The following is a 72089-nucleotide window of genomic DNA, read 5'->3' on the forward strand; positions in this document are numbered from 1 at the left end:
CTTGCGGTTTGGCCTCGATTCAACTCGACAAGGAGGGACAATCTCAGCTCAGCTTTCTGTGCATTGGTTATGTGCTCAGCTTTGTTGCGCATATCTCCCTTGAGCATAGCTCCGTTGCAAGTAGGCCCCTTTGCGCTCCTGTTTTTCTTTCGCATCCGGTCCTCATCAGGTGCGTTCTCTGCCATTGGCAGAGCCCTTGCTTGCGCGTACTACAGTTTTTAGAAATCATTGTCTTTGTTGCAATCACAACTAGTATCCAGTAAATAATCGCTTGTGCTATATAGTGCTAGCCTTCACTACACCTATTTAGGGTGGTTGCCTGCGTAGGTAGGGAGGGTAGGTTTGCAGTTAGGAGCTTCATTTTGTGTTGAATTCCACACTTGCTTGCAACAACATCTCTGTGTTCGGTGTTGGCTTGCAATTATTATCTAGAGGGGTTATCTTCTTGCGATTATTATCTCCTTGAAGCCTTTTGCCCCTTTTATAAGTCTACGTTATTAGGTAATGGAACTCGACGCTATGGTCATAAGTGAAGATATCGTTAAATTCTCACATATGTTAGCGGCTGGAAAAGTACCCGAAAAGGAGTTCGCCATGCCGATGGATGAAGGAGATGGCTCGGTCTTGTGACCGTTGCATGATGCAAAAATGTCGAGCCCCAATTTGCCGAGGACTGCAATCACGAAAGAGGACAAAATTGTCTCGATTGTAAAAGCTCCCTCTGAGGAATCAAGAGAGAAAATGGGCTCAGTTCAAGGGCTTCAATCGAGGTAAAAACCCTCAAAGATGGGGTTCCTCGGTGTCCCATCTGTACAAACGTAAATAAGGCGTCAAGTTCATCTGCAGGTTGCAAGACAGGCATTTCATTTGCTAGCATACTCAAGGGGACTTTCTCTACGGGCGTTGGAAGAGGCCCATCAGAAGGGTTGTTGAGTGAAGGAGATATCAAAAAACTGCAGAATGCAAGAGCTAGACTTGAGCAAGAGCTCAAGGAAGTCAACAAAATGATTGAGTACGACCCTATCAACAACAAAAGAACTTGCTCCCAAGAAGATTACAGTTGGCTGGTGGAAGACGGGTTGGCAAATCGGGCCTTCTCTGCTTTAAAAAAGTCTTTGCCACAGCAGGTGGAGGTTGTCGAGGCTATTACTGTAGCGATTCCACCAACACTTATCAAAAAACAGTTAGCCAAGCAAGCTAAGCTAACGCTTATATTTGTGTTCAGTGGAAGAATCCCGAACAGGTTTGAGATGATTCAATGGCTTCAGGGCCCACAAGTTCTTGGTCATGGAGGAGCAGTTGAAAGTACTTTTTACCTAGCTAAAGGTTTTTGTTCAGTGGGATTCAAAGAGGCCTCCGGTGTGGAAAAGATCCTTGACAAAGGGCCCCTTGTTTTTAATAGGACTACGGTTTGTGTGGTGCCTTGGGAGCCAGTGTTCGACTCAGGTGAATCTCTACAAGGGTTTCATCCGGTCTGGGTTGAGTTTGTGGGACTGCCTAGTTGGCTATGGGAAAATCTCAGGATGCTTGCTAGTCAACTGGGCACTCCCTTATTTATACCTAGCAAGAGAGGGTTTGGGAGAACCTCAAAAACAGGGTTTGTATAGGCTGGGATGTGTTTAAAACGCCACCTAAGAGCATGGTAATCAATGTTGGAGCTGGGCTTGTTACTATTCCACTAAACTTTGGGACATACTTTGGAGCATGTTTTGAATGCAACAACTTTGGACACTTCGCCAAGGATTGCCCCTTGAAGACTAATGGTACTACAGCTACGGCAGCACAGGTCCCTAGTGAAAAGGAATCCCCGATGGAAGGGTTGGAGAAGCAAGGAGGCGGTAACAAAGGGGCAAATGTAGGGAAGGATAACGAAGATAAGGGATGTGACAAAATGGATTTAAAGATGCAGAAAAAAATTGTGGAGGAATTGATGCCCATACAATGAATCGCCGAAGGTGCATGCAATAATAATAGGACCATTACTCCCGCTGCTACCCCAAAATTTATGACAGTGACAACGGTGACGGCTGTTCAAGTCCCTGGTTTGAAAAGAGCCAAAAGGGTGAAGGTAGTGGCAAGAGACTCCAAAGTGCTTGAAGTCGTGAGAACACTTGAGGTGAAAGGATCTACTCCATCCTCCACCCCTTTGAAAGGAAGGGGGTTCATGGTCCCACTACACAATCCATTTGCAACACTGCAAGAAAAGAAATCCCCTACCTTGGAACCCCCAGATTCCTCTAAGACCAAGGAGAGGGGGGGTAGGCATGATTCGGACGCTAAAGAATTCGTTTCTCTATCCCAGTGAGTCCCTCTTTAATGATGGAGTCTCTCACTATTCAATCTTGAAACGTAAAGGGGTTGAAAACACGTAACAAGAGTAACCTATTCTGGGAGGAAATAAAAAAGAAGAAGGCAGTCAATTGCTCGGCCATCCAAGAACACCACTTAGATGCTCATAGCAAGAGAAAGCAGGCACTAGGAAAGAAACTCGTATTCTATGGAGAAGGAAATAACGGTTTCAGTGGCGTCCTCAGCATTGCGGACAGGAAATTGGAGCCGAAGTTGGTTCTAAACCACCCATCCGACAGAATCTTGGGGATTAGAATCAGATGGGAAGGGCATCCCTTCACCATTGTGAATGTGTACGGCCCTTGCAATGCAAAAGAAAGAGCTAAATTATGGATGCATCTTAGAGATACTCCTATTGAAGGTGAGTGGTTGTTGGTTGGCGACTTCAATATGGTAGAAAAGAGCAGGGATAAAGCAGAATCCTCCAGTATGCTAGCTGGCTCAGAAAGGTCTAAATGGAAAATTTTGTGCGAAAAGTGGGCGATGATCGACTTATGGGAAGTCAGCCCGTGGAACAGCACGCCTGGTTTCACCTACACAAGTCTCCAGTTTGCCCGCACTACCTCCAGGCTGGACAGATGTTATTGCTCACACCAAGCTAGCTGGATATCGATGCTGATGGAGATGAAGGTAGTCCCAACAAAAAGCCTTTCGGATCACATACCTCTGCACATACATTTCAAGAAGAATAAAGGGGAGGAGCAGACCCCAAGAGGTGGGAAAAAACTATTAGTAACAGGGCACACCTATTCAAAGACCCTCTTTTCCGGTATCTAACCAAGAAGGCACTGGGTAAGCTCAAAAAAGATGTCGACCTCAACAAACACAATGCATGGGACTATTTGCTCGGAGCATCCAGAAACCAATCAAAACCTTGAGCCCCCAACTCAAAAAAGCTAGGGAGGTGCACCTTTTGCATCTTACAGCGGAGGTACAATTGCTTACCTCCGTAAAAGCCAAGGGGCTTGCTACTGAGGAGGAGTACAAACGATGGCTCAAAGCCAAATCTAACCTTGCAAATGAGCAGCTAGAAGATATCAGAAAGGCAAGGCTTCTCTCCGAGGAGAGTTTCCTACAACTTGAAGCCTCTAATCAAGCTCAGTTCTTTAGGGCCTTAAAAATCAAGAAGATCCGGGGCCACATCCGCTCGCTCTATGATGAGAAAGGGATAGAAGTTGATAACCAAGATGAGATGGCTGGTCTGATGTTGAGCTATCTTAGTCAAATCATTGGACGGCCAGAGATCCAGTCCCAGGAAGTGGAAGAAGCCAGAGGGACCTTACTTCAGAGTGCCAAGAAGACAATTCCCCACTCACAAGCTAATAGTTTGGAAGGGGCATTTTCTGAAGAGGAATGTTCATTAGCATTGCAAGCCCTTGGCAAGGAAAAGTCCCCTGGTTGGCATGGGATGACGGTGGAATTAGAGAATTTTGGGATGATCTCAAGGTCCCAGTCACAAGGTTGGCCAATAAAGCCATTATCGAAGGCTCGTTGGAGATAAGTGTTAAGAGAGGGCTTATCAAACCCATCCCTGAACAGATTTTTTGTTCTCAACTGGAACATTGGTGCCCTATAACGATGATGTCGGTGGCCTACAAGATTATTGCTAAAGCAATAGCCCTCATACTAGTCCCCCCTACTAACCAAGATCATCTCTCCCCATCAACATGGGTTCATCAAAGGAAGGTCCATTTACGATAACATCTTGGCAGCAATGGTGGGCATCGAATACACAACTTTCACAAAGCAAGAGTGCATTCTGCTACAGTTGGACCTTGATAAGGCTTATGACAGAATAACATGGACATATATAAAAGCCGTCATGAAAGCTCTAGGCTTTGGGCCTCGCCTATGTCGTATGGTACGAGTACTGGGGGCTGGAAGCCAGTCAGAGCTCTTATTTTAACGATAGAATTGTGGGCTCTTTTGAGGTCAAAAGGTCTATTAAGCAAGGATGCCCTCTGGTCCCCTTGCTTTTCACCATAGGATCACATCCTTTAATCACAACGCTCGAAGCTAGTGCGGAACGAGGGGATTTGCAAGGAAATAGCCAACTACTAGCAAAGCTATTTGTAGACGCCTCTCTCCTCTTTTCTGAAGGCGTGGCCCCAGGTCATCAGGAAAGCTCTGGAGATTGTACAAATATTTTCAGTAGCTTCGGGGTCCCAATGTAATATAGAGAAGTCAAGGCTGATCTCCCTGTCGAAAAATGACTCATTTGACCCTTCTGACTGTTAGGAAATAAGACGTAGCTAAATAGATATTTGAGTAGATTACTTAATGGAGGGAGATAGATTTCACACACACGAGATTATAGAGTAGAGAGAGAGAGAGAGAGAGAGAGAGTACACACGATATACGTGGTTCACCCAATGTGGGCTACGTCCACGGGAAAGCAGCCACTCAATGGCTTTAGTACGTCAAAAGAAGAAGTAGTTTACAAAGGGATTATACCCTTAATAGAGATCCGGCCTTGCTTCGCTCTCATCACCTCACACTCACCTTGTTGCATCAACTTCACACTATAAAATGTGTGTAGAAATGGCCTCCTTTTATAGGCCAAAAGGGCTGCCCTCTCTCATGAGAGGCAACCATGTGTAGCCGTCCTTGTGTAGATAAGTCTAAATTGGACCCTCCAATCCGCCCATGTGTGGCCGCCCTTGAGAAGACAAGTCCACCATTGAATTCGGCCACTGGCCACCGGCCATTGACTTCCGACCACCGACCATGACTACCGGCCAATTGACCGGTCGTTTTTCGACCACTTTTCGCCCGCCGTCCAGCCATAATATTTCGGCGAAAAGGAATATTCCGGCGAAGGAAAAAAAAGTCTCGGGGGCCATGAAAATTTTGATTTCCGACGAGTGATTTTCCTTCACGCACGATGGCTTCTCCTCATAATGGGGGCCTTACAAATGTGCGCTTTTACCACAGAAAATTACAAGGGGTAAATCAGGCTCCATACTTAACAATCTCCCACTTAGAGACTGATCTCCAAACCAAACCTGTGACTGCTTTCCATCCTGGCTTCTTATCCTTGAATGCCGATTGAAGATGAGCAAAAGCTCAACTTCTCCTTGTTGACCACCTTTGTAAACATGTCTACAGGATTTTCACTTTTATGCACCTTTCCTAGCTTTAGCTGTCCCTTTTCCAAAAGAGTGCGTATGAAGTGATATCTCGCCTCAATGTGCTTTGTCCTTGAATGAAAGACTGAGTTCTTTGCAAGATGGATAGCTCTTTGGCTATCACTGTACAAGACACAATTGTCTTGTTTGAATCCAAGTTCTTCTAAGAATCAGTGAAGCCACAAAATTTCTTTGCTTGCCTCCGTCATTGCTACATACTTTGCTTCCGTGGTAGTAAGTGAGACCACTTTCTGCAGCTTTGAAGACCAACTTACTGCTATGCCTCCAACCGTGAACACTAACCAGTAGTGCTCCTTTGAGTATCTTTGTCACCTGCCATATCTGCATCAGCATACCCTTCTAGAAAAATATCAGTTCCTCCAAAATACAAAGCATTTGTTGTTGTCTTTTTTAGATACCTAAGTATCCACTTCACAGCTTGCCAATGCTCTTTACCTGGGTCGTCCATGAACCTACTCACAACTCCCACTGTATGTGCAATGTCTGGCCTTGTCCAGACCATAGCATACATTAGAGAACCTACCGCTACAGCATATGGAACTTTAGACATATAGGCTATCTCCTCTTGTGTCTTTGGACACATATCCTTCGTCAGTTTAAAGTGACCAGCCAAAGGTGTAGAAACTGGTTTTGCATTTTGCATTGCAAACCTTTCTAGTACCTTCTTGATGTAATCCTCTTGAGATAGCTTTATTGTCTTCTTCGTCCTGTCCCTTGATATTTTCATACCAAGTATCCTCTTTGCAGTACCTAAATCTTTCATTGAAAAAGATTTAGACAGCTCCTCTTTTAGGTCTTTGATGTCCTGCATGTTAGCACTTGCATGTCTTTGATGTCCTGCATGTTAGCACTTGCAATCAACATGTCATCAACATACAACATTAGGATGATGAATTTCCCATCTCCCAAATTCTTTGTGTAGACCCAGTGATCCGAGTTGCATCTTGTGAATCCATGATCCAACATCCATCGATCAAACTTCAAGTACCATTGTCTTGATGCTTGTTTTAAACCATACAAGCTCTTCTTTAATATGCAAACCATTTTCTCCTTACCTTTTACTTCATACCCCTTTGGTTGAAGCATGTGGATTTCCTCCTCTAAGTCACCGTGAGGGAATGCCGTATTTACATCCATTTGCTCGAGATTTAGATCATGAGCAGCACAAGGCTTAAGACAAGCCTGATTGAGTTCATTTTTACAACAGGAGAAAATATTTCATTGAAGTCAATACCTTTCTTTTGAGAAAAACCTTTTACCACAAGCCTAGACTTGTACCTTTTCTTCTTCCTTCACCTTGTACACCCATTTGTTTTGAAGTACCCGCTTACCTTTAGGCAACTCAACCAACTCTCATGTTTGGTTGCGATGTAGTGAGTCCATCTCCACTTGTATGCTCTTCGTCCATTCTTCTTTGGATTCATGTTGCATAGCTTCTTCGTATGATTCTGGCTCTCCAGAATCTAAGATCAAGAAATGGTTGAAGGAAGGAACAAACCTTTCTAGAGGTCTACTTGCTCTTGTAGATCTTCGGGGGATAGGTTGAGGCTCCTCAATTGATTGACGTTGTTGCACATTGTCCATGTTTGCAGTCCTTGAGTCTTCACCGTCCTCAAGCTCCATGTACTCATCACCTGTTTCTTTTGTTTGTTTTCTTTCCAAGTAATCTTTGTACATATTTTTTTCGTTAAAAATTACATCCCTACTCCTTAAGATTTTACCATCTTCAGGATTCCATGGGCGATACCCAAAGTCACCTTCTCTATAGGCAATGAAGAAACACTTTTTGGACTTTGCATCTAGCTTTGATCTTAGGCTTCTATCTATGTGCATGAAAGCCTCACACCCAAACACTTTGAGAAATGCATAATTCACCGGTTTACCTGTCCATGCCTCTTCTGGAACTCCCCCATCTAGTTGAGGGTGACCGATTGATTAAGTACACAGACGTACTTACAACTTCCGCCCAAAGCTCAACGGTAGGCCTGCATGTAGCTGCATGCTTCGTGCTTGCTCCCTGATTGTCCTGTTCATTCTTTTTGAAATCCCATTTTGTTGAGGTGTCATTGGGGTTGCCCTTTGTCTCCGAATGCCATTGCTAGCACAAAAGCTTTCAAAAGCTTGGCTGCAATATTCGCCTCCATTGTCGGATCTAAGGCATTTAACCTTGGTACCTGTTTCATTCTCCACAAAGGGTTTCCACCTTTAAAATATGGAAAATACAGTGGACTTATTCTTCATGACATAACCCCATGTTTTTCTAGTCGCATCGTCTATGAATGTTACATAGTACAATGAGCCACCAAGTGATGGTGTACTTGCAGGACCCCAAACATCAGAATGAACCAACTCAAGTTTTTTATTTTTTCTTTCATTTCCTGATTTTTGAAATTTTATCCTCTTTTGTTTACCGTAAACACAATCTTCACAGAACTCTAAGTCAACTTCTTTCAAACCTGGTAGAAGCTTCTTTGTTTGAAGGATTTGCATTCCTTTGGCACTCATATGCCCAAGCCGGTAGTGCCACACCGCACTGTCAACCTCTGTAGTTGCTTCACAAGATGAAGGTTGCGTGCTGACAGTACACACGTAAAGTGTACCAACCTTTTCTCCCTTGGCAACCACCAAAGATCCCTTTGGAATCTTCCACCGTTTGTTTCCAAATGCAATGTTGTGACCTTCATCGTTCAATTGTCCTATAAAGATCAAATTTTTGTGAAGAGAAGGAACATGCCTAACATCTTTAAGCTTCCATTCATTTTCGTTAGCAGTTTTTACAGAAATTGTACCTTTTCCGACAATCTCACAAGCTTCATCATCTCCCAAGTATACATACCCAAAATTACCTTTGGTGTAATTTTGGAAATGTTGCTTGTGTGGTGCCGCATGGAATGAAGTCTCGGAATCTACTATCCATGAATTAAACACATTGTCTAATGAGAGAATTAGAGCATCTTGCTCTACTTTACCTGCCACATTGGCCTCCGATGTTGTCTTGTTGTCTTGAGATTCGGTCTCCTTCTTCTTCTTGGACCAGCAATCCTTCTTGACGTGGCCCTTCTTGCTGCAATTCCAACATTCAAGAACTGACTTTGTGCGTGTCTTGCTCCGTCTTGAGCGATCACGACCCTTTTGGTTTTTGGACCTCTCCTTAGTCTTTCCTCTTGTTTCCACAGACAGTGCACCACTTGATGATTCTCCTGTGCTTCTCCTTCGTATTTCCTCACTTAGGAGAACACCCACAACATCATCAAACTTAAGAGTATTTGTGCCAAAAATAGAATTACTTACAGCCATCACAAGGCTATCCCAACAATCCAGTAGAGATGATCGTATAAGGAGAGCTCGCACTTCGTCATCGAAATTGATTTTCACCGATCAAAGTTGACTTATGTTTGTGTTGAAGTCATTTAGGTGTTCTGCAACTGAACTATTCTCTACCATCTTTAGATTGAACAAGCGCTTCATGAGAAATGCCTTATTGGATGTCGATGGTTTCTCGTAGAAGTCATCAAGTGACTTCATCAAGTCCTCCGCGGTCTTCATCTCCAAAACGTTGAAGGCCACCGTTGATGCCAAGCTTAACCGGATTGTTCCCAGTGCCTTTCGATCAAGGACAATCCATGCTTCATCTGCCATCGTTGCGGGCTTCTTTGCAAGACCGCCTAGTGGAAAATAGAGGTCCTTCTGGTAGAGATAGGCTTCAATTTGCATCTTCCAATGTTGGTATTTTTTGCCGTTGAACTTCTCAATCTTGAGCTTCCCTTCCTCTACCATAACTCCCACTCAATTCAAGGAATCCTTTCCTTGAGATAATTTAGCTACGAGCAAACCTTGCTCTGATACCAGTTGTTAGGAAATAAGACATAGCTAAATAGATATTTGAGTAGATTACTTAATGGAGGGAGATAGATTTCACACACACGAGATTATAGAGTAGAGAGAGAGAGAGAGTACACACGATATACGTGGTTCACCCAATGTGGGCTACGTCCACGAAAGCAACCACTCAATGGCTTTAGTACTTCAAAAGAAGAAGTAGTTTACAAAGGGATTATACCCTTAATAGAGCTCCCGCCTTGCTTCACTCTCACCACCTCACACTCAACTTGTTGCATCAACTTCACACTATAAAATGTGTGTAGAAATGGCCTCCTTTTATAGGCCAAAAGGGCTGCCCTCTCTCATGAGAGGCAACTATGTGTAGTTGCCCTTGTGTAGATAAGTCCAAATCGGACCCTCCAATCCTCCCATGTGTGGCCGCCCTTGAGAAGACAAGTCCGCCATTGAATTCGGCCACCGGCCATTGACTTCCGATCATCGGCCATCAACCAACCATCCAACCGACCGGTCGTTTTTCGGCCACTTTCCGACCGCCGTCCGGCCATAATATTCCGGTGAAAAGGAATATTTCGGCGAAGGGGAAAAAAAAATGTCTCGGGGGCGGAACCCCTAAAGTTGCCCTTGATTTTTGCCCTTGAAATTTTTGGTTTCCGGCGAGTGATTTTCCATTCACGCACGATGGCTTCTCTTCATAATGGGGGCCTTACAAATGTGCGCTTTTACCACAGAAAATTACAAGGGGTAAATCAGGCTCCATACTTAACACTGGCCGGTCGGGGGAGATTGTCACAAAAGGGAATATCTTCAGGCATCTGGGAGCCCCCTTGGGGGTGGAAGTAACTCACAAGCAAAGATTTGAGTGGGTGTTTGAGAAAATCAAAACAAAAATGAGTAGGTGGGAGTATGCTCTTCTCCCATTCCCAAGTCGGATAAAAGTGATTAATGCCTTTATGATCCCTTATATTGCCTTCACTAGCCCGATTCTCAAGATGGCTGAGTGTCACTGGAAAGAGTTCTTAAAACCAGTAAAAAAGTTTTTGTGGAAAAACAACACAAAATCCTCAAGGCCATGGCAATGGGCTTGTTGGGAATCAGGTGCTCGGCCGGTGAATCAAGGAGGCCTCAGAATTCTCAACCCTGTGGCCCATGCAAAAGCTTGTTGTGCCAAATTTGTTGTCTCCCTGGCTAAACAGGATCAAGATTGGGCTGTCATGATCAGAGATATGATAGAAGTAGTTAAACTTTGCTCGAAAGGTGGAAAGTGGAGAGGGGTAGAGGTTCATGACAAACTATTAGCCCCGACGTGGTCTACTCTAAGACTGGGGGCCAGCTCAAGAGAATTGCTAAGAAAATGCAATAGAGCAGCAGGAGTCTTAAAGTGGAGGGAAGAAACCAGATACTTCAAGAACTCCAATTTACATTGGTCCCCCTGGCTCTCCAAAGTTGTAGATCCGCCACAAAATCCCTATTGGATAGAAACAGCCAGCAAGCTGAACAATAAGGGTCTGAATTGACTTGGGCACTTTTGGGACAGTGATTGCAAGAGTTGGAAAACCATTGACCTTCTGGGTATCCAATACCAACTCAATAGCTTGGAGGTCTTGCTTGTCAACAGAGTGAAGAAAGAGCTTGACAATATAGTGATGCCAATCTGTGATTCGGAGTTTGACTGGAATGCCTAGAAATGGCCGGAAGTAGTCTCTTATGGAAACCACATTCTAAAGGCATTTATCATACAATAATGCATAAGAAGAATTGGTCTAGCCCCCTTAACAAGATATGGAAAAAACAATGGCAAGAGGAAAGGTGGGAACAAGCAATGGAGAACATATGGAATCCAAAGGTTCCGCAGCACATGAAGGTATTCTTATGGAAGGTAATTTGGGGGGCTCTATTGACGGGGTTGAAGATTGAGGAGAGAGGGATTGGATCAGATCGATGCTTGGGGTGCAGGTTGGCTAGTGAAGATCTGACCCACCTATTCATGGAATGCCCAACTATCAAAGGCCTCGCAGGGAAAATATGCAAGTGGGTCCAAAGAACATGGAAAATTGGTTCTTTCAAGACCGATCTATTCCTTGAAGGCAAGAATTCAGGTAGTCCTGCCCTCCTCATTAGCACTCAAATCATTAAGTACTTCTTCTTACATAATGTATGGCAGACAAGGAACCGCCGTGTGCTTGAAGGTGGTTCTGAGGTGGCAAGCTTCGCAGAAATTATACACGAAAGCAAAGTGCTAATATGGACGCTCGGGCGCAAGCAAAACTTGGAGGATTGGTCTAGGACTATTGGTGCCTTGTTGAAACAGATGGAATGCCTAGAAAAGGGGAAAACCTAGGCCATTGGTAAATAGAAGATCTCAAAAGAACATGATAATAGACCTTGTGTATCAAGGATAGGGGGCCGGTTTGTTAAGGGTGGCTGCCCATATTGCCGTTGTAACTATGGTCCCTCGATGATGTCATGGCTCGACACGAGCATGGCAAGACCTTGTATTTTTTTGAGATGATCAATATAATTCACTCACAATTGTGAGTTTTGCAACAATAAAAAGCACATTTGATCAAGGACTTCCTTTGACACTTCTAGAGGTTGCATTATCCTTTTGGCACCATAAGGTCCTAAGATGCACCTTAGACTAATTAAAAGGTATTCCTAATTGCTTCAAAAAAATTAAAAGGTACTCCTACTTCAAAGATTCCCCTCAACAACAAGAAAAATGATGGATTAGTCTATAGCACGTAACAACAAGAAATGACAAAGCACATAGATTTGCAACAATATTAGCTCAGAAGGACGGATACAACATTGAGAGAGAGAGAGAATGAGAGAGAGCAAGGAAAACGGTAAAGAGAAGAGAAGAGAAGCAAACACTAAAGGAAAAATGAAAGAGAAGGAAACACCTACTTATATGGACACAAAAGGTCTTTTAACTTTCCACCTTCATCAGTCTTTTCATTTCCTGAACTCACCCTTCATTTATGCACGTAATATGTTTTGAAAGAATTTTTATTTTTTTGAGATTGGGGAGACCTAATTGCATTGACACTCTTGAAGGTTGCTTCACCCTTTTGTACCCTAAGGCCTTGAGATACACCTTACAACTATCTTCATAATCTTGGTCCTTCCACTATTTTTAGTTTCTTCCTTTGGAATGGCCAATCCTAGAGAGAAAAGATAATTTAAGTAGACCAATATTAAATTTTGTGATAGCAAGATAGAAAGCAATGCACCTTTTGATGATGCGATGTAGAGGAGAGGCGTTTACTACATGCTAGGAGCACGTATTGTTGGAATTAGGGTTACACAGAAACACACACAACTTGGAGAAGCTCAAGGCACACACAATGAGAGTGTATTACTTAGTGTGCAATGGAAAGATAGATAGCCCTAGAGTGATGGGCGTCTATACAATGCACGGGGGGAAAAACCTCCTAAAGAGGGAAAAAATGCCCCGGCGGTCCTAGTGTGTTCACACACATCACTACACATGTATATGGTAACAAATCCTCCCTGGAGTGATGCGGTGAACAAGAGTTAGCACATGAGTAAAGGGAAGTGCCATGCCTGTAAAGAATGAGGATGCAAGAGAGCTACACAAGACAAGCACAAAGCACAAAGAGATGGAAAGCTTCCTCTTCTTCTCTAAGAAAAGAGAGTACAAAATGACTAAGTGCTAAAACTGAAAAGTAGCACATATGTACATGCGGTCACTAAGTGTGAAATCGCTAGAAGCGTACTAGGCTGGCACTATAAGTGTAGGCCAACTGTAGAATCACTGGCAGAGATCCTCCGTGTCTGTCACCTAACACGCCAGTGAGTAAATGCCATAAGCGGCCAAGACCCGTAGTGGATGCCAGCTCAAGATGTAGAGCTCGACATCTCAACACTCCCCCTCGAGCTCTGCATGTTGCAGAGTCCAAGCATAGTCTGAAAACGTCGAAGCTTCTCAGCTCCCAGGGCCTTGGTAAAGATATCCGCTATCTGCTCCTCTGTGCTGACGTAGACCAAGTCGATGTCGCCCGCCAACACTCGCTCTCGAACGTAGTGGTAATGGACCTCTATGTGCTTGGTCCTGGCATGGAACACTGGGTTCCTAGCCAATTGCATGCTGTTGTGGTTGTCACAATGGATGACAATCTGCTGGTCCACCTGCACTCCTAAGTCCTCAAGTAATGTGCGTAGCCAAGCTACCTCGCACGCCGCAACTGCTTCACCTCTGTACTCGGCCTCTGTGCTCGATAAAGCAACCGTAGGCTGCTTTTTGCTGCTCCAAGTAACAGCAGCACTCCCAAAAGAGAACATGAAGCCACTCGTAGATCTCCTATCAACAATGCTACCTGCCCAATCTGCATCTATATACCCATACAATGCTAATGGAACATTTGCTGCATAGAACAATGCGTAGTCAAGAGTCCCTTGCACATACCGAAGTGTGCGTCGTACTCCATCCAAATGTGGCTTCCTCGGAAGCTGCATGAACTGACTCTCCAAGCCTACTGTGTACCTCAAGTCTGGCCTCGTGATAGTCAAGTAGATTAGACTACCCACAATCTTCCTGTACATCTTGACATCCTCAACAACATCACCCTTCTCTGCACTCAGCTTTGCATTCACATCCAAGGGAATAGAAATTGGATTACAATTAGCCATACCATACTTTGACAACATGTCCAAAGCATACTGTCTCTGTGAGACAGCCATACACCCTCTGGAGTCCTGATCACCTCAATGCCAAGAAAGTAGCGCAACTTGCCCAAATCTTTTATTTCAAACTCCTGTTTGAGAAGACCCTTCACATGGTCAATCTCCATAGCATTGTCACCCACAATAATAAGGTCATCTACATATATGGTAATGACCACAATCCCCACATCACTCTCATGTACATAGAGTGAATGATCAGCATGAGCTCTCCTAAACCCAATACTGAAAAGATACTTGGAAATCCTGTCATACCATGCTCTAGAGCCCTGCTTCAAACCATACAAGCTTTGAGAAGTCTGCATACATAATCTGGGTAACCTGGATCGACATAACCAGGTGGCTGATCCATATACACTTCCTCTTGCAACTCACCATTCAAGAAGACATTCTTTACATCCATTTGATGCATAATCCATCCTCTAGATGCAGCCACTGCTATGACAGCTCTCACAGTCGTCATCTTTGCCACTGGAGCAAAGGTCTCCTCATAGTCTATACCATACGTTTGTGCATAACCCTTTGCGACCAGCCTTGCCTTGTGACGCTCAATGTTACCATCAGCCTTATGCTTGGTTTTATACACCCATTTACAGCCAATAGCTTTCTTGCCACTTGGCAATGGCACCAACTCCCATGTGTCGTTTGCTTCCAATGCAGTCATCTCTTCATTCATTGCATCATCCCAATGCACATTTCCAACTGCATCCTCAAAACATGTGGGCTCCACATCCTGTATCACCTTAGCCATGTAGGCTTGGTGATGCGCTAGATACCCATCATAAGTCAATTTTTGAACTGGATTTCTGACTCTGTTAGATCTGCGCGGTCCTGGGTCACTCCTTTGCCCTCTAGCATCTTCTTGTACTTTCCTTACACAAGGTGTCCTGGCAGCCGGAATTCCAAATTCCTCATCAAGACTTTGTTCAGAACCATCTGAATCCATGTCTACATGTGAAAAACCTGATGATGCATCAGCCATAAAGGGAGGTTCATCAACCTTTTCCTTTCCTTTTCGTGATACGTTCCGTGTACCTGCTAGTGGAGTAACCTCCGTACGTAGTCTACCATTCCATGGCTTCTCAACAGAGCCACGAGAAGAGGACTCTTGTGGTCCACTCAAAACCTGTGACTGTGGCCTCACATTTTGTACAACCACATCATCTTTTACATCAGCCCCAATAGTGCCATATGCATTACTGTACCAGCTGCTCATCTCATCAAAGACTACATCTCTGCTCACTCGTAATTCTCGTGTAGTAGGATTATAGCACATGTATCCCTTTTGTTCAAGGGAATATCCCACAAGAATACATTTCTCTGCTTTAGGATCCAATTTCCTACGCAACTCATCTGGTACATGCATGTAAGTTATGCAGCCAAACACTTTCAAGTGTGCCAAATCAGGCTTTGTACCTGTAAACTTTTCCTCAGGTGTTACATCATGCACCGCAGCTGTAGGTATCCTGTTCATAATGTACATAGCTGTATTTACAGCTTCAGCCCAGAAATGATGAGGCATGTTCTTCTCATTCATCAATGCACGTGCAACCTCTACAATGTGCCTGTTTTTCCTTTCTGTGACCCCATTCTGCTGTGGAGTATATCTGCATGTAAACTGCCTGCGTATACCATGCATTCGCAGAAAATCTGAAAAATCATTGGAGAAGTACTCTGCCCCTCCATCTGACCTCAATGTCTTGATTTGCATATCTGTCTCCTTCTCAATCATGACTTTGAAGTCCTGAAAGTGACCAAACACTTCACTTTTGTTACGCATGAAGTAGACCCATACTTTCCTTGTATGGTCATCAATGAAAGAGACATAATACCTGAAACCATGTATACTTGCAGTATCGGTTGGACCCCAAACATCTGTGTGCACCACCTCAAGTGGCTTTTTACATACATTGCGCTCATGTGTAAATGAGCCCTTTGACTGTTTTCCAAACTGGCATGCTGCACATACTTTATGCATACCATCGACCTTGAATTTGGGCAAACCTTTTACAATCTGTTTTGATTGCATGCTGCGCAATCTCTGCTCATTGACATGGCCAATGCGTTTGTGCCAAATGTCAACATCAGCCACAACACCTGTGCCCTGTGCAAATAATGCAGCTTTTACCTCAGGCATGTCTACATCCAGCGTAAACATTCTGCTCACACATTTGCCCTCTGTGATCAGCTTACAGCCATTCTGGAAATCTTCTACATAACGGCCATTTGGATTGAAGCGAACCTGCAAACCCTGCTCAACCATTTGTCGAACAGAAACAAGATTCTTTGTAATGTTTGGGACATGAAGTACATCTGCTAAGTACTTTGATTTGCCACTCTTTGTATTTAGAGGTATGTCCCCTACATGAGCAATGGGGTGAGCTCTGTCATCTCCTATCTGCACATAGCCTGACACATCTTTTTGCGCATATCTCTAAACCACTCTCCACGAGACGTCATGTGATTAGAGACACCTGAATCCACATACCAAACATCATCTTGGGTGGAATTCTTTGCAATCATTGTATTCATTACATGCTGCATAACAAACATGCGCTCGTTTTTGTTGTCATCTGCATCTCTGCTAGTAGATGCATAGTTGCCCTGTTCTCTCTTTCCACTTGCTTTTCCCTTTGGACAGTCACGTGACATGTGACCTCTTCCACCACAAGTCCAACATTCTCTGCTATCTGCAGTATGTTGCTGCCTGCTTGATCCTGCACCACGACCTCTTTGACTCCCCCTGCCTTGAGACTGGTTTCCCCTGCCACCTGTATTGTTTTGATTTGATTGACCTTCTTGAAATTGGCCCCTGCAACCACTTGGGCCTCGACCACGACCTCTACCTCTACCTCTGTTGGAGTTAGAATAGAAGGCCTGTTCAGACCTATTTCTGCCACGAGAAGAAGACGTGTCAAGACCAAGGTTCTTCTCCTCAAGAATAAGCATAGAAATCAAATCTTGGAACACGGGGATGTCATCTCTTGTATTCATGGAAGACCTGAAATGTACATACTCATCTCCTAGACCATCCAAGCATGCACGGACAATGTCATCGTCTTCCACTGAGACTTTAATAGATCCAAGAGCCTCAATGATACTCTTGATCTTCAAAGCATAATCATTGATAGAGAGGTTGTTCCTCTTAACCTGATTTAGCTCCGACTTTAGTTGAAGCTTCCTGGCCTTGGTGTTCACCTCGAACACTCTGCCTAAGTTTTTCCATGCAATGGCGGGGGTTTCAGCATCCTGTAGATACCCCATCATGCCATTTGTGATGCTCATAGAAAGCCAATACATCACTTTGCTCTGGCCTTGTTGCCCAGACCCTCAAAGCTTTCCTTTGTTCTGTTGTAGCATTTGCCTCGGGAATCTCTGGTTCCTTTTCATTGTCTCCTTCTACATAGTCCCAATAACCTTTTCCTTTTAGGAAATTTGTTATTCTGAACTTCCATGCAGGGTAGTTATTTTTCTCAAGCTTCTCAGTGACAATCTGACTGAAACCGTCAGACATCTTGAAGCACTAAGACAAAATAGCTGCAATCTGCAAAAACCTGCAAATCTGCTGAACCTGCTATCGTGGTACCTGTAACGCTTTCTACACTCAAGAAGTGTTCACAATCAAGCGTACATACAACCACTGTACTTGTACAGTAAATCTCTGTGTACTGCATTTGGTCGTGGATTGCAAACGAAGGGATTGTGATGCTCTTGCTCTCTTAGCCTCTCTTGCCTGCACCAGTCTCTGATACCATGTAAAGAATGAGGATGCAAGAGAGCTACACAAGACAAGCACAGAGCACAAAGAGATGGAAAGCTTCTTCTTCTTCTCTAAGAAAAGAGAGTACAAAATGACTAAGTGCTAAAACTGAAAAGTAGCACATATGTACATGCGGTCACTAAGTGTGAACTCGCTAGAAGCGTACTAGGCTGGCACTATAAGTGTAGTCCAGCTGTAGAACCACTGGCAGAGATCCTCCGTGTCGGTCACCTAACGCGCCAGTGAGTAAATGCCGTAAGTGGCCAAGACCCGTAGTGGATGCCAGCTCAAGATGTAGAGCTCGACATCTCAACAATGCCCTGAGGACATAATTAGTCCACAAAGGGGAGTAAGCCCAAAGCTTTGCGGAAAGCTTTGAGCTTCTCACGAGACAATTCCTTTGTTCAAAGATCTGCAAGGTTGTCCTCTGTTGGCACATAAGCCAAGCTAATCTCTCCTACTGAGAGCCTCTCCCTGACATAGTGGTAATGCACCTCAATGTGCTTTGTGCGAGCATGAAAAATTGGGTTCCTCGCAACTGCCAATGCGCTTTGACTGTCAGTGTAGATAGTGTTGGTAGTGTCCTGTCCAACACCCAAATCAGCCATAAGGCGTCTGAGCCATACACAAAACCATAGCTATGAAGACTGCCCTGTACTCAGCCTCACAACTCGAAGTGGCCACAATAGGTTGCTTCTTGCTCAACCATGATATAAATGAATTGCCGAGCATGAAACAAAAGTCACTTGTTGACAGTCGCGTGTCAAAACAACCAGCTTAATCTGAGTCCAAAAAAGCATGTAAGTCTGGCGGCAATGATCCCCCCTAGAGATAAAACAAGCCAAGACGTAAAGTGCCACTAAGGTAGCGGAAAATCCTCTTGACAACCTACCAATGCTTAGACCCTGGGCTATGCATAAATCTGTTGACCTGTGAGAGTGCAAACTGAATATCCGGCCTCATGTTGCATACATAAATGAGGCAGCCAACAACAGTTTGGTAAAGAGTGACATCCGTAGGATCACCAGCATCATGTAGACTCAATTTCAAACCTATTTCCATGGGAGTGGCAATAGGTTTGCAATCCTCAAGTCCAAACTTACATAGCAATGTCTCTATGTAACTTTTCACACACAAGGCAATACCAACATCACACTGCTTAAACTGTATACCCAAGTAATGATGCAACAACCCCAAATCTTTCATCTTGAAAGTAGCATTCAAATCAGCCTTAGATTCAGCAATATGTCTCTCATTTGGTCCAGTGATCAGCAAATCATCAACATAAAGAACCACAATGAGAAGTACATCACCCTCACACTTTACATACAATGTGCTTTCTGTTGGACTGTTACGAAAGCCTCATTTGACCAAGTGGGTGTCAGCTTTCTCATACTAAGCACGAGGAGATTGCTTCAACCCATACAAAGCCTTCTTACATCTGCACACTTTGTCCTCTTGTCCTTTCTTGACAAAACCGCGAGGCTGCGTTACATAAACTTCCTCAAATATGTCACCATTCAAGAAAGCAGTAACAATGTCTGATTGAAGTACATCCCAACCAAAATGAGCTGCCAATGCACATAGTAAAACGAACATTAGTCATACGACAAGTGGGAGCAAAAGTCTCTTCATAATCTATGCCTTTTTGCTGTGCATAACCCTTTGCAACAAGTTGAGCCTTATGGCGATCAACCTCACCATCCTGCTTGCGTTTCAACTTGTAAACCCACTTTGTACCAATGGCCTTTTTGCCAAGAGGCAAATCACATAAAGTCCATGTGTCATTTTCTATGAGTGCATCATATTCTGATTGCATGGCAACCATCCAATTTTTTGAATTCTGTGCTTCATCAAAAGACAGAGGCTCCTCAACATCATGTAAGCTAGACACAACCAAAGCATAACAATCTCATGCATAAGATGCATGGCGAGAGCCTGAACGAGTACGACTAGACAAAGGTGCATCCAATTTATTGTCACATAAAGTGTGCACCAGCCATTTTGGCATACCTCTAGCCTGCTCATTTTCAGCCTTTTCCTCATCAAGTACATCGTGTACATTTGCATCACTAATAGGCTGATCTATAACATTTTCAGAAACCCCCATAGGCTGTACATTTGCTTCATTGGAACTTACATTTGTATTTCCACCACCGAAAAGAGGCAACAAAGTGTCATAAATGTCCAGTGAGCTTACATTACTGTCTCTAGTACATGACAGCAAGGGCTGAACAAAATCTTCCACAAACACTACATCCCGTGAAACCAAAATATGTTTTGTTTGTAGATGATTGTTGACAGGCATATCAGAGTGTCAATTTAGTAGTTAGTCGGAAGTGCTTCATCGGATGTAGTCAGTCGGATCATAGTTAGTCGGATTATTGCCGAGTCTGATATTGGTCAGTCGGAATCTCTGATTATCTGATTATCTGATGTCGGATCTGATGTCAGATGTCTGATTCTGGTAAGTCAGATTTTGGTAGGTCGCATATTGTTAGTAAGTCGGATATTTTAGTGTGCCAAGATTCAGGTGGTTACAACTGTATTCAGGCCGAGCAATTCATAACTGTGGTTTGGTGTCTTTGTGAGAGAGAGAGCATGACTCGTAACCAAAAGTGTTGATGTTGTAAGCTCTTCTTGATGATGAATACGAGCTCTATGTTTTGCCCTAGTCTACTTCTCTGTTTTGTCTGATTATCTATGTGTTTATCTTGCACAGTCATAATATAGCTCTGAATTTGTATGTGTTGTCTATTTCCGGTATTTCTTCATGTGTTGTTAAACCCCAACACATTTGGCGATCATGCTGGTTCAGTTCTCGTGGCTAAGGACGTATGCAGTTATCAGGTATTATTCTTTGGTTCATGAATCTCATTCTGGTGATAATGCATGTCCGAGCGAGGTAGAAGACTCTCGTATATATTACACACGGGCTCAAGTCAGAGCAGGCAATATAGATCCATTCCATTATGGGGATGTGACTGTAGATCAAGAAACTGATCCACAACCTCAAGAACGGCTGGTAAATTCTAGTGAGGAGGGTTCTGGAGCAGCAGAGGACAGGGCAGTGAGGCAACTTGTGGGGGCACTACTCTTGACAGGAGGACCTGCACGAAGTAGAAGGCGACTCCAATTTGACCCATTGAGCTGTTCTAGCAGGCAAAGAACTGTAAGACTCCCAAAGCCCATCCCCATGGCTCAACCACCCCCTAACCCGCAGATCAAATCAGTCAAGTTCAGAGGGAAGCCCAAAGAGGATGCAGATTGTCATGTAGCACAATTTGAAACCCGATGGCAAGCAAGTGGATACCAGGTGATGTTTCCAGATCCTATAAAATTACAACAATTTGCAGCTACCTTGGAAGGAAAGGCCATGAGTTGGTTCAGCCAATATGGTATGGCTCACTTTCCTACTTATGCTGCACTTAGTTTGTCTTTTCTACAAAGATTCCGGAAGGAGAAAACTCCTACAGATATTTTAAGGAAGTTACGACGCATCAAACAGGGGACAATGTTGGTAGAAGATTTTGCTCAGAGATTTAGAATATTTGTTGAGAGATTGCAAGGAAATGAAAGGCCAACTAATGAAATGTTGGCTGGCTACTTTCTCAAAGGATTGAGGAGTGGTATTAAAAATGCAGTGGCCAGCATTGACATTGGAGGAGGTTTTGATAATTTGGTACAGGCTGCTTCTAGAGTTGAGAAGAGGCTTGGAATGACAAAGTCTAGTAAGAGAGGAGACAAGGAATCTGAAACGGGTTCAGAGTCAGAGACATCTTCTTCTAAAGAATCGGATATTGGCAGTTCATCTGATGAGGAGGAAACGAAGAAAAAGAAGAGTCCTAAGAAGAAGAAGAAGGACAAAACAGGGGGTGAAGTTGATTTAGTTCAGCAATTAAAGAATATTGGCTATTCAGTCATAGCACCTAAAGAAAAAAGGTAGTGTGAGATTTGGGAAAGAGATGGACACACCACTGCTCAATGCTGATACAACCCTAAGCAAAGGGGTAAAACAGGTACAGGTGCTGGGCGGGGTACTGCTTCAGCAGAGGCAAATCAGGTGGCTCCATTCAGAGGAAGACCTCCTGGACAGGGATTTCAGAGGGGACCTGGAAGAAACTAGGATAATAACCAAAGAAGGCCCCAAGGAGTTATGCCTTGTGTATACTGTGGTGACCCTACACATTGGGTTGGCCTTCGTTGTGCCTTATGGGTAAAAAATCATGAGGAGAGAGGTGTTCCTGTTGTTCCATTCAATCAGGAGAACTAGCAAGCAGGTCCTCCACAACCACCTCAAAATCAACCACAGGCACAAGCAAATGTGATCATTATCGACATTCCGATTTATCAGGGTACCCCTAATGAAACAGCAACAGTACTTCCGACTGAAGAGTATGACAATGTGGAGAATGATTGTCAAATCCAGATAATATGGAAGATGAAATTGATGTGCTGGCTGTGACAAGATCCAAGGCTAAAGGTCCTATTGATTGGGAACAACAAAAAGGGGTTAGAGATCAGGTGCAGAAGTAGGTTCAGAAGGAGCAGCAAGGTCAACACTTGGAGGATCATGTAGAATCTTTTGATGCACCAGTACAACAGAAAAAGCAGGTTGAAGTACCTGAACCAGATTGGTTTGAGGTACTAATTAACTCTCCTGTACACTTGTCTTTAGACCAAATTCTTTCTATAGTACCAGCATTTGAAGTATATGTTACTGATGTTCTCAATGCAGAAGTTGCAAATCATATTTTGCAGATGCACAATGTTGAGGCTGATGACTCAATGATCCATATTTCATATTGTTTAAAACAGATTTTGCAGATTGATGATCAGGCAGAAACAATTTTTTCCTTGATTTTGCAAAAGTCACGTGGAAATCAAAGGGATATGAAATTTTGATCCTTTTCATGACAAAATTACAGAGTTTGCTGAACGGAATGATTGATTCCTATGGAAGGAGTTGTTCTATCTCTGATTTACCTAAAATTATTGATTTTGAAGAGAAGGACTTTATTTCAGATTTGGAGACAATTCTAACTCAATGTTGGAAGAGTTTTGTCTATTTGCAAAGTTTTTATGAAGCAGATATTGCAGATTTTCATATGGATACAATATTTTGGATGCAATATCAGAATTCTGAATTTTTGATGCAGATATCAGAATTTGTAGAGATGAAGATGCTCTTGAAGCTGGATTTATTTTCAAGAAGATTCAGTATGATTGTTGATTATTGGTTTTACAAGTTTATCTTGTATGAGGAGGATTGGATGTGTTTGTATATGATGATGTCGGAGTATTGGCATGTTGCTATATATTGGTGCACAAGTAATTCACTTGAGCTAGTGAGGTACTGCGCAATACTTTGGGATATCAATGTAAGTTTTTTGGGAATTATTGGGTGGTGTCTAGTTGTTTTGTATGGTGTATGTTGTGTATCTTGGATTAAGTTCCAAGCACTACACTTTGCATCATATAGGGCTATTAGCACTGATATTTTGGGATAAGGCATTTGACTTTGATCAAGGGATGTGTGGATCCGAGTCGAATTTCTGAGAAATCCACCACCGGCTGTGCCATGTGTTGACAGGCATATCAGAGTGTCAATTTAGTAGTTAGTCAGAAGTGCTTCATCGGATGTAGTCAATCGGATCATAGTTAGTCGGATTATTTCCGAGTCTGATATTGGTCAGTCGGAATCTCTGATTATCTGATTATCTGTTGTCAGAACTGATGTCAGATGTCTGATTTTGGTAGGTCGGATTTTGGTAGGTCGGATATTGTTAGTAAGTCGGATTTTAGTAAGTCGGATATTTTAGTGTGCCAAGATTCAGGTGGTTACAACTGTATTCAGGCCGAGCAGTTCATAACTGTGGTTTGGTGTCTTTGTGTGAGAGAGAGAGAGTACGACTTGTAACCAAAAGTGCTGATGTTGTAAGCTCTTCTTGATGATGAATACGAGCTCTATGTTTTGCCCTAGTCTACTTCTCTGTTTTGTCTGATTATCTCTGTGTTTATCTTGCACAGTCATACTATAGATCTGAATTTGTATGTGTTGTCTGTTTCCGGTATTTCTTCATGTGTTGTTGAACCCCAACAATGATACAACCTGTAACCTTTGCTTTCAGCACTATAACCAACAAAAATACATTTGACAGCATTATCATCCAATTTTATGCGCTGTGTTTGTGGCACCAAAGCATATGCCAAATAGCCAAAAACACGCATGTGCTCAATAGAAGGCTTTCTATCATGCCATGCTTCATATGGAGTAATAGACTGCAAAGCTTTCCTAGGACACCTGTTAAGTACATAAGTGGCACACATGATGACCTCAAGCCAAAAAGAATGTGGTAAAGCTTGACTCTTGACCATACATCTTGCCATTTTCATAAGAGACCTATTTTTCCTCTCAGCAACCCCATTTTGCTGAGGTGTATACGGCACTGTACATTGGTGTTTTATCCCATGACTAGCCAGAAATGCATTAAATTCATGAGACATATACTCCCCCCCCCCCCCCCCGTTCGATCGGAATGGAGGGTGCCCATAGTACATTTTGATACATTTTCAACCATATCCAGAAATTGTTTGAAGCACATAAAACTTCGGAGTCCGCTTTAAGCGGAAATACCCATGCATGCCTGGAGTAATCATCAATGAAAGTCACGAAGTACAGGTAATTGCCCAAGGACGGAGTTTGCATTGGCCCACAAACATAACTATGCACAAGCTACAACATGCATGTGGCCCTAACTGAACCATCCTTTGGAAACTTAGAACGCTGCATTTTACCCAGAATACAGCCTTCACAAACATGTTTGATGGGTGCTTCAAGAGGCGGCAAAGAAGCAACCATATCAGATTTCTACAAACGCAGTAGACTAGCAAAATTCAGATGACCAAAACATGCATACCAAAGTTTTGCATCTGAAATAGCCCTTGAATCTGCAACTACATTTGCAAATTTTTTTCCGCACTTGTCATACAAAGTGAGCTTATACAGCCCACGTCACAAAAGGCTAGATTCAACAATTTCATCACCAAAATTGAGATCATGAACTGTACATCTATCATCCACAATTTGACTACAAGTCCAAGTCTAGCAAGTGCGGATACATACAAGAGATTCTTCTTGATCCCAGCTACATAAAGTGCATCAACAAGTGTGAAGGAATTGCCATTTGCAGCAGTAAGCACAATCTTTCCAACTCCCTGAACCGGATAAGAGGCATTGTTGGCACAAGTGACTGAATTCCCATAATGGACAGACTCAAGAGAGGTGAACAATTCACGATGTGAGGTAATGTGCTTTATAGCACCACTGTCAAAATACCACACATGTGAATCTGCAGCAACTGACATGCATGCATCATGGACAACAAGATTGTAAGTGCACTCTGCACTAAAAGCCCATTTTGCATCAACATCAGCAACACAGTCTCCTTTCACAGAAGACTCAACAATAGCTGCATTTGTAATGGAACCATCGTTTGCATTGGAACCACCCTCTTTCTTCTTAGTCTCTTTGGTCTTCAACGTAGGACACTGCTTGATCAAGTGATCATTAGCTTTACAATAATGGCAACGCATCTTCTTTTTGCCTTATGACCAAAATTTCCAAATGAATTGCTGCCAGCAGAAGCATTAGGAACATAAGTTTTGCCACTCGCATCAGAACCATAAGAAGTGGCTGCATTGTTGTTATTACCACCCTTTCTTTGAGAAGCAATAAAAGCCTGTTCAACTGCACGCTGCCTAGTTGTGTTTTTTCTGGAAAGTGACTCTTACAACATCAATGTGCATAATGCATCAAACTTGACAACTTCAGGATTTTCTTGGGTCATTAGTCTCCAAGTACTAGCAAAAGTCTTGTATGAATCTGGTAAGGCATCAAGAACAATTTGCACAAGGGAACTGTCTAAATGACTTCACTTGCAAAAATAAGTTGCTCACTGATATTGTTGACACCAGCAAGGAAAGTGTCCATATCATCTTCCTCATGCATAATCTTCGATTCCAGCTCTTTATGCAGCAAAGCAATTTTAGCCTCATTGCGCCTTGCATAAAGACCTGCTAGAATATCCCAAGCCCGTTTTGCAGATTTTGCTGAACGAATGTGAGGAACGATGGTGCGCTTCATAGACAACGCAATCAATGCATGAACCTGCACATCCTTTACATCCCAACGAGCTTGTTCTGCCGTAGGCAAAACAACTCTAAAGCAGCAATCCTTGTAGCAAGACCTGCAACATCCTCAACATCGCCTACATCCTCAGAACTAGGACGTACATCAATGCCATGCACAATATTCCAAAGTCCACTTGACACAAGAACATGTTGCGTCATATAAGCCCACATAGGGTAATTGTCCCCATCCAACCTGTCCTCAGCAGCAAACATCTTGAACACATCTATGTTGTTGTTAGCCATGGTAAATGCTGCACCTGATGTGAAAACTGCCCAAAAAGAGGAGAAGTAAGCGGGAACAACACGTGCTATATAGCACAAACCGTAGAAGACTGTAAGGCATTGTTATGCAGAAAACAACACTGACAAAAATTCTGCACAAAATGACGAAATTGCTTGTGCAGACCTGTCTGTAATGGAAACAAAGGCAGAAAATTTTGGGAAAGCTCACTGAAATTAGAGAAAGTGAGCAGGTGTGTGTTGGAGATGCTGGTGACTAAGCCCGGGAGGACGCAACCTGCTCTGATACCAATTGTTGGAATTAGGGTTGCAGAGAAATGCACACAGCTTGCGCGAAGACGAAGGAAGCTCAAGGCACACAAAATGAGAGTATTACTGAGTGTGCAATTGAAAGATAGATAGCCCTAGAGTGATGGACGTATACACAATGCACCGGGGGAAAAACCTCCTAAAGAGGGAAAAAATGCCCCGGCGGTCCTAGTGTGTTCACACACATCACTACCACATGTATATGGTAACACGCATGCGTTGCCTTTACATAGGTAGAGTTTCCATGCTCACCATTGCCATGGCTAACTCTTTTCCTGTCCTCTCTCTCTCTCTCTCTCTTTGTGTGTGTTAGAAGGTGTATCTAAACGTAGGGTAACAGGCATGCAGCTGCCTCTTCTCAATTTTCTCTCCACAAAAAGGATTATTGGGGTTGCCTCAAATGCATGTGACACAAACGCATAGAGTGGCACAAGCTGGTAGCTAATGCTCCCCTCCCCTTTGTGGCTAGCAACCTTTGTTGATTGATGCTAGTCATCAACAAAGGCTTGTGATTGGTCCCCCCCCGTCTCTCTCTCTCTCTCTCTCTCTCTCTCTCTCTCTCTCTCTCTCTCTCTCTCTTTGTGTGGTGCCTTTGCACCTCGCGGCGCATCCCCATACCTCACCACCCCCTCCCCCCTCTTTTGGCTCTTCATCTTCTCAAGGCCAGTCGCCCAATGCCTAGAATTGATCCACATTCTCTGCTTGCTTTGCATGGTGTTTTTGTTACTATTCTCTACTTTGCCTCACAGATCCTCTCGTACAATCCCCTTGCAATGACAATTTGGCCCTAACCTCCGTGCACCATCAACAAGTGAGAATCAAGCTCTATTGACCTTGTTGTGAAGGATATGTCTTGGGTGCTTGGCTTGTGGAATGGCTAGTTGTCAATCTTTGTCTCTTGGCTCTGCTCCTCTCAACTCAAGCCCCAATGAAGGAGCTTTCTCTGCACTATGAATGGGCCTAAAATAGAACTCAATGCCTATTTCCATATGGTCAAAGTATTTCATTGTGAAAGAGGAAGCAAGCTCGGTGAAAGGCTTGTGAAAGGATGGAGGGAGCCCAAAGCACATCAACACCTTTCCATGATGAATCTAGGGTGGATGAAGAGTACTCGTAAAGAAGTAGAAACATACTAACTAGGTTAAATGAGCAAAGAACGAAAAACGAGCTTGAACACCAATATTTTTTTGCTTGATTATAACCTAATATATTGAGAGCAGATTTGTCATTTCTTTGCATGTAAGCTATATACTTTTGTGATCCTGATTCTCGGATTATCTCTCAACTATTTATAGACTCCTTGACTATTTAGAGACTATTTATCTCAATATCCATTTCCCCCTTCGACCCCTAAAATTTAACAAGGTTTGTACGCTTTGATGAACCAAATAGTTTTCTTTCCTATTGCATAAAATTTTGTATCCTTCAAGCGACATGAGCCAAATACCCCAACAATCCCATGCCTAATGTTACTTTGTGCCATGTGTGCCTCTTCTTTCATCGAATGCCTAGAAATAAAGAGTGTTCTTGTTGGTATGCACTCAATGCTCAAGATGCCAATAAGCCAACCGCTATCAATTGAGGAGAGATTTTGAATGCATGGAGATAGCATTGCGAGGAGGATATAACTAGCTTATTGTTGGCAAAAAAACTGAACTGTGGATCATGGTGGCAATTGGCCTTAGTCTTGCACCACTAGGAGCTTGCAAAATATGCACTATAATATGATTGAAGCTTTTTTATTCGACAAGGATGCAACAACATCAAGGTCATGCCCGCTCTACCATTTTTGTGTGTGGTCTCTTGTTATGAATTTATAAAAACATAGAGCCACAAAGCTTGGGCTATATTTGAGGACACAATGTGAGCGGCTCCATCTAATGCCATGGTTTCAAAGCATAATAATTATTGGCAAGCTTCAGGTCTCTTGGAATTTGTCGATGGTACAATATGCCTAATGAAGCAACGCTAGGAAGTAAGGCTATTTTCTCTCTTAATGTGCCAACCTAAGCCAAGTGCCATGCTTGTTGCAAGATTTTCTCATTTATAGGAGCTTGAAAGACGACTCCTTAAAGGCCAATGAAGTTGATAAACTCCGTTTTTGTCATGTTGCCTTAGATATGCTCAATAGGGTAAAGGAAAAAAACTATGGGCTATTTTCATTGGTTTCGAATCATAGCTTTACTCTAGATGCAATTTTCATTGGTTGCCTATGCTTGTGTTTAGAAGTTATCTGAAATTCTAGAAAGTGTTCACATAGGCAAACACATTCATGATGAGAATATGAGCTAAGGCATGTTAAAAAGAAGAAAATGCTTTGTTGGACATTTAATATAGTAATGACATTAAAAAAAAGACATTGTTTGTTGGGCTCGTGTATTATAGCCTTATGCAAGAAGCTAACATGGGTAGACAAAATTGTGAACCAAAAGACTTAAATTGCTTAGGTTTGCATTGGCATGTATGGAAAATACAGGGCATCTTCAAAAGCAACACATGTGCCTTGCATATATCTAGACAAAGAGGCATCCTATGAGCCAACAAACCGATGCCCTGAGGGGTGGGGCCTTGACTCGTGCAGAGAGAGAGAGAGAGAGAGAGAGAGAGAGAGAGAGAGAGAGAGAGAGAGAGAGAGAGAGAGAGAGAGAGAGAGAGAGAGAGAGAGAGAGACTCAGCCACCTCAACGAGGTGCTTCGGCGAGAGAGAGAGAGAGAGAGAGAGCTCTATTACCTGCACAAGCATGCGCATGAGAGAGAGAGAGAGAGAGAGAGAGAGAGAGAGAGAGAGAGAGAAGAAGAAGAAGAAGAAGAAGAAACGCATGGCATCCACGTGCCTTGCCTTCCCCCTTCTCACTCCTCCTATTCCCACCCTTCCCTTTAATTACCTTTCGTTTTCCCTTGTGAGCTATTGAGCCCATTTTCTGATTTAATATGATTGGGTACCCCCTACTCGCATCGCAATTTCATGAAATGTTTTTTTTTTTCCATCTTTGTATTGTATAAAAAATGGGCCCAAATAATAACCTACCAATAGCGACAAGGCCAATCAAGCATGACTAGTTCTCTCTCGTCGGGGAAAATGTTATTACTGCATGATCCAAGCAAAAGCAAAGCAAAAGAGAAGATATTTCTCAGAGATCAGGCTTGTGATGCGAGCGCTCGATCAGTTCTTCACATTTCGAGCTTGCCATAGCCTTCTACACATCTCCATAGTCCTGCCGTTTCTCCATCTGCTTGCATTTCTTTTTAGCTTTATGTCACCACCTCCGAAAAACGCTTCGCAGATTCTTCAATCGCGTATTTAGGGTTAGGGTTTATATTATAGACTTATTTTGGAACCATGAGTAGCGAGGATCAGTGCACGGACTACAGTGATTACGATGGAGATAGCGGGTCCGATGTTTATTGTGCTGATGATGACGAGGGAGAGTCTCGCCATGATGATGCAGATGAACTTTGCCACAAGGTAAAATATCGAGCTTTCTACTTCTTTTTTGAATCATCAGCCCCTTATGTGATCAGAGTTTTTTCTTAATTTCACGCAGGTCATCACAAAAGATTCTTTGCTTTCCGCACAGGTATTCTACTTTCGCATGCCTCAAATTCTATGTGCCCACTTCACCCTTCTAGCAAAGCATTCATAGTCATTTAGCGATCATGTTAATGCATGATCAAATGGATATTCTGTACTCATGAATGCTAACAACATGTCATGTATTTGTTTTTCAAGTAATTCTTGATTGTGGACATGGTTTGGAAATATATGTGCGGAAAAAGAGCTTAAACTTATACTTCTTCCCTTGATCAGATCAACGACCTTCAGAAAGTAGCTGACATGCTTGGCATTAGACAGAAACATGCACGGACCTTGCTCATCCATGAGCGTTGGAATTATGAAAGGCTCTGTGAAAATTTGGCTGAAAAGGGGAGAGAGAAGTTGTTTTTGGAAGCTGGATTGTCATTGGAGGTTTCTGCAGCTCCACGCAAGCATCATATTTCTCGCTCTTTTATGTGTGAGACTTGTTTTGAAGACGTTTCGCCAAAGCATGCTACTACTATGGATTGTGGGCACACTTTCTGTAATGAATGTGAGACTTTTTCCAGATGTCTGTGTCCATGCTTTTTTTTATGAAGTCATGGAAACTCAAGTATCAGCAGGCTGTTCAGTTGTCTTATTGAGCCTCATTATTGCATTTCTTAAATTTTCCTAAGAAGGTTATCTGCTACAGGTTGGACTAGTCACTTTGTAGTGAAGATCGAGGAAGGCCAGAGCAGACGCATTAGGTGCATGGCACATAATTGCAGGGCAATCTGTGATGAAGATGACATAAAGGAGCTCGTTTCTCGAACACATCCAGAGGTGGCTACAAAGTTCTCACGACATCTGCTGGAGTCTTACATTGAAGACAATGGCAAAGTCAAATGGTGTCCTAGTGTCCCTCATTGTGGCAGTGCTATACGTGTCGAAGGGGATCCCTTTTGTGAAGTGGAGTGTTTGTGCGGGCAGCAATTTTGTTTCAACTGCACAGCAGAAGCACATTCTCCTTGCTCCTGTGTGATGTGGGAGTTGTGGGACAAGAAGTGCAAGGATGAATCAGAGACAGTTAATTGGTTAACGGTTCACACAAAGCTGTGCCCAAAGTGTCATAAACCTGTTGAGAAGAATGGTGGCTGCAACTTAGTTGGATGCATTTGCGGCCAAGCGTTTTGGTAAGCTTTGCGAAAATCTATGTTTTTTGCTCTTGGTGCTTTTATAATTCTGCAACTTCTTTCTTTGGGCAGACCGAGTCAATTTAACAAAAAATGCGGGTTTGATTCATGAACAGTTGGCTTTGCGGGGCAGCGACTGGCAGAGAACATAATTGGTCCAGCATTGAAGGCCACAGCTGTGGCCGTTATAAGGAAGATAGGGAGAAAGAGGCAGCAAGGGCTGAGCGAGATCTGAAGCGATATATGCATTATCATTCCAGATGGCAAGGACATATTGAATCGCTAAAACTTGAAGCAAAACAGAAAAAGGTTGTTCAAGACAAGATTGCTAAACTTGAGGAAAGCGAGTCCCAAGTGAAGGACTACAGTTGGCTCACAGTTGGACTGAAGCGTCTCTTTAGAGCTAGAAGGGCTCTGTCTTTTTCATATCCATTTGCATACTTCATGTTTGGAAATGATCTGTTCAAGGATGAGATTTCACCGACAGAGTGTGAAATTTGCCAGAACCTGTTCGAAAATCAACAGCAACAATTAGAGGTGAACATAGAGCGACTCTCTAAGACCATTGAGACTCCATTTGAGTTCAATGTAGATGACAGCAGAGTTGCAGAAATAAGATTACATATTATTAACTTGAGTTCTGTAACAGATAATCTTTGCAGAAAAATGTAAGTAAATTTTGGCCATCATTTTCATTTTGGATGTCTTTTGTTGTGTCAGGTTGAATGTTTGTCATTTAACCTTCCCACCATTTGTATGCAGGTATGAATGCATTGAGAATGAATTATTGGCGAAGTTGCAATTGACAACCCATCACATCTCAAAATATACATCAAGAGGGGCTGTTAAAGCCACTGAGATTGCGAGAGCAGATGGGGATATTCCATCAGCATCAGGTTTGGGAAGCTCTTAGACACTCCCTTATGCAAGCTTTAATGTAAAGGCACCTTTTTATTGGTGCGGTTAAGTACTTATGCAAGTAAATATGACTCTTAAATCTTGTTTTATGGAAAGGTGGTTTTTGGTTTTCAACGCTAGTGTTTTTGCAACCAATCCCATTGTTGTGATCTTGGTTCCTCAGAATCTTCAACAAAATCATCCTTTCCAGGTGTGCTAAAAGGGAATATACCTTTGAACTGTGCAATCATTATCCGATACACAACATAACACCAATAGTCAGGGAAGAGTAAAGGAACCGGCTTGGGGGACTGCAACAAGCCCATGACGAACACTCGGGCTGATCTGTAACATGCGAGAAAGCTGGACAAAAAAACGTGAGGAAAGAACCTGCTATACTTGCCAACCATGGCCAGATCTGCACGTGAAGGACTGCCCCTAAGGTTGGAGCTCTCCAAAGGGATGTATGCAAGAAACATCCAAATGTTGCTAAGTAGGGGAGTAGGAACTAGATGTCCCACTAACTGTCGACACTACGTGCAAACTTGTCAACCAAAGGATCTCGACAAATCTCCTCTCGAATCATCAAGAAAAGCGCCCATAGAAGGTTACAAACCCGTCCCATACTGGTGCTGACAAGCTCACAAGAGATTGTAAACCTGTCTTGGTACTGACAAGCTCACAATTAGTCTAAGGAATGACCAAATCTGTAGGGCCACACTACCACCCAGGAAGAGAGAACATGGAGATAGGAGAAGTACACACTCCAACAAAACCTCCTTTAACAGTTGTCATTGTCGGCTAAGCATCTGGCACCACATGCTTCACCTCTAAACCTCATCCAAGGAAGTCGGTTGATCAATCAAGAAGTGGTTTTGGAGATAGAAACATCCCCCTTTGCCAGTCAAAGCCAAGTCCAACACGTGCACTAGAACATGCACTTGAAATGTTGCAGATGAATAAGAGTCAACTTAAGCGGGAACTGGAACTTGCATCCTTAGATGGCCAATGAAAAATCAAAGAGCATCCTCTCCTCCAAGAAGGAAAGAGGTCTTGCTCTATCGTCCATAATCCACAATTTGGAACAAAAGTGCAAATGAATCATCAACCTGCCTCCCATCGGATAAGTAGCTCCGTCGACAATTCCAAGAAAGACGTGCATTTGCAAAAGGCACAACAAATCTGATAATTCTTTATCCATCTCCTCGAAGAAAAGACAGCCTTAGAAACCTGCTCCAGAAGTGTTGAAGAAGATCCTATTGTTGTCCAAACACTTCTCTAAAGAAGAAGCTGGAAATGAATAGCTTCCCCTTTGGAGCAACAATTGCACGCTTGCTCTCCTTGCACGAAGGCATGGTGACATGACTCCATCTAGGAAAACCAAAGCAATCCAGCACTGCTACACATCTTGAAACCTCCACCGGGTTCCCCTCGGTGAAGAGAGGTCGTTATAAACAAGGGTAAAGATAGGGAGTCGAAGAGGAGGGTCCATTTCCTCCACATCCCAAATTTGTCCCAAACTGGAGAAAAACCGGTAAAAAACAGCAAGCGTGTTCTCTCTCAATCAAGCGCAAAACGGCACTTGATCAACCAAATCCGAGCATCAAAGGTGGTCCTGTCATCGAGGGCTGTGATACCATGTGAATGGTGGCTGTGGAGGATGCAATGAAGGCAAGAACTGGCTTGTGATCCTGTGGACACCTCGACTCCGATCTAGATTACTTGCAATGCCACATACATGAACAAGGCACGTATGGAGAACAAAGATCACTTAGGTAGAGAGAGAGAGAGAGAGAGAGAGAGAGAGAGAGAGAGAGAGAGAAATGAAATGAAATGAAATGTTATATTAACGTCTTCAAAAGGCCAAAATGACCTAAGAGACCAATCAGTTACAAAATAGTGAATCTAATACCATGTCTGGGTACAAAAGAACTAGAAGTGGAACAAAATACTACTACTACTACTACAATCTAAAACTACGTGGGTGTAGCAGCTGATACAATAGGTACCCGGTAAACTGGATGTAACAGTGTGAGAAACAAAGATGGAAGAAATGGTGAGGATCCATCCTCATCTGCACTCTGGATGTCGAGAGAGTATGGCTCGAATCTTCTGTTGTAGTCTCCGTCGATGCTGTGTAGCTCCTCTCCTCAGTCGCGGTCGTCTGTATCTCTGTAGCTCCAATGCTCGGTCGATGAGAGTGCCAGTAGTGGTCGAATGAGTGTGGGACGAGCTCTGCAGTGGTGGCTGCTCCTCTGGCTGTCCCATATCTAGTGAAAAGAAATCTGTAATGTGTCTCTGGGACTGCCTCTCTCTAGCTCTCCCCAGTAAAGTGTCTCTATACCTGTGTAACTCAAGTAGATATAGTCCAAGACATCTCTGATCCTCATAACTCATGACCCTAGATAGAGGACCAAAACCCTCTCTGAATAAGCAGTGGAAACGCCCCCGTATCTCATAGAACACTGTGCAATGACATATGTAGTGCAACTCTGTCTCTGGCTCTCTCTGGCATAATCGGCATATCCTGCTGTCTGCTGGTATCCCTCTGAATCTACCGGTCTCAATCTCGAGCTGATGTGAGGATGTGCGTATCTGACCAATGGCACAACGCAAACCATGAGACATATGTGTGTCCATGTAGCTGGGTCGAATCACAAACCCATCTCCTGTGAGGTGGAGAAGATGCTCTCTATAGAAAGCCATCTTTGTGCTCAACTCCTGAGGCGGCTCTATCCATGTCCTCCTAGTGTCGAGCTGGATCAGGTCCTGACGAATGAGTCTAGTGATCTCCACCCGTGTAAGAGACAGCGAGGGTGCCTGAAGAGAATACTGGAAAGGGGGCAACCTGTCCATGGTGAAGCCATGCGTCTGAAACCATGAAGTCATCTGTGCATACCAGCATGAAGTGTCCCCCTGTAGAGCTAACTGTCTGGAAGACTCAAGGGCCAATCTAGCATATCTGTCTCTAGTAGTATCCCATAGGCTGTGCACAAAGGACACTGATCTGGTAAGCGCCTCAATCTCCATGGGGGGGGCAGCTAGCTCTGCTCGAATGATCGCGTGAGGTACGGAGGCCTTGGCTCTAATCAATCGGGAGATCATAGATACCAAGGGCCTCTCCATACCTCTCCAACCATCCTGGCCTACAGAAGGTCCCCATACCTGTACCCCATACATCATAGCTGAGGCTACTAAAGTATCAAAGAGCCATAACTTTGTCCGAGGTTCCTGGAACTGAACCTGCGAACACATCCTCTCCAAGCCTCCCAAGGCCGCATAAGCTCTGGTCAGTCTAGTCTTTGCTGCTCTCCCCAAAGAAAACCTCGGCCCAGTGAAGACTATCCCAAGGTAAGTGTATGCATCTGTATACTCCACAATCTCTTGACCATACGTGAAGGTCGGTGCCGATCTCCTGATCCACGTTGATAATAAGATGCTCATATATGGGACCAAGGGTGGTCCGACATAGAACTGGGATAGACCCTAGGTACACACAACTGACATTGCCAATTGCTCCCGCACACAAGACCACTGACACGTTCTCAAAATGGAAATCAAATCGGAAGATGATGTTCTTGTGACTTCGACTCGAATCTTCCGATTGAGAGAGATTTGCATCCCTCCAGGCTAGCCATCGTATGGTTGTTCTCTAGAGGGAGGTACATCCCTCCTCTCCTAGACCTGCACCATTGAAGGAGTGCTTTGCCATTGCCTGAGATCGCATAGGCAAGGGGTGTCCTAGAGACAAACGCAAGGTTGGATCTGCTGCCCACACGTGCAAGCTGCCCATTGCTCATGCCAAAAAACGCTAGCTTGCACCCCACAAAAAACGCTAGGGGACCAGTTGTGAAAAACGCCAAGCATCTGTGGCAAAGGGCTACCCATAAGGGCGCCCTAGTGGGCTGAAGTGCAATGCTCTAGAGGTATCCCCCTGGGCCCTTATATAGGCCCATCCCATCTATAAGCTGTCCGATCGAGCCTCTGAGCTACACGAACAGGAAAAAAGACCCCAATAATAGGGGGTTCACCCAAAAGGGGAAGCTACTGGCTCAAAGGGCGATAGGATAGCAAGGGAAAAAATCTTCAAGGCAAGAAGAGCCTATATGGCCATGGAATTGAGCCAAAACCCCGAGCTGAACACGGATAAACACAACCCGACATGACAAAACCACCTCATACTGGCCGGGCACTGTCAGAAAGTGATGACATGGCATGACCTAAAGGACGGACTCCGGACATAGAGGGGTCTGAACCCTACTGAGAGACCAACTTGCAAAACCTAAATGAGAGGCCTAAAATTAAAGGATATAAATATTATAAGTTGTTCTAATGGATGGGGTCTTGTCCGATGGGGATAAAGGGACACAAGGCTAAAATTGACGTGGAGGGCTGATGACGTCGCAGATCATCCTCTTGTATTGGGAACCCATTGTATCAGTGGTCACACATACCCCGCACAGTTAAAGCTAGTAGCACTTCTAGATTCATTTTCTTATCTCGTTTTTTGTACGCAGACGTGGTATTAGATTGACCCGTTTGTAACGGATTGGTCTCATAGGTCATTTTGGCCTTTTCCAGGCATTAATATATCATTTTATTTCATCTCTGTGTGTGTGTGTGTGTGTGTGTGTCTAACGGCCTCTATTGACAGTATTAACGGCCTCGGTTAACAGCAGTTCTGTAACAGACTTGGACACTCTAAGTCGAGAATCTACCGCGACACCACAAATAATCACTTCAAAACAGTTCATAGTTCACAATTGATTCGACACTGGCCTGACGGAGCTCTGTGCCTAGAGATATTGGCCCCAAAGACTGGCGCCCCTTTCGGTATTTCTTTTTGTATTAATCTGCAACTCAAAGTACAAGCGAGTAGCTGGGACTCCAGAGCCCAAAAGCTGAAAATCAAAAGCTTTGTGAAAAGCATGTTCCATCTTTGCTCTCTCTCGCAAGCTCTCTTGAGCCTAGAATAAAAGCAAAAGCAAAATAGCTCTCTCTCTCTCTCTCTCTCTCTCTCTCTCTCTCTCTCTCTCTCTCTCTCTCTCTCTCTCTCTCTCTCTCTCTCTCCTCCTGCGTTGCGTAAAATAAAGCAATGTCCAAAAGCTGTGCCAAAAGTTGCCGCAAATTGCGCCGCGGTTGCTGGCATCCTACAGCTGCCACGTGGAAAATTCTCTGCGATTTCCGCGGCTGCTGTACAGCCAGCCACGTCAGCATTTTAGAAGATTTCCGGGGGTTCCCACATGACAGCCACGTCATCAATGCCTTTGCCAGAGAGTGTACTGGGTTACCACGTCATCAATTTGTGACATACCCCCCTTGAAAGCATTGTAATCGCCCTCGATTACGCCTGCAAAACAGACAGAAGCCATAAACTGCATTAGCAGACACTGGCTGTTAGTACCGACGCACTAGGAACACACATCTAGCACATGTATCAACAAATTGTCACATCACACGACATCATAGGACATCACTTGACATCAGAGGACATTACATGACAAATCACATTCAACATTCATTCGGATCTCAAACCATGATTTATCGGCAATGCAATTAGCAATCGCATCTAGATCCACTCATGACCTCATAGATGCCCGATTGACTAATCCCTATTGCAACCATATCTATCGAGATCATTCAGATCAAAATGCTGCACTCATTTCGTCTATCAGTTCCTGCACTTAAACAAGTCAAGAACAAATCAGTTTCATATAATCTGGACTTCCATTTCATAAAGTCATACAGCAGAATACTGTCAGCTCTCAGTATCCCTGAAGCTCAAAGAGACATCAGTGACTCTAGTATTCAAAAATCGAGGCATCTGTTGACAAAGGAGCGGAGTAACTCCCCTCTTGTGCAACCCATTGCACCACATCTCCGGCTAAGCTGAATTTGGGGTTCCATTTGGAGTAGACTATGCTAAACCAAAAGCTTCAAGGTAAAGTTTCTCAATCTGAGGAGTATCTGCTAGGTCCTCCTCCTCCATCCACTTTTCATCCAAAGCAGGATAGTTCTTGAATTTAACCAAGAACCGCCTTCTTACTTTACCCTTATTCTTTCTGTCCTTATGTTCCAATATCTGTTCAGGAACAAGGATCTCCTCGTTTTCTTCCACTTCGGGTTGCTCATTAGGCTCCCCATCTTCGGGCACATCATCTTTAAAAGGTTTCAAGAGACTCACATGAAATGCATTGTGAATCCTCGAAGTGTCAGGCAGTTTCAGTTAGAAGGGGACATCATTGATCTTTTCGGAGATCTGGAAAGGTCTGTAGTATCTCATACTAAGCTTTGGAAAAAGCCTCTCCTTTCCCTTCTTCTTTCTTAGGCGTGCCTTCTCAAAACGTAAGAGCACTCAATTATCCTCTTTCAATTTCAAATCGCGACGATGGCGATCCCCTACCTTTTTTGGTCTTTCCTGAGATTTCTGCAAAGCCTCGCGGACCTTGGCAAAAGCCGTGTCTAAATCGCCCGTGTACTCATTAGCTTCAAAAATCTTATCTTTCGTGCTTAGGAAGGGTGGAACCTTCGCAGCTCATGCAATAATCTCAAATGGCGCCCTCCATGTTGAAGAGTGTATCCCATTGAGTCTTCTGATCCGAGATATAAGACTTCAGTAAATCTAAAACCACTGAATTGGCAATCTCAGATTGCCTGTCAGTCCGCGGATGGAAAGATGACGAGAACTGCAACCGCGTGCTAATGTTCTCCCAAATTGCCTTCCAAAACAAACTTGTAAATCAGGGGTCCCTGTCGGAGACAATCGTCTCAGGCATGCCATGTAATCTGAAAATCTGGGCCACAAACAGTCTTGCTAAGCGATCTGGCTTGACTATTTTCTTCACTAGAATGAAATGAGCCTGTTTGTTAAATCTTTCAATAACAGTCCAGATACCATCGTGACCACTTTGTGTTCTCGGGAGATTAAAAATGAAATCCATTGCAATACTTTCCTAGGGGCGGGTGGGTATGGACAAAGGCTGTAACAATCCTTGTGCTTTATGCCTGTCAAACTTGACCTTCTAGCATACCAAGCAACTGCGCACAAACTCATCCACATCCTTCCCGAGTCTCGGCCAAAAGAAATATCTCTCTATCCCTTTCAAGGTGGTAGCAATGCCGCGGTGACCCGTAAAAGGTGGACAGTGGCCTTCGGTTATAACCTTTTCCCTCAACGACTGTGTAACGCACAACATGGTTTTCCTCATCAAGTAGCCATCCCGAATGGAATATCCCGCTGTCACAAAGTGACGACGTGGCTGTCAAAAACCCTAATTCTCTTGAAACCCTAACCCTACAAATAGAAACCCTAATTCTGATGAAACCCTAATTCTGTTGAAACCCTAACTCTAAAATCAGAAACCCTAATTTTGCCCAGAATCCTAATTTTGTTGAAACCCTAACCCTAAAATGAGAAACCCTAATTCTGATGAAACCTAACCCTAAAATCAGAAACCCTGATTCTGCCCTTACCCTAACCTTGATTTGCTGACGTGGCGGGCTGACACGTGGCCTGCTCTACGGACACCAGTGCGATTTATGGAAAGGTAGGCAGATTTTTGGCATTGCTTTTGCTTTTGCGTGGGCTGTTTTTGATTTCAGCTTTTGGCATTGCTTTTCCACACGCAATGAGAAAAGAGAGAAAGCCTCTTTGCTTTATTTCATTTAAGCAAGAGAGAGAGAGAGAAGAAAAGCCTCTTTGCGTTATCAAAAGAAAGAGAGAGAAAGAACTTTTGCTTTATTTTTCAAAGCTTTTACTTAAGCTTTTGATTTTCAGCTTTTGGTGCTTTGCTTTTGGCAACCCTTGTACTCTTTAAATAAGTGGGTAGGCCACTCACAACTCAGAGCATCTGGACGTAGAGTCTGAGTGTGAGCGCCTGTCCGCACTCTTGTACTTTGAACTCAAATTAATACAAAAAGAAATACCGAAAGAGGCGCTAGTCTCTGGGGCCAATATCTCTAGGTACAGAACTCCGTCGGGCCAGTGTCGAATTAAATTGTGAACTATGAACTGTTTTGAAGTAGTTATTTGGTGCTGTCGTGGTAGATTCTTGACTTGGAGTGTCCAAGTCTGTTACAATGGTATCAGTGCACGGCTGATTTCTCTTCTACGGGAAATCCAATCCCTAAATTATTTTCCGCGGCACCTATGGCTTCAGGCAAAGATCGGTTGACTCCTCTGTATCCGGAGATGCGGGAAGGGATCGCAACGAAGATTCACCCGAGGAGTATGCCCGTCTCGGTCTACTAAGGCGGAGCTCGAAGAGATGGAACGTCAATGATTGATCGGCTACACAACAAAGATGATGCTCAATTTTGGAAAGGACCCAAAATTTGCAAAATATATGAGCGAGACTTCTTTCTAGGAGGTGCATGCGCAGTGGCAGAAAACCACACCACCACCCCCAAAACTCGCTCTCAAGAAACCTTTTGCTCACAAGAAGTATTCAGAGAAGGAATTAGAAGAGGTGGTTGATGCACGGATTGCTCAACTTTTTGATGCGCAAAACACAGCTAAAAAGCACGGCAAAAAGCAGAAGAAAGGCACTGACTTCCCGGGTTATTTGGGTCGTCACTTGACATTTGAAAAGGCAAAGAAACAGAAGAAGCGTGTTTGATTTGAAGGAGTACTCAGTTCTTCTTCTTCTTCTTCTTTTGATAGTTCTTTTAGCTCATCTGACTCAAGCGAAGAAGACCGAAAAGGCAAAAAGCGAAGCAAAAAGCAACGCTTCTGAAAGGGCAAGAAAAGGGCAAAGAAGTCTAAATCTCGCCCCGCAAGTGACAGTTCTACAGAGGACTCGTCTAAAGACAGTTCAGACTCTGATGACAACAACTTTTATGCAAAGAAGAAGAATTTTACCAAGGTTGCATCCGTACGTACGTATGGATCATATCCGTACCGTACAAACGTACCGTACCGTACGGTACGTGCGGATAGGTAGTGTACACGTGTTTTTTTAATAAAAAAAATTTAAGCCCTATTTTAGGCGTTGGGAACTATTATCGCAAAACGTCTTCTGCGGATGATTATTGAGCGCTTCTGGTTAGAACCTGCAGGTACTATGCAAGGTGCAGTTGACCAGTGAGTGCTGCTCTCTTGCAGGTGATCCGTAAGATATCTATGTATTCATGATTCACTATATATTTATTTTGATGCTCTTAGTTTTGTGACCATGGCAGCAAACATTTGATACTATTTGTTTATAGACATTGATCAATGGTTAGCTAATCTCAGCTTTGCATTTTCATTGTTCGGTTAGAGTCGTGGACTCCAGTTTTTGGCATTTGTAACGGTGTACTGTTGATTTGCTAGTCTTTATTTGAAGTCTTGGTGAATACATAAGTAAATGTATGAAGTTCCCCCTGTTTTAGGCTTTGTAAAAAAAAGAACGAATGTTTACGTGCCTAAAAACTCAATCCATTCTGTACTACGTATCTTACGTACCGAATTTGTACCCTAAAAACTCAATCCATTCTGTACTACGTATCTTACGTACCGAATTTGTACCGAACACTACGTACCTAACTACCTTGATTTTTACAAAGCCAACCAGTATGACTCTCTAGAAGACAAAAGCAAGAAAGTCCGAGAGTTTAAGGAAGGTGGACAATCAATTAAATTTGACACGTTTTCTGGTTATAGAGATGCTTCAAAGGCTTTGTCTTTTGTACAACAGTTTGTCATCGCTTTCGCGGGAGGGCGTTACTCAGAGCACTCTAAGATTCGGAGAGCTGCCTCTTACTTTAAGGAGAATGCTCGAACTTGGTGGTCCACGCTTCTATAAGCAAGACTGCACCAGTTAAATGGCTGAAATTCAAGAGGCTTTTTATTTCTTCTTGGTTGACTCAAGAGTATGAACGCTATATACGAACTGCTTGGAACCATCTTCGGATGACCAAGAAAGATACAGTGGACGCTTATTGCGAGAGATTCTGGAGCTCTTTTCTACCCGCCTCTTCATTTAAGAAGATCTCGTTCAAGGAACAGATTGAGCGGTATACCTTGGCTCTACCTACAGAGATCCGAGATCACTGCTTGGAACAGAAGTCGGCTTCTATTTAGGAGTTGATGAGACATGCAAAACGGGGTTTTGCCATCCACTTTGGCAGTCTGACTCACCCCACCGATGAGATCATGACACAAAGAGCTAAACAAACTTCGACAAATGAAAGTAGAAAGAGAAAGAGCAACCGAGAAAAGAAGGATGCACGACCCAAGCTTACTCCTCAGGAGCGGGCTCGCTACATAAAGGAGGGGAAGTGCTTTGAATGCGGAGAAATTGGGCATATCTCCGCGAAGTGCCCTAGCAAGGCACTGAATGAACAGGATGAAGAAAGGCCAAAAAGTTCTAAAGTAGCTGAGAGACGTGGCAGAAAAGGCAGATAAAATGCAGAACTGGTACCACATCGCGTGGGGCCTGAACCGAATCAAATGAATGAAAGTACAAACTTTGCTGCTTTTGGGGCAAAGTGAGATCAGGAAGCTCTTTTGAAGGAGCCAAGGCCAACTTCTTGAATTGGCAGCTCGATTTGGAATTACGTCCGATAGGCTGAGGCCACAGGTGGAGGTAGTTTGAGTGGCACCCGGACGGGATGTTGCCATTACACCGAGCATTGGCAAACTTTGTTTGCAATGACAGGGGTGTTTAAGGCACGAGGAGTGTTGGGTTTGGAAGCAATGGACTCAAGGTGGCTTGAAGATGAAGGCAGCCATAGCTTAGACAATTAGAGAGAGAAGTACACACTTTAGTAAAGGTGGACTCAATACACAAAAAAGGCTAGAAATACTTTTAGCATAGTGTAATATACAACATAGTGTTGGGCTTTATTTATGCACAAAGCTAGAGTGGCTATCCGGCTGATAACTCTGCATGTGGCCCTTCTTGGAAGCTTACAACTTATAGGGCAAATGCCAATAGCAAATAGTATGCACATGTAGAGGTGTTTCCCACAGTTGGAGCAAGAGGACATGCCTATCTCAACAATCCTCCTCTTAGGCAGGCATGGACTATACTGAATGAAGCTGAATCGAGACCTAAAGCCACACATGCTAATGGTCACACAGACCGAGGTAGTCACACAGACTAAAGTCACACAGATTGAGTGGTCTCATCATATGGTGTCACACAGACCAAGAAATCCTCCCCTTAAACAAAGAAGGTGGAAGACCATCCATATTTACAGTACATCAATATACTTGCAAAAGTAGTTGGGGGCGGCACACACATGGAAACAATTCTCTTCCTGTTGAGCTGCATCTCCATCCTTTTCTGCTGCAAGATTGACTCTATTTTTGTTGCTTCCTTGGCACTTTGATGGTGGATGACCTTTGATGCCGCAATTGCTACAATATTTGTTCTTGTAGCAGTCCTTGGAAAAGTGTCCAGGCTTGCCACATTCATAACACTTCTTGTTATTGAATCTAGGTGATGATGATGATGCCCTAGATGATGATGATGTAAAATAAGCTCCTCCCACTGATTCAGATTTCTTCTTATTTTTCTTTTCTTCTTCATGGATTGTCCCTGTAACATATTGCATAGAAGGCATGGGTTCCTTTTGCTCTAAGACTGTTACTATGTTGTCAAAACTTTCAGGTAGAGCACTCAGCAGCACAGCGACTTGATCTTCTTTCGGGACTTGGCATTGAATGTAAGTGAGCTGCGTGATTATGCTCATTAGTCTGTTAACGAGGCTTGAAACATCCTCCTTTTGAAGCATAGTAAGTTTGTAAAGATTTTTCTTTAAGCTAATCTTACTTTGCTTTTGTTTAGCACCAAAGTTATGTTCCAGAGTATCCCATGCTTGGATTGCAGTGGTGCAACGATCTGTAAAGTGCACATAATTATCGTGGAGTGATGTGATAATTATGCCGAGTGCTTGTTCATCTTTAGCTTGTGCTTGTGCGATTTGGGCCCTAGTGAGAGTGCCTTCAGCAAAAGTGGATGGTTCGCTTACTCTCGGTTTTACAACAGACCATAACTGGCTTTTCATAAGGTATCCACGTAGCTTTGTCTGCCATGTATGGAAACCGTCCATTAAATTTTTATATCCCTTTTTCTCCCATGGTGCAAATGGTTATACGCACGAAGGGACTTGGTCTTACTAGTAGAGAGACTCTCTATGGCAGTGTCTTGCCCTGTATACAACGATTGAAAGCCGAAATTGTGAAGTCACTCTTCACGTGTGTGAAGCCCCTCTTCACAAGTGGTGATTAAATTACGTGTGTGGAAGTGTGCATGTGCCTTGGAAAATCACGCTTTGAAGTTCGAACAGCTTAGAAGCTTGAACGAATACAAATCGTTCATAAAATATTGACTATGTTGAGCTTGGTGACAATGTCGAGCTTGGCTGTCACTTCGAGTGTGCGTAAACTTGCGGGTTTTAATCAACAAAAAAATTATAATGGGAGCTTTGCAAATTGTTGGAGTTGTGTAGTATGTTGGTGTGAAGCTCCACTAGCCAATCAAAGGCTCAAAAGGCTACTATAATTCAAAAAAAGGCATTATGTACACAAAAAACGAGATCTGAGAGTTGCTGAGATGAGCAGTTGCCGTCCAAAGCGAGGTGGGCTGATCTTGAAGCCATTCTGCGATCAGGTATTGCAAGAGGGGTCGTTTTTGAGCTGCGACTGCATCCGAAGAGGCTAATCGGCGAATCTCCAAGGCCGGGAAGAGATTTCGAAGTGAAGCCGAAACCGTTGAATGAGGTGATAAGCTGAAATTTTCAGCTTTGCATGATCCAAAGTTGTAGAAGAGAGCGCCTTAGTGAGAGAAAAGCATCCTCGAGCTCGGATCGAAGCAATTTCAAGCCATGCTCTTGATTTTCTTCAATTAAGGGGCTTCTTTATCACCTTTTGATCAGTGATTAATGCACTTGAAAATCAACAAATTGGGCTTCTGTGTGATGCTAATAGGATTTCTAAGCTTGTTGTGATGCTCATTGGCTTTGATACTAGTTGTTGGGTTTGGAAGCAATGGACTCAAGGTGGCGTGAAGATGAAGGCAGCCATAGCTTAGACAATTAGAGAGAGAAGTACACACACTTTAGTAAAGGTGGACTCAATACACAAAAAAGGCTAGAAATACTTTTAGCATAGTGTAATGTACAACATAGTGTTGGGCTTTATTTTATGCACAAAGCTGGAGTGGCTATCTGGCTGATAACTCTCCATGTGGCCCTTCTTAGAAGCTTACAACTTATAGGACAAATGCCAAGAGCAAATAGTATGCACATGTAGAGGTGTTTCCCACAACTGGAGCAAGAAGGACATGCCTATCTCAACAAGGAGTTTTACGTATTTGCCTTTAGAGGTTGTGACGTTCTACTCGAAATCCCTTGGTACCACAACAACAACGTTGTGGGTGACTATCGAGCCGAGAAAGCGACTTTGACAAATGAAGGACTCAGAGATTGTTTTTGATGAACTTCAGTTTCTTTACTCATTTTTTTTGGGAGAGAGCTGAAAGATGGATAAAGGACGAACCTGAACAAAAGAACGCCAAGATTTTCTCCACACTCATGTCGATTGCTTTTCAGAGGGCCTGTCAGGCGAGTTACCACCCGCTCGTCCTGAGGATTATACTGATGCCAAGAAGCACACGAGCTTCAGGGATACTGAGAGCTGACAGTATTCTGCTGGATGACTTTATGAAATGGAATTCTTGAATATGAAACTGATTTGTCCTTGACTTGTTTTTAAGTGCAGGAACTGATAGACGAAATGACTGCAGCATTTTGGTCTACATGATCTCGAATAGACATGGTTGCAATAGGGGTTAGTCAATTGGGCATCTATGAGGTCCCGATTGGATCTAGATGCGATTGCTAGCTACATTTGCCGATAAATCATGGTCTAAGATCCAAATGAATGTTGATTTGTCATGTGATGTCTAGTGATGTCCTGTGATGTCGTGTGATGTGACTGTCAATCGATACATGTGCTAGATGTGTGTTCCTAGTGCGTAGGTACTAACAGTCAATGTTTGCTAAGACAGTTTATGGCTTCTGTCTGTGTTGCAGGCGTAATCGAGGGCGATTACAATGCTTTCAAGAGGGGGTTATGTCACAAAGTGATGACGTGGTTGTTAGATACCCTAATTCTGTTGAAACCCTAACCCTAAAACCAGAAACCCTAATTTTGTTGAAACCCTAACTCTAAAATTAGAAACCCTAATTTTGTTGGAATTAGGGTTGCAGAGAAACACACACAGCTTGGAGAAGACGAAGGAAGCTCAAGGCACACAATAGAGAGTGTGTTACTTAGTGTGCAATGAAAAGATAGATAGCCCTAGAGTGATGGGCGTATATACAATGCACGGGGGAAAAAACCTCCTAAAGAGGGAAAAAATGCCCCGGCGGTCCTAGTGTGTTCACACACATCACTACCACATGTATATGGTAACAAATCCCCCCTGGAGTGATGCGGTGAACGAGAGCTGGCACATGAGTAAAGGGAAGTGCCATGCCCTGAGGACAGGATCAGTCCACAAAGGGGAGTAAGCCCAAAGCTTTGCGGAAAGCTTCAAGCTTCTCACGAGACAATGCCTTTGTGAAAAGATCTGCAAGGTTGTCCTGTGTTGGCACATAAGCCAAGCTGATCTCTCCTGCTGAGAGCCTCTCCCTGACATAGTGGTAATGCACCTCAATGTGCTTTGTGCGAGCATGAAAAACTGGGTTCCTCGCAACTGCCAATGCGCTCTGACTGTCAGTGTAGATAGTGTTGGCAGTGTCCTGTCCAACACCCAAGTCAGCCATAAGGCGTCTGAGCCATACACACTCAACCGTAGCTGTGAAGACTGCCGTGTACTCAGCCTCACAACTCGAAGTGGCCACAGTAGGTTGCTTCTTGCTCAATCATGATATACATGAACTGCCAAGCATGAAACAAAAACCACTTGTGGACACTCGCGTGTCAAAACAACCAGCCCAATCTGAGTCCGAAAAAGCATGTAAGTGTGGCAGCAATGATCCCCCCTTGGGATAAAACAAGCCAAGATGTAAAGTGCCACTAAGGTAGCGGAAAATCCTCTTGACAGCCTGCCAATGCTTAGACCCTGGTGCATAAATCTGTTGACCTGCGAGACTGCAAACTGAATATCTGGCCTCGTGTTGCATACATAAATGAGGCAGCCAACAGCAGTTTGGTAAAGAGTGACATCAGCAGGATCGCCAGCATCATGTAGACTCAACTTCAAACCTGTTTCCATGGGAGTAGCAATAGGTTTGCAATCCTCAAGTACAAACTTACATAGCAATGTCTCTATGTAACTTTTCTGACACAAGGCAATACCACCATCACACTGCTTAAACTGTATACCCAAGTAATGATGCAACAGCCCCAAATCTTTCATCTTGAAAGTAGCATTCAAATCAGCCTTAAATTCAGCAATATGTCTCTCATTTGGTCCAGTGATCAGCAAATCATCAACATAAAGAACCACAATGAGAAATACATCATCCTCACGCTTTACATACAATGTGCTTTCTGTTGGACTGTTACGAAAGCCTCGTTTAACGAAATGAGTGTCAGCTTTCTCATACCAAGCACGAGGAGATTGCTTCAACCCATACAAAGCCTTCTTACATTTGCACACTTTGTCCTCTTGTCCTTTTATGACAAAACCGCGAGGCTGCGTTACATAAACTTCCTCAAATATGTCACCATTCAAGAAAGCAGTAACAATGTCTGATTGATGTACATCCCAACCAAAATGAGCTGCCAATGCACATAGAAAACGCACAATAGTCATACGACAAGTGGGAGCAAAAGTCTCTTCATAATCTATGCCTTTTTGTTGTGCATAACCCTTTGCAACAAGTCGAGCCTTATGGCGATCGATCTCACCATCCGGCTTGCGTTTCAACTTGTAAACCCACTTCGTACCAATGGCCTTTTTGCCAGGAGGCAAATCACATAAAGTCCATGTGTCATTCTCTATAAGTGCATCATATTCTGATTTCATGGCAGCAATCCAATTTTCTGAATTCTGTGCTTCATCAAAAGACAGAGGCTCCTCAACATCATGTAAACTAGACACAGCCAAAGCATAACAATCTGATGCATAAGATGCATGGCGAGAGCCTGAACGAGTACGACTAGATAAAGGTGCATCCAATTTACTGTCACGCAAAGTGTGCACCAGCCATTTTGGCATACCTCTAGCCTGCTCATTTTCAGCCCTTTCCTCATCAAGTACATCATGTACATCTGCATCAGTAATAGGCTGTTCTAAAACATTTTCAGAAACCCCCATAGGCTGTACATTTGCCTCATTGGAACTTACATTCGTATTTCCACCACTGAAAAGAGGCAACAAAGTGTCATAAATGTCCTGTGAGCTTACATTACTGTCTCTAGTACATGACAGCAAGGGCTGAAGAGAATCTTCCACAAACACTACATCCCGTGAAACCAGAATACGTTTTGTTTGCGGATGATACAACCTGTAACCTTTGCTTTCAGCACTATAATCAACAAAAATACATTTGACAGCCTTATCATCCAATTTTCTGCGCTGCACTTGTGGCACCAAAGCATATGCCAAACAGCCAAAAACACGCATGTGCTCAATAGAAGGTTTTCTATCATGCCATGCTTCATATGGAGTAATAGACTGCAAAGCTTTCGTAGGACACCTGTTAAGTACATAAGTGGCACACATGATGGCCTCAAGCCAAAAAGAATGCGGCAAAGCTTGACTTTTGACCATACATCGTGCCATTTCCGTTAGTGACCTGTTTTTCCTCTCAGCAACACCATTTTGCTGAGGTGTATAAGGCACTGTACATTGGTGTTTTATCCCACGACTAGCCAGAAATGCATTAAATTCATGAGACATATACTCCCCCCCTCGATCGGAACGGAGGGTGCCCATAGTACATTTTGAGACATTTTCAGCCATAGCCAAAAATTGTTTGAAGCACATAAAAACTTCGGACTTCGCTTTAAGCGGAAATACCCACGCATGCTTGGAGTAATCATCAATGAAAGGTCACGAAGTACAGGTAATTGCCCAAGGACGGAGTTTGCATGGGCCCACAAACATCACTATGCACAAGCTGCAACCTGCATGTGGCCCTAACTGAACCATCCTTTGGAAACTTAGAACGTTGCATTTTACCCAGAATACAGCCTTCACAAACATGTTTGATAGGTGCTTCAAGAGGCGGCAAAGAAGCAACCATATCAGATTTCTGCAAACGCAGCAAACTGGCAAAATTCAGATGACCAAAACGTGCATGCCAAAGTTTTGCATCTGAAATAGCCCTTGAATCTGCAACAGCATTTGCAAAATTTTGTCCACACTTGTCATACAAAGTGAGCTTATACAGCCCACGGCACAAAAGCCCAGATGCAACAATTTCATCACCAAAACTGAGATCATGAACTGTACATCTGTCATCCACAAATTTGACTACAAGTCCAAGTCTAGCAAGTGCGGATACAGACAAGAGATTCTTCTTGATCCCAGGTACATAAAGTGCATCAACAAGTGTGAAGGAACTGCCATTAGCAGCAGTGAGCACAATGTTTCCAACTCCCTGAACTGGATAAGAGGCGTTGTTGGCGCAAGTGACTGAATTCCCATGAGGGACAGACTCGAGAGAGGTAAACAATTCACGATGTGAGGTAATGTGCTTTGTAGCACCACTGTCGAAATACCACACATGTGAATCTGCAGCAACTGACAAGCATGCATCATGGACAGCAGGATTGTAAGTGCACTCTGCGCTAAAAGCCCATTCTGCATCAACATCAGCATCACAATCTCCTTTCACAGAAGACTCAACAATGGGTGCATTTGTAGTGGATCCAGCATTTGCAGTGGAACCACTCTCTTTCTTCTTAGCCTCTTTGGCCTTCAACTTAGGACACGACTTGATCAAGTGATCATTGGCTTTACAATAATGGCAACGCATCTTCTTTTTGCCCTTATCACCAGAATTGCCAGACGAAGTGCTGCCAGCAGAAGCATTAGGAACAGAATTTTTGCCACTCGCAGCAGAACCATAAGAAGTGGCTGCATTACTGTTACCACCCTTTCTTTGAGAAGCAATAAAAGCCTGTTCAACTGCACGCTGCCTAGTCCTGTTTTTTCTAGAAAGTGACTCTTGCAACAGCAATGTGCATAATGCATCAAACTTGACAACTTCAGGATTTCCTTGGGTCATCAGTCTCCAAGTACTAGCAAAAGTCTGGTAGGAATCTGGTAAGGCATCAAGAACAGTCTGCACAAGGGAACTGTCCGAAATGACTTCACCTGCAGAAATGAGTTGCTCATTGATATCCTTGACACTAGCAAGGAAAGTGTCCATATCATCTTCCTCATGCATAATCTTCGACTCTAGCTCTTTACGCAGCAAAGCAATTTTAGCCTCATTGCGGCTTGCATAAAGACCTGCTAGAATATCCCAAGCCTGTTTTGCAGATTTTGCTGAACGGATGTGAGGAATAATGGTGCGCTTCACAGACAACGCAATCAATGCATGAGCCTGCGCATCCTTAACATCCCAACGAGCTTGTTCTGCCGTAGGCAAAACAACTCTAACAGCTGCAATCCTTGCAGCAAGACCTGCAACATCCTCAATATCGCCTACATCTTCAGAACGAGGACGTACATCAATGCCCTGCACAATGTTCCAGACACCTTTTGACACAAGAACATATTGCATCATATAAGCCCACATAGGGTAGTTGTCCCCATCCAACCTGTCCTCAGCAACAAACATCTTGAACACATCTGTGTTGTTGTTGTCAGCCATGGTAAATGCTGCACCTGATGTGAAAACTGCCCGAAAATAGGAGAAATGGAGCGGGAACAACTTGTGCTATATAGCACAAACCGTAGAAGACTATAAGGCACCTGCTATGCAGAAAACGGCACTGACAGAAAATCTGCACAAAATGACGAAATAGCCTGTGCAGTACTGCCCGTAGTGGAAACGGAGGCCGAAATGAGCCCAAATCAAAATTCTGAGCAGACCAAGCTCTTCGAGTTCCCCCAAAATATTTGTCGACCTGTGAACGCTCACCAAAGCTCACTGAAATCGGAGAAAGTGAGCAGGCGTGTGCTGGAGCAGCTGGCGACTAAGCCCGGGAGGACGTGACCTGCTCTGATACCAATTGTTGGAATTAGGGTTGCAGAGAAACACACACAGCTTGGAGAAGACAAAGGAAGCTCAAGGCACACAATAGAGAGTGTGTTACTTAGTGTGCAATGAAAAGATAGATAGCCCTAGAGTGATGGGCGTATATACAATGCATGGGGGAAAAAACCTCCTAAAGAGGGAAAAAATGCCCTGGCGGTCCTAGTGTGTTCACACACATCACTACCACATGTATATGGTAACAAATTTTGTCAGAAATCCTAATTCTGTGAAAACCTAACCCTAAAATCAGAAACCCTAATTCTATTGGACCCTAACCCTAAATTCAAAAACTCTAATTCTGTCCTAACCCTAGCCCTAACCCTAACCCTGATTTGCTGACGTGGTGGGTTGACACGTGGCTTGCTCTATGGACACTAGCGCGATTTACGAAAAGCTGTGCAGATTTTTGGCATTGCTTTTGCTTTCGCGTGGGCTGTTTTTGATTGCAGCTTTTGGCATTGCTTTTCCACGCAATGGGAAAAGAGAGAAAGCCTTTTTGCTTTATTTCATTTAAGAGAGAGAGAGAGAGAGAGAGAGAGAGAGAGAGAGAGAGAGAGAGAGAGAGAGAGAGAGAGAGAGAGAGAGAGAGAAGAAAAGCCTCTTTGCTTTATTAAAAGAAAGAGAGAAAGAACTTTTGCTTTATTTTTCAAAGCTTTTACTTAAGCTTTTGATTTTCAGTTTTTGGGGCTCTACTTTTGGCAACCCTTGTACTCTTTAAATAAGTGGGTAGGCCAATCACAACTCAAAGCATCTGAACGCAGAGTCTGAGTGTGAGTGCCTGTCCGCACTCTTGTACTTTGAACTCAGATTAATACAATAAGAAATACTGAAAGGGGCGCTAGTCTTTGGGGCCAATATCTCCAGGCACGGAACTCCGCCGGGCTAGTGTCAAATTAAATTGTGAACTGTGAACTGTTTTGAAGTGGTTATTTGGTGCTGTCGTGGTAGATTCTTGACTTGGAGTGTCCAAGTTTGTTACACCCGCTATTGTCTCCCCATCCCGTATCCGTGTGAAAATGTCTGCAAAATTTGTATCTGTGGCATACTGATCGACCATATCCTCGAAGCTCCTATGATGTATCGCGGAAATAGCTAGAACCAACGGCTTCCGAGACAAAGCATCTGCCACCAAATTCTTCTATCCGTGAACATGGACAACAATCTGTAAGTGAAACTGTGACAAGATGTTCGCCCAACGCATCTGCTTTTCCGATAGCTGCTTTTGTGACAAACTGCCAAAAGCTCTCTCTCATAAATCTGTGCTGTCAATTCCGGCCTTGAGAACAATCGGCTCTCGTAAGCAATGACATGTTCTTCTTGCATTAAGACCGCACCCAGACTACGACCACAAGTATCACAATATACTTGAAATGACTTCTGCAAGTTCGGCAAAGTCAAAACTGGTCCCGTAGTCAGTTTCTCTTTCAATGTCTGAAAGGTAGTCACCTCTGTGGGTCCCCACGAGAAAGGGACTCCTTTCTGGGTCAAGATATGCAAAGGGAAAGCAACCTCTGCAAACTTTCTGATGAACCGCCTGTAGTACGAACACAATGCCAAGAAGCTTCTAACTTCATGGACATTCTTCAAATCGGGCCAATCACGGATAGTCTCTATCTTGGCCGGATCCATCTGCACTCCTGCCGCTGACACAATGTGTCCCAAAAAGTGTATCTCTGGTAGGAAAAAATTCACTTTTCTTCGCATTAATCACTAACTTGTGATCTCGTAATGCTTGAAAGACTTGAAGCAGATGTTCTCTATGTTTTGCCTCATCCTTGGAGAAAACAATGATGTCGTCAAAGAAAGTGTCAACAAATAGTCTATACTCTTGAAAAATCCTGTCCATCCGGTTAAATGTCGCAGGAGCACTGGTTAAGCCAAAAGGCATCACCAAAAACTCAAATAACCCAAAAGTCGTTTGAAAGGCTGTCTTGTAGACGTCTCCCGGCGCGATTCGGATTTGATGATATCCGATCCTGCTAAAGCACAAGGAATCCCTGAAGTCGGTCAAATATATCATCGATTCTAGGAATCGGAAATCTGTTCTTGATGGTGATTTTGTTGAGAGCTCTATAATCTATGCACATTCTCGAAGATCCGTCTTTCTTCAAAACCAACAACACTGGAGAGCAGTACGGTGAAGTACTAGGTTGGACAAGACCCTTTTCCAAGAGTTCTTTCACTTGGTTCATAATTTCTTCGTTCTGGGCTTTGCTCACACAGTAAGGTGGCCGGTTCGGTGGTGTGCTTCCAGGTATCAGATCAATGGTATGATCTTCAGGACGAGCGGGTGGTGACTTGCCTGGCAGGCCCTCTGAGAAGCAATCGGCATGAGCGTGGAGAAAATCTTGGTATTCTTTATCAAGTTCAGACATATTTGTCCTATCTTCATCACTCTTAACTCTTTCAAAAAGATCGAGTAAACAAACAGACTGGATTTCATTAATTTGGAAATGGCTGAAGTCGATACAATAGGGACAGACTCGCCCTTAAGTTTTACATCAAGTACAATGGTTCTGCCTTTCTCTGTGGTCAAAGTCTCTTTCCTCGCCCGATAGTCGACCACGGCGTTGTTCTTGTGGTACTAGGGAATTCCCAAGAGAACATCACAACCTTCCAAAGGCATTATGTAAAAGTCCTCATGCCTCAAATACCCCTGACAATGCAACCAAAGTTTGCCAATGACAGGTGTAATGGCTACGTCCCTGCCGGGTGCCGCTAGAACAGCCTCAACAAGTGGTCCCATCCGATCGGGAGTGATCTCGAGCCGTGCCGCCAATTCCGGTGAAATGAAGTTGGCCTTGGCTCCTCCATCAAAGAAGATCAGGGCTTCTTGGTCTTTCACTTTGCCCCAAGCTCGGCAAAGTTCTATACTCTCATTCGTCGTACTTGGATCAATATCCACGCAGTTTGGAAGCAGTCCTGTTTTCATCTTGCCTTTTCTTCCACTGTCCTTAGGTGCTCTTAAACTTTCAGGCCTTTCATCGTCCTTGTCGTTCTGTTCTTTCTATGCCTTTTTAGGGCACTTCGTGGAGATATGTCCAGTTTCCTTGCATCCAAAGCACTTTCCCTCCTTGATGTAGCGAGCCCTCTCTTGAGGAGTGAGTTTGGGTCGTGCATCCTTTTCTTTCTTTTCCGGATTGCTCTTCCTCTTTCTACTTTCATTTGTCGAAGTCTGTTCGGCTCTTTGCATCATGATTTTATCTGTGGGGTAAGTCAAACTGCCTGAGTGAATGGCAAAACCCCGTTTCACATGACTCATCAACTCTTGAATGGAAGCTGACTTTTGTTCCAAGCAGTGATCTCGGATCTCTATAGGAAGACCCAAGGTAAATCACTCAATCTGTTCCTTGAACAAGATCTTCTTAAATGAAGAGGCGGGTAGAAAAGAGCTCGAGAATCTCTCGAAATAAGCGTGTACTGTATCCTTCTTGGTCATCCGAAGATGGTTCCAAGCAATTCGTATGTTGCGTTCATACTCTCGAGTCAGCAAAGAAGAAATAAAAAGCCTTTTGAATTTCAGCCGTTTAACTAGCGCTGTCTTGTTTAATAGAAGCGTGGACCACCAAGTTCGAGCATTCCCCTTAAAGTAAGAGGCAACCCTCCGAATCTTAGAATGCTTTGAGTAACGCCCCCCTGAGAAAGCTATGTCAAACTGCTGTATAAAAGACAAAGCCTTCGAAGCATCTCTATAACCAGAAAACGTGTCAATTTAATTGACTCTCCACCTTCCTTAAACTCTCGAACTTTCTTGCTTTTGTCTTCCAGAAAGTCATACTGGTTGGCTTTATAAAAATTCTTCTTCTTTGCATAAAAGCTGCTGTCGTCAGAGTCCGAACTATCTGAAGACGAGTCCTCTGTAGACCTGTCAACCACAGGGCGAGATTTAGGCTTCTTTGCATTTTTCTTGCCCTTTTCGAAGCGTTGCTTTTTGCTTCGCTTTTTGCCTTTTCTATCTTCTTGGATCGAGTCAGAGGAGCTAGAAGAACTCTCAGAAGAAGAAGAAGAACTGGGTACTCCTTCAAATCGAACACGCTTCTTCTGCTTTCTTGCCGATTCAAAAGTAGACTGACGACCCAAATAACTCGGGAAGTCAGCGTCTTTCTTCTGCTTTTTGTCGTGCTTTTTAGCTTTGTTCTGCGCGTCAAAAAGGTGAGCAATGCGTGCATCAACTACCTCTTCTAATTCTTGCTCTGTGTACATCTTGGGAGTAGGAGGTTTCTTGAGAGCCGGTTTGAGGGGTGGTTCTGGTGGTTCTGTGGTCTGCCGCCACTATGAGTGCACCTCATCGAAAGAGGTCTTGCTTATATATTTTGCAAATTTTGGGTCCTTCGCAAAATTAAGCATCATCTTTGTTGCATCGCCGATCAATCGGCGATGCTCCATCTCTTCGATCTCCGCCCTAGCCTCGCGTGAATCTTCGTTGTGATCTCTTGCCGCATCTTTGGATGTAGAGGAAGTCGACCGATCTCTGTCTGAAGCCATAAGTGCCGCGGAAGAAGGATCGGATTTTCCGTAGAAGAGAAATCGGCCGTGCTCTGATACCATTGTAACAGACTTGGACACTCCAAGTCAAGAATCTACCGCGACACCACAAATAATCACTTCAAAACAGTTCACAGTTCACAATTGATTCGACGCTGGTCCAACGGAGTTCTGTGCCTAGAGATAGCCCCAAAGACTGGCGCCCCTGTCGGTATTTCTTTTTGTATTAATCAGCAACTCAAAGTACACGCGAGTAGCCGGGACTCACTCTTAGACTCTACGTCCAGATGCTCTGAGAAGTGAGAGCCCAAACCACCAATATAAAGGTTTACAAGGGGATGCTAAAAGCAGAGCCCAAAAGCTGAAAATCAAAAGCTTTGTGAAAAATAAAGCATGTTCCATCTTTGCTCTCTCTCAAGCTCTTTTGAGCCTAGAATAAAAGCAAAAGCAAAATAGCTCTCTCTCTCTCTCTCTCTCTCTCTCTCTCTCTCTCTCTCTCTCTCTCTCTCTCTCTCCTTCTGCATTGTGAAAATAAAGCAATGTCCAAAAGCTGCTGCAAATTGCGCCACAATTTGCGGGTGTCCGTACAGCTGCCACGTGGCAAATTCTTTGCGATTTCTGGAGCTGCTGTACAGCCAGCCACGTCAGCATTTCAGAAGATTTCCGGGGGTTCCCTCAAGGCAGCCACGTCATCAATGCCTTTGCCAGAGAGTGTGTACTAGGCAGCCACGTCATCAGTTTGTGACAAGTTCCCACCCAAGAAAACCCTATATGGGGTTAAAGGAAAGATGGCCAAAACCAACGATGTCAAGAACACTGGTGGTGCACCCTCAACACTGAGAAAGACCCGATCGTTCGGGGCTGCCGTACGGCGGCATTTCAGAAGATTTCCAGGAGTTCCCACAGGACAGCCATGTCATCAATGCCTTTGCCAGAGAGGGGGTGTGTGTACTGGGCAGCCACGTCATCAGTTTGTGACAAGTTTCCACCCAAGAAAACCCTATATACGGTTAAAGGAACGATGGCCAAAACCAACGATGTCAAGAACACTCGTGTTGCACCCTCAACACCGAGAAAGACCCGATCCTTCGTGGCTACCCCCAAGGTAGACCCGATCGACCGCTTCCAAGCCCAAGGCAAGGAGTTGAAGAATGAGAATGATCAACCTAAAACGTGTCTTGCTGCCCTCGAAGTGTGCCTCCAATTGCTCGAATCTTAGAAGATAGCGGACACTGACCGCATCCTAGCAAAGGCCAAAGAAGTAGAGCACACATTCACCTAGAATGTGGCTTCGTTAGCCACCCAAATCCAAGCAAATGCTGCCACCATCCCCTTCAAAGTGGAGGAGGGCCTACAAGAGCGTCGTTGTCGGTAAGGCCTTCCATTGATTGTACGCATCGGTGGCTTGCCCTCCTCTTGGTGGGAGGAGAATGACGATTTTCCTAAAACCCTAACCAAGCTCAACAAGGCTATCCAACCAATCAGGTTTGACATTCGCACCATCGAATTCGTCGATTGGGATCCTCGCACCAACCAAGGGAGCTTTGTTTTCAAGACCAATGAGGACCGCATGTCACTCTCAAAGCAAACGCATCTTCTCAAGGGCACAACCATATGGATTAGCGAGGCTCTAACCCCTGCCCAACTCAAGATAAAGAAGCAAGAGTTGCAGAAGGTACGAGATGCACGGGCCGCAGGTAAGTACGCCGTCTATCGTGGTGGTAGAGCCATCATTGAGGAGTTTCGAACACAGAAACCCACCCGACATCCCCCTCCTCCCCCTTAGCCACGCCTACCCCCATAAGCAACATTTGTTGTATCACCCCCCTAGCCCCTCCCCCCACCACATCTGTATGTGTCATTGCAAACATTGTACCCTCTTAGATAGAGGAGCCTCTGTTGTACACGTTTTCTTGGTCCCATGGGTCATATTTGACCTCCGTGGACGATAAAGGAATCTATCTATCTATCTTTCTCTCTCTGTGTGTGTGCGTGCATGTTTTTGATTCGTCTCATAGGCTGATTTTGGCCTCACATGCACACATGTGCGCGCGTGTGTGTTTCATTCGTCTGATAGGCTGATTTCTGCCTCTCATAGACATGAAAAAATTTATTTTCTTTCTTTCGTTCTTTCTGTGGAAGGTGAGAGTGCAGCATTGAAATGATAAAAAGGAGATACATGATGCCCAAAACAGCGTAGTGCCTAATAAATGTTAAGGAAACAGGTGCTGCAAATTGGAGAGCTAGTTCATTTGATCAAGTGAGCATGATTGCAAGACCCAGTGCCATTGTCTGCAAGTCTGCAAGCTAGTGGCTGAATTTTTTATTTTGCTGCTATTTGCTATCTTAGCATCTAGCAGTTTAAAAATCTCAGAGGCAGCTCACAGCAAAAGGAGGGCATCATTGACAAACAAATCAAGTGTAGAGTCTCTCTCTCATACAAGAGAAAGGGACAGGATTGTTGATGGCTAAAGCCGAAGGTTATATGCAGAGTGCGGTCCCCATATCGTGTCGATGATTGGAGATGTTAACCTGAGCAACTCTGCGTGGGATGAGGGAAAGGTGAAGAAAATGAAGGTCAGACAGGGGGGCAATATGTGTGTATCCAACTTGAAGTAGTAGTGTAATTCTAACAGTTAGTCTTCTTGTAGAGAAGCTAACAATGTGGTCCTCTTTATAATAAAGCTTTCTTTTGTATCAGGGAGTGAAGTTTTGACTGGGGACCATCCAGTGATGCGTGCACGACAAGAAGAGCCTCATCTGACGCAGCAGGTGTCCAAATCCTTTCAAAAGCATGAAACCAGAGATTGGCCTGGAAACTCTTCCCTTGGAAAGAAAAGACCGCGCTGCGATTTTGATTTGAATGTACCTGTGGAGGATTGCTTCAAAGTTTCATCGCCATAGTTTTACAACTTTTGCTCTCCGGTAATCTTGGGCAAAAGTATGGTATCTCCCTCAAGGGCATAAGGAATTTCCCGGTTGAAGTTATTGGTGCTTTACGTCGGCGAGGGACAAACCAAGCTGCTCCAAAAAACCCTATAACTCCAGAATGCTGTCAAAAGCTTTCTTTTGAACGCGCCCGATGCGGTGTGGGGCAATACTGTGATGTATCCGTCCGTTTGTCTTTTGATTGAAGTCAGTTACTTTACTAGTGGGACAAAATATCCATCGGCCAATTGTTGAAGCCAAGGTGGATGCCCACGAGGTGACTTTAATGTTGAAATGTGTATATAACTGGTAATGGCAGGCACGTTGATTTTTGTCTGTTGCTCTTTGATTGTGGATCTGTGCTCGACTTATATAGGTAGACTCGTTTCATGTTGCAAGAGTGGTCGTGTCTATATATACGTTTGCTGTGCATTGTTCTATGCAAGTCTCTCTCTCTCTCTCTCTCTCTCTCTCTCTCTCTGATAAATCTTTGAGGTCTCTTGGGATTGTTCCTACACTTTCAAAAACTTATCTTCTCCCTCACTTGTGTGATAGATTGGTTATCCCATGCCCCTCTTTAATTGGTACTTTTTTCAACTAAATAGTACCACCTACAGAAGGCCAGGTCGTGCCTCTCCTCCTTTCTGCAAGAGTAGAATCCTGGTATTTACTAGCTTCTCTGTGGGAAAGTCCAAAATCATTTTTGGTATCCTCTTTAACAGATTTTTAAAGGGTTTGGAAGTCCTTCACGCCCTGGTCTTCTAAGTCAAGGCAGTGTTTGTAGAATATTGAAGATGCTACAGCGGGTTCATGGAGTTATCCTTTTCTTTTTTGTCCGTGGGTGTTTGTGAAGCTGTCCTAGGCAGCTCAAGGCTGATCTTGCATGTCTTGCTTGGCCCTCCAATAACTGCATTGGATCTACTATTCGTTTCAATCATCTTTGGTATTCGAGTCTGGTTCAAATGAGCTCTAACACAAGGTTTGCACTTTCGCAAGATCTTTTGTATCTGAAATATCTTGCTTGATTCTTGCGGTGTCTTTATGCATAGTTATGAACTAATATTTTAGGCGTCTCTCTCTCTCTCTCTCTCTCTCTCTCTCTCTCTCTCTCTCTCTCTCACAGGCACCTTGTTAATTTATTTATGACATTCTGTATATCATATCAGTTTTTATACACTTGGTTGAATCCTTGCAACCATTTATTGTCTGAAGCCAATTTTCCAAGCTGTTTCCTTTTTGAATATCCGTGAATTGCTAAACCTGATTCTAAAGACCTCACATGAATGATACTCCAGCCCTTGAACCTCATAAGTAGGTTTTCATTACACTTGTTTTCTTCACTTGGTTCCTAATACGAATAAACTCCAATGATACTAAGGGGTATGGAATTTGCTCAGATCACGATTGGGACTGAAAAAAGGGAAAGGAGGGGAACTCATGATGTCTCTGGTTTGCCTGAGACACCCGGTTGTGTCGCCTGTAAGTCCTCAATCTCTTTTCTTCGCTCTTAAGAGTCTTGTTCAGGAGCTCCTATATGGATGGCAGTGTGGTGCAGTGCAGAGTGGTGCAGTGGTGCACAACTAAGGCACGTGTAGAGCTCACAGAATGAAATATTGGCAAAAAGTATTAGTATTCAAACGCGCATTTTATATAAAAACAAACTACTAATGGTAGATTTTTTGGACTTTCTTTAAGCTCCATGTAAAGAAAGGTAAAGATAAAATTTATAAATTGGACTACAAGATTGTTACCATATACATGTGGTAGTGATGTGTGTGAACACACTTAGGACCGTCATGGGATTTTTTCCCTCACTAAGAGGGTTTTCTCCTCGTGCATTGAATATACGCCTATCACTCTAGGGCTAATTTATCTCTCATTGTGCACTAAGCAATCCATAATCTTTGTTGTGTGCCTTGAGCTTCTTTGTCTTCTCCAAGATGTGTGTTTTTCCTTGCAACCCTATTTCCAACAATTGGTATCACAGCACGTTGCGTCCTCTTGGGCTTAAGTCGCTAGCATCGTCCGCACACGCCTACTCACTTTATCAGATTTCGGTGAGCTTTGGTGAGCGTCAACAGGTCGACAAATACTTCGCGTAAACTCGTAGAGCTTGGTATGCTTAGATTTTCCATTCGGACTTACTTCGACCTCCATTTCCACTACCGGCAGTACCGCGTAAGCAATTTTTTCATTTTGTGCAGAATTTTTATCAGGCCATTTCGTCCATAACAGGTCCCTTACAATCTTCTTCAGGTTGTGCTATATAGCATGCGTTAGTCTCGCTTCATTTCTCCTCTTTTGGGGCAGATTTTACATCATGTTCAAGCACTCACTATGGTTGACAAATACAAATGTGTTCAAGATGTTTGCTATAGAGGATAAATTGGATGGGGACGATTACCAATGTGGGCTTACATGATGCAACATGTTCTTATGTCAAAGGGCGTTTGGAATGTTGTGCAAGGCATTGATGTATGCCTTGGTTCTGAGGATACAGACAATGTTGCAGGTTTTGATGGCAGGGTTGCTGCTGCTAGAGTTGTTTTGCCTACGACTGAGCAGGCTTGTTGGGATGTTAGAGATGCATAGGCTCATGCATTGATTGTGTTGTTTGTGAAGCGCACTATTACTCCTCACATTCGTTTAGCTAAATCAACAAATTTTGATTAGTCTTTATGCAAGTCACAATGAGGCTAAAATTGCATTGCTGCGTAAAGAGCTAGAGCCACAAATTATGTATGAGAAAGCTGACACTCATTTTGTCAAATGAGGCCTTCGAAACAATTGAACAAAAAGCACTTTGGGTGTAAAGTGTGAGGGTGATATACTTCTCATTCTTCATCACTGGTCCAAATGAGACACATATTGTTGAACTTAAGGCTGATTTGAATGCTACTTTCAGAATGAAAGACATAAAGACATTGCTATGTAGGTTTGGACTTGAAGACTGCAACCCTATTGCCATTCCCATGGAAACAAGTTTGAAGTTGAGTCTTCATGATGCTGGTGATCCTGTCGATGTCACTCTTTACCAACTTGCTGTTGGATGCCTTATTTATGTGTGCAATACAATGCCAGATATTCAGTTTGCAGTTTCATAGGTCAACAGATTTATACATAGCCCAGGCATTGGCAAATTGTCAAGAATATTTTTTGCTACTTGAGTGGCACTTTGCATCTTGGGTTGTTTTATCTGAAGGGGGGATCATTGCCGCCAGATTTACATGCTTTTTCAGACTCAGGTTGAGCTAGTTGTTTTGACACTGTCCACAACTAGTTTTTGTTTCATGCTTGGCAACTCATGTATACCATTGTCGAGCAAGAATCAACCTATGGTGGTCACTTCTAGTTGTGAGGTTGAGTACATAGCAATCTTCACAGCTACGGTTGAGTATAGCTTAGACGCCTTATGACTGATTTAGGTGTTGGACAAGACACTGCCAACATCATCTACACTGATAGTTAGAGCCCATTAGCAATTGCGAGGAACCCAATTTTTCATGCTCACACAAAGAACATTGAGGTGCATTGCCACTATGTCAGGGAGAGACTCTCAACATGAGAGATTAGCTTGGCTTATGTGGCAACACATAGATCTTTTCACAAAGGCATTGCTTCGTGAGAAGTTTGAAGCTTTCCGCAAAGCTTTGGGTTTACTCCCCTTAGTGGACTGATCATGCCCTCAGGGCATGGCACTTCCTTATACTCTTATGTGCAAGCTCTCGTTCACCCCATCACTCCCAGGTGGGATTTGTTACCATATACATATGGTAGTGATGTGAGTGAATACATTTAGGACCGCTCGGCATTTTTTCCCTCACTAGGAGGGGTTTTCCCTCATGCATTGTATAGACGCCCATCATTCTAGGGCTAACTTATCTTTCATTGTGCACTAAGCATTATATACTCTCTGTTGCGTGCCTTGAGCTTCTTCGTCTTCTCCAAGCTGTGTGTGTTTCCGTGCTACCCTATTTCCGACAAAGATGATTTGCGTACCTTTGAACGATACATATTGTGTGATTATGGAGATAACCTACTAGTGTGATGAGATTTGCTGCTAATAGCTAGTCTAGGGGCAAGACAATAGGGATATTCTCGATAGTAACTTGAATAATGGACTCCGACCTACATTGTTCAAAATGTAAAAGAAAGAGGGATAACAGTTTGAGGGGTTGAGGTTGCTATGAATCTAATAGAGTAAATGACATCAAGTTTTGCTATCGATCCCATCTATCTTAAACTTGTTGGTCAACAAATTCTAGTATTGTGGTACAATACTAAACTGGATGAGCTTTTTTACATTAAGTTTGAAAATAAGATGCCATTAGGTAAAACAAAAAAGGGATAGATAAGTCAATTAGGAGTTTGCACTAGGATCAACTAAAGATTTTGGCTTCTTTTGACTCATTTTCGACATGTTCTAAGTTTCTTGGCTAAAATTAAAATAAAACAAGGTAACTATATGTTGGTAAAAGGAGCTTGAATTTCACAAAAATTTTCAAGGTTTGATAAATACACAGTGAAAACCCCTGATCTTTTCTTACTACTTTGTCAAAAATACTAGGAGTTAACGATGGAGTGGTCCATGTTTCTTTTGACAAACTAGTGAAGCCAATGTACTCCTAATAAGGACTTACCTTTTTGAGTTTTTTAATTGTAGAAATTCATATTTTGAATATGACTTCGATGTAGACCAAAAGCTTCAAGTGTTTCTATATTGATTTTGGCCAAAAAGTGTGTCTAGCATGTATAATTGAGGGGGACCTAAAACCTCTGTTTATATTACACTTGGTTATTGTAAACTAGAGGAATGTGGTGGTAAAGACACAATTGATGAATGATAAGACAAATTCTTGACTACTTGGATAAAAGCCTAAGACTAGGTCTGCAAGATAATATGATATATGCTTGACATCATCTAGACACTTTGGGAACCTGTTTGTTGCATTGACATGGGGCTTTTGAATGAAGTTAGGCTCATAAGGAATAAAACTTTGATTTTTACGTTGTGCTGAGTTAAAAAGTGTCTAATGATGGCATTGGCCACCATAACAAAAAGTGGGAATGTTCAATAATTGGAATTAGCTCTCTGAATCTTTTAGAAATGTTATGAATTTTAAAAGAATTGTGAAACATCTAGTAGAAGTACTCTTGAAAACAAGCTTCATGAACTGAGCCATGCTCGACTCTTTTGATCATTTCTAATATTGATGAGGTAGAAAGTTTATGGAGAAAGTAAAAGGCTACACTGTTTTTTTGAATTCAATTTATCTTGAATAAATAAATAGTTGAATATAAGGTGTAATATTATTGCATAATATTTTACTTGGTTTCAGTTTTTGTTTAGGATGAGAATAATACCTAGAAACCCATCATCAAAATTTTGAGAGTGATATTAAGCAATAGATGCAAATAAGTAGGTAAAATATGATAAAATGGGATAAGATATACACTTTTGGGTGACAGTAAAGAGAGCGTTTAAAAAGTAAATTCAAATAAATAGGTAAATCAAATTTGATAAATGCGCTCTGAGATAAACACTCTTGGTAACATGTTGGAGTTCCTCTGACACCTCTAGCATTAACAAATGAGTAATAAATAGGTTTTTGTTTTGTTGATGATGCAAGGAACAAAAAATTCCTTTCTTTTAGTGTGTGAAGCTTTGCTTGTAGTTTGATGCACTATGGAAGATGATTCTTTACTTCGGTACATTATGGATGTGATTCATTCTCTGCTAGATAATTGTTCTTTCTAATGTGAGAATGCTGCACATACACTTGGTCTTTGAGGGAACTATTATCCTTCTTGAATAGAGTGTCTTCTCTTTGTGATATTGCATAATAATTTAATACAAGAATATATAGTGTATTCACAAGGGCTTCTTTCCAAGAGACTATAACTACTGTTCTCTAAACCAGGGGTGTCTATTGCCTTCGGGGGCTTTGCACATAGTCATAATACCTTATAGTTGGATCGTGAGAAAGATAGCAAAAAAATACATACCTAACACTAACTGAAAGCTATACAAGCTTAACTAAGATGTGTGGTTTTCACGCCCGAGATAGATCATACAAAGAGTTTGCCAGGAGGAAAGAAGCTATCGATTTTGAAAAGATTTTTGTCTTACATAGGGATTTACTAATTGCTAGGGTAGAGAGGGGAGAAGTTTCTCCGTTTGTACAAAATAGAAATAGACCTTGTTAGCACTTAAGCTAACAATTTTACTATTCCTATCATATTGAGCCTAATTGTTGTAATTATATCTTCATATATGAATGCTAATCCTGTCGAGTCCAAAAATTGTACTTTATTTTATTCATTTGGAGATAACTAGTTGGTAATTGGGACCGCGAGCTTCTAGATTGTAAGTGTTTATTACTTAAATGTGATCTTCAACCCCTCATTACCCCAAGTTTGAGTCATAACCATAATTTTTTAACCTTTGCTAAGGTATAAGATCCAACTTTGTAAAAATAACCCAAGTTTTGGATAATACAAAGTGAGCGTACGACTGTTGTTGCTGTGTGTGTCTTCCTCTTGCTTCTTCCATTCATATCTCACTAGTATGGTGTGGCATTGCATTTTTTCGCATAGCTATGCATTTGTAGGTGAAAGCTCTTCCATTTGATATAAGTTTCTTATGATATTATGTAACTCTGAGTTCGGCCATCTACGTGTGTTTTTGCTCATAACATGCGCTTTACATGTCTAAATCAAGCTTCGAGTATATAAGTAGATAAAACATGCTTGAAGGATGCTATAGAGTGCTTCAAATTCCCAAACGGACTTATTGAAAAAAAGCTATCTAAAACAAGCACAAATTTTCCAAGGTGTTAAAATAGGAATTTATCTACATGTGATGTCAGTTAGGTTGCGGTCTATTGTTGTAGCAAGTTTGAGTGCATTCTTGATCAAAAATCATCACTTGAGGCTTGTGGGAAAGTAAATTAGCTTTTGGTGTTCAACTCACACTTGAGATTAGCAAGTCAAATTGGGTTTCTTGAGAGGTTAGCTACCTATTGTAGCCTCCATCCACTAGTCAGGTTAACTACATTCCATGGCTTATGTGCATGTGGTTTTTCTTTTCAAGCATTGATATGGTGAGGCTTGGCAGCCTTACATTTTGGCATTGTTGCCAGGGACAAGGCAATCTAAACTAGACAAACCCAACTTAATTATAAGTAAATCCATTACTTCCATCAGTTAGATTTAGAGTAATCATCTTTCCGATTTTTCACAGTTAGGGGGCAACTCATTCAATGTGTAGGGTTTTGGAGAGTAGGGAGATTTGCCAGAGACCTTGGTAGCTGTAGGCTAGTTAGGAAAAGGGGTGGTGGATGATCCTTGAAACTAGAGACCAATCAATAAGGATAATGCGGGGTTAGGATGGTTAATTTTAGAACATTGTCATTTCTTCATCATCTTGTATACTTTTTTGGTTACAGTAGAAGTAGGGTAAGTATAAAATAGTCAGTGTTGTATCTGTGCTTAGAGGAATTTCATCTAACCGCATTCTCGCAAAGTTCAAAATAGATGCACCTATTATTGGTATGACAAGTTTGATATCCATTTTTCACATCCACGTTTACCAAAGTACTCCAAATAGCACTAGAAACATGAATATGTGCTTAATTTGCAAATTGGAACTCATAGGCCAGCTTCCAAAATAGGCTTGCCTATTTTGCTTCACACAAGTTGCACTACTTTTGCACAAATCACTTCACCAATAGGCTCCATATACTGCTAGTAGGAGGTATACGTGAAAAAAGTGAGGAAAAAGCTCCAAATGGGTGCACCTATTTTGGCTTTGCTCATTTGGGACCCAAATCTCAGGTTGGACCACATAGCATGGTTGTATGCATTATATAGACCATAGCCAATAGATTTAAAATCATGTGGAACAAACACTTGATCTTGGGGTAGGGCCAAAATTGGTAAAAGAATTGTTGAAATCAATAAAACACTAACTTTAGATTTTGGAGACCAAAAGTCAAACCTTTCTTGAGTGGAAACCTCATAATGTATATTCACTTGGGGCAACATCAGAAGGGGCAAAAATTCACTTTTTGGCGCATGCCAAAATAGGTACATCTATTTTGAAGTCTCACCTGTGAAGAACTTTTGAATTTTTGAGTTGACCTGAGCCATGTATATAACATTGGGAGTCGACTAATCAAATTTGAAGAATTTGGAGCTACAAGAGTTAAACAAGAAGTACAACTTAAAACCTTTGAACAATTGAAAAACTGAGGATAAAACATAATATGGAGAGCCAAAAGTCTGTAAGACTTGACAAAGGAGTATAACTCCCTTAGAGAAACCAAAAGGAACCAAGACTGAGCCAAAAATCCTAAAAAAAACACCTCAACCCAAATATGCGTTCCTATTTGGGGTAAGAGCAAAGCATGTCGAATTTGAAAATTTCTATCTAACTGTAGTAGGGAATTGGTTCTATTTTGAGGTGAAAAGTGAGTTTTGAACCTTTGTGGAGTCACATAGTACTTGAGTTCTTGGTTGCACAAGTTGGAGTAGTAAGAAAGCAACCAATGATTATTATTGCCTAAGAAGATTCATCAGCCAAAAAGGAGTCAATCACATGTCATTAACCAAGTAGTCATCGTGTTTCTTTATACTATGGTAGAGTGTTGAGGAAATCTCGACAAGATTGATGAAGAATCTAGTAGAGCATCCACAAAGGAGAGCGTGAAACAAGGGGACAAACTGCCTACCATCCTTTACGAAGTGCAAGATACATACTCACATATCAGCTTGGAAATGTCTTCAATGTCTTTGGAAATAGCTTTGAGTATTGGGGGATCAAACCCATTCCTAAATATCACCTACATATTGAATTTTTTGGAGCTAAAAAATCATGGGGCATGTATCTACTTAGATACATAAGATAGGCCATGTGTAAGGGTAGATGACCATGAAATGGAATTTTAGCCAAACATGGGGAATCCTGCATGGATCCTAGAGGTACTATGTATGTAATGGTAGAAAACCTAGACACCATGAAAAATTAGGAAATAAGGCTGAAACTTAGGTCCCTAGTGAGAATATAATGGAGGCACCACTTTTCATGGAACTACTACACACCAACAGTTCCATCCATCAATGTGTCTAGCAATATTTTTAGTCGCAATCCAGCGGTGCTAGAAGCAATAAAGAATTTCCAACGGGATTTATGCTCGCTTAGTGAGTCTACACTTTTGGAAATGGTTCCTAAAGTTTCAAAATGCTTTCCTTTTCTTCCTCAAAAACAAGTTGAGGTTGAAGGGGCAAGTGTGGACAATCAACTTTGGAACTTACCCAACAAAGGTTTTTTGGCACCTATCTCACTTGAATCTTGGATTTTTAAAGCCAACTTACCCGCTACCTGCATGGATGAATGTCACGTGCATATTGTTAAAGGCACTCAATTCTTGGATAAAGGAGAGTTAATCAATGCTCCCTTTGCCATGAATTTTTTGGATCCTGCCAAATGTTTCACTAATACTGGGATTTATGGACACACAAAGGGTATTATGGATTTTTCTAAGCCTAATGCAGACTACTATTCACATTCTATTTGGAATATTTACAGGCCTTATATCAAGCGTGCCTGTAAATTTATCAACAACAACAAAGCTGCTTGCGAGTCAAGTACCATTTGGTTTGATCATGCGGTATGGTACATCCTTAATCACTTGGAATTATTATTCCCTAACAAAGCTACAGAGTTTCACCTATCATTAATAGAGTTCTTGGCTTGGAAGACAGGCTCGTAACTTGGTGTTAGCACAAATAGCGTTCATCCACTTCCGCAACATGATGCTTGAAGTTCTTAAAGAGCTTAAAGAGGATGAACCTAGAACTTTTCTGACATCCTATGGCAATTACAAAGGAGTGAAGACTCTACAAAGGCTTCTTATTCACAAATTTTGCCTTAGCGGATTGAAGAGGAGTGACTTAATTGACACGATCATCAAGACTATTTTTTGGAATGACTTGCCTAGCTTGCAATTCAGCCACCCTAACCTCGTCTCTTTAATTAGGTAGTAGGCACATGGAATATACATTTTAGATCAGCCACTGTACTTCTACACTAGGGTGAGATCTCACTCTGATAGCAATGCACAAAACTAATTCTAAGACTGAGTTGTTTTTGTATTGATCATTGTCACATTAGGAAATTTCGGAGGTCATTTGGAGGGCCATATGAAGAGAGAGAAAAATAGAGCGCGTCCAATGAGCAGGAGGGCTACGTTACGTAGAAAAGTACGTGGAAAGACTCAAAAAATAGAAAAATAGCCTAAAAACTTTCACGAATCTAGGATTGTGGCATTGTAACTTCCTTGTTTTTACCGAGCTGCTAGGTGCTTGCCAGTGGTCCCACTGCTGATATTCTCTTATGGTCATTAACGTAATGGAGGGTGACCATTAAGCCCGCACAAGATATTGAATTCTAAAACACTTTCCCTCCATTAGAATGCTTTCAAAGTGAATCTCCCTCCACTAAAGCTTTTCTCTGAGAGCTATGGCTTCCACATCTTCTCGCCCAAGAAGCTCTAGTTGTTTACTGTCTCTCACGCCAACAACCAACAGCTGTACTTTGCCTAGAAGGCCAAGTAGTAGTATATCCTCAATTACAATATCAACTTCAATAAGTGCAGAGAACCAATGGGTTGGACAAAGGATAAACAAAGGTTCATGGGTCCTCATGCAACCAAGAAGACCCAAGAGGTCTAGTGGTATCAATGTTTACCGCTTAGCATGGAAGACCAGAGTGTTGGATTTCAAAGTTAAAATCGGCAAAAGATATGTAAAGGAAGTTCTTGTTCAGCATGTGTTTACCCATCCATACGTGATAGCAAACGGTGGAAATGTATCAGATAGACATCAACCACGTTGCAATTGTAAGTACTCTTGACATCGGAACTTCATTTGATTTGTCATTTCACTTATTGATACTCTCATTATAACTTTTCTTATATATTTTGTAACGTTTATCCCTCTTCTTATGAGCAATCTCTCCATTCTTCACAGCTCAACTACATTAGATTTGTCATTTTTACTTATTGATACTCTTAGTTTAACTCTTGTTATATATTTTGCAGATGTTTATCCCTCTTCTTATGAGAAATGGGAGCCTGTGGAGTGCATAATAGGTCTCTTCCTTGTTGTTCATGCCCACATTGGTTCTCTATAGTATTTTGGGAGGAGCAGCAAAAGCCTGGCTGATGAAGGAATATTTTTCTATGACCACTTCTACCAACTCAGCTCAGGGAATAAGAATGGCATGTTGGTGAAACTGCCTCTACCAACCGATTGGAACACTGTGGACTGGCCAGTTCCCGAGGAAACAATGGTGGAGGCAATGCGAAGTAAGCTCTACAAGGATATACAGAGGTCTCTACGTAGCTCTATTCCCACCAAACTGGTTTGAATTGCAAACTTTTATCCTGCTGCACTCTTCATAGAGTTATTTCATAGCTGCAATATCCGTGTTACGAAAACTATGTTCATGTGCAAGTCATTTCAGCAGTCATCCTGTGACAAACTTCTTGACATAGGATGGTATGTAAAGGAAGAGATTGGCATACGGTGCGAGGTCGCGCTTGATACTCTAGTTGTCAAGTACATGATTGCAAGCCAATCACTGTTAGTCTCCTTTTGGTAACTGCGATCACAAATGCTCAAAGGTAAGTACATTCCTATGGACCAGGTTTCTGCAAGTTTGGAAGATAATCCTGTTGTGGACGTGGAAGTGATCGATAAAGAGCATGGACTAATGTTGGTGGTTACAATAAGGGAGCTATGCAGTCTTCTGCAGTTGCGGCATGACATAATTGAAGAGTCAATGGATAGGGACCTTTCAGATTTTTCCTTTTTCCTAGCTGGCCGTAAGCTGATGCGGCGAAGGAAAAAAGATATTTTGTGCAAAGAGTTGGATGGTCGGGTTGAAATAGTGTCAATGTAACAGAGATTCTTGTGAACCTAAGTGTATACGAATGACTTTCAATACATGAAGTTTTTTGAGCTCATTTGTCAATTGTGCCCTGTGAATATAAGTGTTCTTGAAATACAGAAATACATTTCTTTAGCATGTCAAATCTCTCTCTCTCTCTCTCTCTCTCTCTCTCTCTCAATGTTAGACAAGACAAAGACATGATAGAAGTGTCATCTTAATTCATTAGAAAGTACAAACTCGTCTGTGAACAATGGACTAAGATATAATTTTTGTAAGTATGGAATCAGAATGTCTTCAAGGTAAAAATCAAACGAATGCCCCTTGAAAGAAGGTGGTGAGATAATTGTTCCTGGTGGATTTAGTTCTCCCTTTTCAGGAGTATCATCAATCAGTAGTGTATTAGTTGCATCAAAGGGTACACCGATTTGGCTAAACGGTTTGTACAAAAGAGGTAAATGTGGTTTTTTAGGGTGGTAGTGGCCCTCGACGGTAACACATTTTCTTTGATCATACAAAAAGACAAAATATGACGTGTGAGCGCCGCATACACCGCAAACTATTGTAACTAGTGGCGACAAGTTTTGTCTTTGCATTGAAGACCATATGGCAACTCTGAAGCGCGGAAGAAGAATCTGAATAAATTCTTTGGTTCCTGGACGAGCCACGACTCGACAAGTTCCTATCCGAAATGTTTGCAAATCCTCAAAGGGTTCTGTGTCAGCAACCCATTGAGGTCCAAGATAATCAACCTCTGTAAAAGTTGACAAGTACATATAAGTAGTTAGAAGTTGAACATATTTTGCCATACTTGAATAGACATTACCGGAACAACCATATCTACAGGTAGCAAGGGTCCATATTGGGTCTCTGTAGTTTTGTTGTCATTGTTGCTCTCCTCTGCTTTAGCTTCATCATTCACATCTTCATAGTCATCATTCACATCTTCATCAAGAGTCTCCCCCATGGCTCTTTCTGCCTCATTCAGGGTTTCCTCCAAGGTCTTTTCCTCTGCCTCGGGTGGTCGGCTTGCATCATCCATAACCTTGTGCTCATCCGTATGCCTGCTTTCCTCATCCATCCTTGCCTCATCCATATCAGTTTGCTCATCCCTAGGCCTGTTTTCCTCATCCATATCCTTTTGCTCCATCGTAGGCCTGCTTTCCTCATCCAGGGTTTCATCCATAGGCTCTTTTGGCTCCTCCACTGGCTTACTTGGCTCTTTCATTGTCTCCTCCATAAGCCCCTCTGGTTGTACACTAGCACCTTCCATATGCTCATTTGACCTTTCTTCATCCTCGGCTCTTTCATCTTCGGCTGATATGACCCCCTCGGCCCGTTGTGATTCCACTGTATCTGATGCAGGGGTTTGTCGTGGTGGCACGTCATGTATTGTCATTTCAATTGTGCGGTCGTCC

At 42.9% G+C, this 72089-nt stretch overlaps 1 protein-coding gene across 1 annotated transcript; it reads left to right on the forward strand.

Moving 5' to 3' along the window:
- Positions 1-29607: 29607 nt before the first annotated feature.
- ARI2 (RING/U-box superfamily protein) lies at positions 29608-59054 on the forward strand. The gene is made up of 7 exons (XM_086518185.1): positions 29608-30012; positions 30092-30124; positions 30355-30634; positions 30776-31256; positions 31373-31924; positions 32019-32152; positions 58492-59054. Exons 1-7 carry the CDS (start codon positions 29887-29889, stop codon positions 58692-58694), a joined length of 1809 nt encoding a protein of 602 aa, XP_086374311.1. The 5' UTR covers positions 29608-29886; the 3' UTR covers positions 58695-59054.
- Positions 59055-72089: the final 13035 nt, after the last annotated feature.

This window comes from Adiantum capillus-veneris, chromosome 8, assembly GCF_014529385.1.
Source record: "Adiantum capillus-veneris isolate H3 chromosome 8, ASM1452938v2, whole genome shotgun sequence".
Classification (NCBI taxonomy): Eukaryota; Viridiplantae; Streptophyta; class Polypodiopsida; order Polypodiales; family Pteridaceae; genus Adiantum; species Adiantum capillus-veneris.

What these genes read in the sequence shown, in the direction of transcription:
- ARI2 (XM_086518185.1), top strand. Translation starts at nt 29,887, where the DNA reads ATGAGTAGCGAGGATCAGTGCACGGACTACAGTGATTACGATGGAGAT. An exon ending in CAGATGAACTTTGCCACAAG is followed by an intron (nt 30,013 to 30,091) that starts GTAAAATATCGA and finishes AATTTCACGCAG; the next exon opens with GTCATCACAAAAGATTCTTT. An exon ending in GGATATTCCATCAGCATCAG is followed by an intron (nt 32,153 to 58,491) that starts GTTTGGGAAGCT and finishes CTTTTGTATCAG; the next exon opens with GGAGTGAAGTTTTGACTGGG.